This window comes from Peromyscus californicus, unplaced genomic scaffold, assembly GCF_007827085.1.
Source record: "Peromyscus californicus insignis strain IS unplaced genomic scaffold, ASM782708v3 Scaffold_16__1_contigs__length_79575227, whole genome shotgun sequence".
Classification (NCBI taxonomy): Eukaryota; Metazoa; Chordata; class Mammalia; order Rodentia; family Cricetidae; genus Peromyscus; species Peromyscus californicus.
In genome coordinates, this window is record NW_026294458.1 from 42,092,660 (window position 1) to 42,164,748 (window position 72,089).

Here is a 72,089-nt window from a genome sequence, read left to right on the forward strand (position 1 = left end):
TAAAGGTGTGAGCCACTCAAATGCTAAGATTAAAGGCATGTGCCACCATCACCTGGCCTCTATAGTTAACTAATGCCTAGCTCCACCCTCTGATCTACAGGCAAGCTTTATTTGTCAGAAAACAAGCAAAATATCATACAACTTGTCAAAAAATAAACATTAAAAAAGAATAAAATGATTAATAACTAAATGTTATTCTGCTATACATGTAGATCAATGCCTTATCCAGTCATCATAAGAGTGGCTTCCTCTGAGAGCACATGGAAACATGTTCATAGACCCACAGCCAGACATTATGCAGAGAGAGAGTGTAATTGGAAGTCTCCATCAGATCCCTCCTCTCAGAGTTCAGGCAATCCCCTGAAAGAGGATGTGGAAAGATTTTCAGTCAGAAGGGATGAAGACCAGAAGACCAAGTTCCTCTGAATTCTTTAAGCTATGAGCTCACAGAGACTGATGTAGGAAGCACAGGGCCTATATCAGTCTGCACTAGGTCCTTTGCATATATTATAGCTATTAGCTTTGTGTTTTTATAGGACTCCTGACTATGAGAAAAAGTGGGTCTCTGACTCTTGTACTTGATCTTGGGACTCTTTTCCTTCTGTGGGGTTGCTGTGCCCAGCTTCTTATGAAAATTTTTGTATCATCTTTTGTATTATATTTCGACATTTTTTTATTGTTATCTACTAGAAGCTTGTTCTTTTCTAATAAGAGGCAGAAAGGGAGTGTATCTGGTGGGGCAGAGGTGGGGAGATACTGGGAGGAGTAGAGGGTACAGAAACTATAATCAGGATGTATTATATGAGAAAAGTCTATTTTTAATCAAAATAAAGACAGAATAGGACCATCAAATGTAGAAAGAAATATAAAAATGATAGTTGTGAAACATATTTTGATTAAGAATAACAGAAAAAAGGAAGCATTTTGGAATGGAAAATAATTTTAGATTGCAAATTAGTTTGTCTCTAACAGTAAAGGATTTTTCTAAAATGTAAGTGCATAAGGATGAAACTGGAAGGGTTAACTCTGTTGTACATTGCATAAAAGATAAAATGTAAAGATAGTGTGTATATGATTAAGTTCACTAAATTAAAGGCTAGTAAATATTCCTAAGGTCAAAATTAAATAAAAATTAATCCTGATTTTCACTTACAAAATTAAGGTTTTATGTTTATTTTAAAAGAAAAAAACTAGCTTGAAAAACAAAGATTTTTACATTCTATTCATCCATGAAGTGGATTATTTGAAACAGACTGAGTAGAATTTATTCAAGTACCATGAGGACATCATTAAAATGTCTTAATGCTAAATTCATATGTTTCCTATAGGGTTGAAATCTTCCCTAGTCAGAATGTCATTGCCTCAACAGTAGAGAATCTTATGCTTGGAACAATTTTTCCTGCTTGAAGAACTCTTGCTAAATTATATATTTTTGAGTGTGTTGTCTTTGTTGCTGTTTTCCTATTGTTTTGTTTTATGAGGAAAAAAATGAATTTGAGTAGATAAGGAGGTGAGGTATATCTTAGAAGTGATGGGGGAGGAATAGAATATAGCAAAAATATATTGTATGAAAACCTGTAAAATTTTTAAAAATTGAATTAGTTTTGAAATGATTCAGAATTGTTATATTAAAATACTTTAAACTATTTTACTTATTTAAAAGTTAAAATTTGCTAATTTTAATAAATGTGACAGAAATATCTACCTCTTAAAAGTACTGTTAAACCTCACATAAATGGTGATTTGAGGGCTAGGAAGATGGATCAATAGGTAATAGGGTTTACTGTGCAAGAATGTTGTGCAAACCTGAGTTTGAATCCCCAGTATCCATGTAAAAAGTCAGGATCACCAGTAACCAAAGCCTAGTAGGGGCTGGAGACCAGAGTACCACTGGGACTTGCTGGACAGGACCCTGACATTAAGTGGGAGATCCTGTCTCAAAACCACTAAGTTGGAATGAGAAAGCAAGATAACTGATATGTTCTTCTGGCCTCCATATCTCTCTCTCTCTCTCTCTCTCTCTCTCTCTCTCTCTCTCTCTCTCTCTCTCTCTCTCACACACACACACACACACACACACACACACACACACACACACACACACATTCTGTGAGCAATGAGCAAAATTACCACATAGATTAAGGGCTTCACTTAAAATCAAAACTTTCTGAGCAGCAAATATGGAATATATGTTTCCCTGTGATTATGACAAATAAACTTACATTTGCCACTTTTAACCATTAAATAAAAATGCATTAAAAGTAGTAAAACATATTGAGCATATTTGGAAAGCATAAATGTATTTTAAACAAAGGATTTATACAAATATAGGATTTCCTCTGCAAATAGAAATTCAAACTACTATTAAAATTTATACATCTGTAAACACTAAAGTTTGTTATGTTACAAAGTGATTTAATTTTCTGAGTTAATTTTAATCTATCTGTATGGATTTAAAATAATAAATAATTGATATCTGCCTTTAAAATGTGCATTAATGATTAGGAAATCTATATTTCTATGACAATAACACAGACTAATTACATTTCATTATTTAGCAGTATATTAGCCTACTATATGTGGTAATACAAGATTAGAAATTTTGATGTATTTAAATATTAAACACCAAATAATTTTCTGACAAGCATTTATGGCTCTATGAGCTTTCTCAGAGCACCTAAAACTTCCTTGTTTCTTAAGCTGTAAATAAAGGGGTTTAGCAGAGGAATCACAATAGTGTAGAACAGGGAATATATCTTATCCTTATATTTACTTGGACCAGACCCAGGGCTCACATACATAAAGAAAAGAGTGCCATAGAACAAAGAGACAGAGAGCAGATGGGCACTGCAGGTAGAGAAAGCTTTGCTTCTGCCCCTCTCAGTCTTCGTTTTCAGGATCGAAAAGAGGACACAGGCATAGGAGACTATGATACTCATAAAGGTAATAGCTTGTATGACAGCAGCAAAAATGAAAACCACTAATGCATTTATAGATGGGTCAGTGCAAGAAAGTGTATAAAGTGGCAAGATCTCACAGTAGAAATGATCTATTATATTGGACTTGCAAAATGTTAATCTAAATAATAGTCCTACATGGACAAGTGGATGCAGAAAACCAATCATGTATGAAACACTTATCAGGCAAGTGCACACTCTGTTGGACATCACCACAAGATAGAACAGAGGGTTGCATATGGCAACATAGCGGTCATAGGCCATTGCTACCAGGAGGAAGCATTCTGTAGTTGCACTGGATCCAAAAACATAATATTGGGCCATGCATTCCAAGAGGGAAATCATTCTACCACTGTCTAAGATATTGACAAGCATCCTGGGAGTCACTGAGGATGAAGTACAGGCATCAGCAAAGGCTAAACTTCCAAGGAAAAAGTACATAGGAGTGTGAAGATGGAGATCCTTCCAGATGAGAAAGATTAAACCAAGGTTGCCCACCATGGTGATGACATAGATGAAGAAGAACACCAAGAAGAGGGGGACTTGCAGCTCTGGACGATCTGTTATTCCTCTGAGAACAAACTCAGTCAGCAGGGTCCTGTTTCCTTCCATCACACCACTTCAGGCTGCTCACTGAAAAGAGATTTAGATGAATAAATTATGACCAAGATTAAAATAAGATAGAGTTGATGTCAGCATCACATCTTATCTCTCAGATGCTCAATAATCAACCCATGTGAGAATGGAATATTTGTTTTTACAAATACACCTAACATACAAAGATTTTTAGAATGATTTTGAGGTACAGCAAATTTTAATGATATGTTTTTATGAGAAATATTAAGGAATCGCCTAAAGACACCAATAAGGTCTTAGAGTCCTGTCATAGTCACTCTAAGTTATATAGATAGCTGTTATGTTTTATACACAAGAATGGAAAATATTTAATGCATATGCATAACAGTTACTTCAAACAATCCTGATAAAAGTACAAAACCGCACAATTAGTTTCTCAACTACTGCTTACATTCTTTATACTGAATAACAAAAACAGAAAAAAACTTTAGTTTTAATAATATATATCATTGTTTCCTAAGACAAACAAAATGATAATAAATAAAACTCTTATTTCAGATAAATTTTTTTAAATTTCTTCTCTAAAATTATATTGACCAATCATTGGCTCATTTAGGAAACTAATTATTTGATATCTTCTATATTATTATACTGCCATTCTTAGCTTATGACATAGAATCAATAACTGAGGTGATATAACTAAGAAGTTAAAATAACTGTTATAAGAGGAAACACACATGCTCATACATACACTAGTGATTTGTTTGCATATTAAAGATCAATACGAGAACTGTCCTTACACTTGCCAGTTCTAAAAAGTATTCAGCTGACAATGTCTTCTAATAGTTTAATTACACATGTTTCTAAAAAGATTGTGGCAATTCTCCAGTTGCTCCTATAATAGTACAAAAGGGGTTTTCAAAGTTAGAATATAACATTTAAAAAAGAGGCCACAACTCTGCAACAAATGACTTCATGTAAATAAGGAATGCTGAGTGGGAAAAACAGTCTTCTAATTGGAAGAACATACTGATTGGTTATCCAATACTAAATGACCTTGAAAACACATACATGAAAGTACATTGTATACAACATTGATTTTATGTACTAATTATGTATAAATATACTTATAAAACTAGGAATATATATATATATATGTATGTATGTATGTGTGTGTGTGTGTGTGTGAATAACAGCCATTAAAGAAAAAGAAGCCATGAATTGGGAATAGAGCAGAGGTAAGGAATATATGGGAAGGGTTGAAGAAATGAAGGGGAGAAATGATTAAACAAAATATAATTTTATCTCAAAAATAAAATAAATTTATATAGAGAAATAAGACACAGTAGGAAGAATTCCAAGTGTCATAATTACATGTATTACATTTAAGTGTTCAAATTGTAAGTTTTATTTAAATAGAAAATCAGATGAGGAGAACATAATAAAGCAAATGTCTATGACAAAGATAAACAAGGCAAATTAGACTCTTAAAAATATTTGAAAGTTTTACAGACTGGAAAAAGTAAAAAGAAGATCCTAAAAAGAATAATCTTGAGACAGTAAAAAATATATGGTTATGCTAAAGTATTTTCTCTGAAACAAGGTATGTATACGTAGAAATTATTCCTTTTCATTTTTTTGTTGAGAATGTGAAACACAAACTTTATTTGGGGTTTGACTGAGCACAATAGCACATTAAATAACAGAAAAGCTGGTGATAAGTCTAACAATTATTCAGGTATTCTACACTAAATCTCCAAAGGCATCAGGTTATCCATATTAAATACCTTATTAAATATCCTTATTGAATACCAAGAATTCAGCAGTGAAAGTGACTCTTTAGATATCTGATTTCATCCTTTCTACATATATCTAGGAATACTATCTAAACCATGAACCAGATGAGGACAAACTATCCTAAGATGTCACCACACACTTCTATGGTTCTCAACAGTTGGAAAAAATTTTCTGATACAGGAACATTTATTGTGTCAATGTCAGAATACAATTAATAATTAACTAGCATATTGGTTCCATAGCATTATCTTTTAGGAGTCTTTTTTTTTTAAACTTTCAAAATCTTTGAGTCTCAATTACACTTCCAAATTACTCAGTTATCTTTCATAATCCAAGTCATTAATCTTTTTTTTTAATTTTTCTCTGCAAAGTTTTGGCTTCAGCAAGAAGCATACACTCAGCAATCTATAAGTCTATGGTTTTTATTGATGTCAACAAACAGCATAGAGAAAAGGCTAAGCATAGAGTTCTTCAAACATTCAGATAATTGACTTCAAATTTCTGGTCTACAAACACATAAGTGTGTATACATAAAGATTAAGAGGATCAGACAAGATGTTTCAGGGTTTATCCAATCAGTACTGCTTTCTATTCCATTTTGTAGATAAATCCCCTCAACAGAGATATCCCTTGTAAATTAGCAAAAAACTGTAAGTATTAAAAGATTCTGCTTTAAAAAAATAATTGCATCCAAATAAAACACTCTATCCTCACCTAATTCCTATAAGAAGATGTATGGATGTGGATGCAATAAGATTTAAGTCATCATGAAGAACTCTTATGGTGAAGAACAAAGATAGCATAGGCATTTTTTCTCTTCATGTTAATTTTCCTTAAGAAGAGTTTGGATTAAATGATTTTTTTTTGCCTTAAGTGCTACTTGTGAAGTTAACACTGAAATTCCCTTAATACTACTAAAAGAAAGAATCCCAGTAGAATAGACAGTCTCCAGATAATATGTAAAAATTAAGAAGTCACTATGAGAAAACTTATTATAACAATTGTTTCCACATGTTTTCTTTATTTTGAAAACAAAAGCATTACAAACTAATGATAATAAAAACATGTATTCCACTGAGATTCTTCTGGTATTTTAGATGTAAATGGCTTCCAACTAAATTTGGCTTAGGATAAAACAACTGACAAGTACTGGAAAGACTGTGGGGAAAAGGAAATCCTCATTCACTATTGATGGGACTGAAAACTTGCCCAGCCTGTGTATAACTATATAGAGAGAGTTTAAATGAAATTTTCCATCTGGAATTTTAATGCTCCTTCTCAGAGCCAAAAACCTTTTAACAAATATCCCAACACCAGGCATAAGAAGACTTTATTTGAGTTGTTGGTCAGAGTTACCAAAGGATTTTCCAAAACACAGTTTCTAAAACACTGTAAGCTATTGATGTTGCCTTTGGTTGCACCCCAGAGGTAGATGATGAGCTCCTACCACTGAAGACATAATGCCTGAGCTAGAACTGTCCTGAAAGCATCCTCCCTAAGAACAGGCTCTCATTTACCAAAATAATGACATATAAGCTTCAAAAGGAGAAAATCAAGTAACAATCCTACCTAGTTATGATGTTTATGAACCACAACAATGAACAGCATTGCACAATAAAATTAAGCATGCAATAGTAGTGTACATATCTTGGCAATACCCAACATTTCTCCAACTGGACTTAAGACATACTCAACAATAGGGAATCCATGATACCAGAAACCTAGCTAAATACCCATGACTAGTGAAGTCATGGATTTTGAAGAGAACTGTAGCTAGAGTTTTTCTGTGTCCACCCGGCCCCTCAGCCACTCAGACCCAAGTAAACACACAATGACTTACATTACTTATAAACTGTATGGCCATGGCAAGCTTCTTGCTATCTAGTTCTTACAGCTTAAATTAACCCATTTCTATTAATCTATAAGTTGCCACATGGCTCGTGGCTTACCAGTACTTTACATCTTGCTTCCTCTATGTCTTGCTTGTGACTCCTGACTCAGCTTTCTTCTTCCAAGCCTTCTCCTCTCTGCTTATCCCACCTATACTATACTTCCTGCTTGGCTACTGTCCAATCAGCATTTTATTTATCAATCAATCAGAGCAACACATTCACAGCATACAGAAAGACATCCTCAGCACTTCCCCATTTCTTTTTTTCAAACAGGAAGGTTTTAACTTTAACATAGCAAAATTAAATATAGCAAAACAACTATCAAGCAAGTATTATAGTTACAATGTCTAGTCTATTTGTATTTGGCAAAATCAAAGAAAATATTCTATTTATCCTATATTTGTGAATCTAAAGTTTTATATCTATCTTTTCTCTTCTCATAACCAAAGAAAATTATAACTATCTAGTCTTCAACTACATCAAAGATTTTGGAAGGATATAATACTACCTGAGAAATGGGAGAAGGACACAAGCAACTTTCGGGAGTCTTATGAGAGTAGACAGAGTCAGATGGCAGCCTGGACAATCATCCAAAGTTCCTCTGTAAAGTTGAGGCATCGGTTTTCAGCCCACAGGTCTAGAGTCTCCCAGTCACTTCTCTTTGTGTCCTGTAGAATGTCTGGCATTTTCCTCTGCAAAGCAGGAACCTGAAGGACCATTTTGCCTTGCAAACTTCAGTGGTCACCTTCCTATGGGTCCTTCATGTCCATTCAATCAAGCAGTCCAGGCAAGAACAGTTTCTTGCCCAAATGGTTATTTTTCCAAGAAGAAGATAAACTCCATGTAGAGTGTCTCCGATGTCCATCCTCCTCTCTGAAGTAAATCAGTGCTGCCAGGAGCAGACATGTCTCACTGCCCAGAAAGTCTAAATTTTTAAAACATTTTAAATGCCATATTCTGTAGGTCTTTGAAGTGAGTGAAGATTACCTACCTAATTGAATTATATCTATGTACACCTAGAAAACTTAACATGACTATCAGTTTGACTATCATAGAAGACTAATTATTAATCTGTATTTCTTAATTCTCCATTAATCTAAATGAGTTACATAAGCATAATACCTCAAACAAGACTAGAAATATATATACAGTATAACAAAATGAAGTTTAAACTTGTGTCAACAAACTAAAATCCATAGCAATGTAAAACATTTCTGAACAAGTTGTTCTTTAAAAGTAGGTTCATTAATCTACACTTTCATCCTATCATTATCTATACTATACCCTTTTTCTTCTTTAGAAAGAGATTGCATTTATAATCAACCTGTTTTAAATAAAAATAAATATTCATAAACAATATTTTTGGAATTTAGATGTAGCTTCTCATATTACTTCCTGCTAGATGAGGGCACTTGCAATCTCATGGGGATGAACCTACATCTACTACTTTACTAAACCAGCATAATACCTAACTAAACTCTAAACAGTTGTCAGCATACACACAGATAAGTATAGTCTTCATCCCTCATCAAGGAAACCTCTGTTTACAACATAAAGAGACCATTACAGAAAACCACAACAAATCAAAATGCAGTTGTGGTACCCAGGCAATACATCTATAAAAGATACCTACACCTAAGGCTCAAGGAAGACTGTGGAAGAGGGGTCCAAAAAATTGTAATCAAAGAGATTACTTCTAGAGTTTCAGGGAGTATTTTGTGAGAAAGTGTCTCCTAGTATTGTCTAGAAGCTATAGCCATAAAGTCTCACCAATATGGATGCCAAAACATGAACCAAAACAGGACAACAACAGGCATTCTAAAGGGAATAAAGGAAAGCCCATGAGGCCTCAACCCTACACAAAGAATTATAGACAAATAAGGAATGCTGAGAGTGGGTGAAATGGTCTTCCCCATTAATATCAATTAATGAAAAAAGGTCATAAATTTGAATAAGAGCAAGGAAGAGTACATAGGAGGGTTTGGAGGGAGGAAATGGGAGGAGAAATTATATAATTATATTATAATTTTAAAAGAAAAAGAGAGAATGAAGAAGAAATAAAGTCAGGTGGGGCTAAAACACAAAGTTTCAAACAGACAGTATGAGTATTTTCAAAAGCTTAATAAAAATTTTGTACTTTTTTATTATTAATTAAATTTATTCATTTATTTTACATCCTGACCAGTTTTTCCTCCCTCCTCTCTCCCATTCCCTCCCCCTTCTTTTCCTTTCCCCACCCAATCCACTCCTCCTCTGTTTCTGTTCAAAAAGGGGCAGGTCTCCCATGGGTGTAAACAAAGCATGGCATATCAAGTTAAGGTAGGAATAAGATCCTCCCCTTGTATTAAGGCTGGGCAAGGCAACCCAGTATGAGGAATAGGTTCCTGGAAGCCAGCTAATACATTAGTTATTGGTCCAGAGTCTGTGAGCTCTTATAAGTCTAGTAGTTTCTGTGGGTTCCCTTGTGATGACTTAGACTTCCTCTGGCTCATACAATTCTTCTGCCCTCTCTTCAGCAGGGTTCCCTGAGCTTGGCCCAGTGCTTGGCTATGGATCTTTGCATCTGTTTCTATCAGTCACAGGGTGAAGGTTCTCTGATGACAATTGGGGTAGTTAGCAATATGATCACAGGAGATGGCCAGTTCAGGCTACTTATCCACTATTGCTAAGAGTCTTAGTAGAGTCATCCTTGTAGATTCATGGGAGTTTCCTTTCCACTAGGTTTCTACCTGACCCCAAAATGCAACATCATCAAACACACCTTCAAGATAAAATCTTGGAGAGATCAGGGATTCAGGAACATACCTAAACATAATAAAAGCAATATATAGCAAACCAATGGCCAATACCAAATTAAATGGAGAGAAATTCAAAGCAATTCCACTAAAATCAGGAACAAGACAAGGTTGTCCACTCTCTCTATAACTATTCAATATAGTACTTGAAGATCTAGCTAGAGTGATAAGACAACAAAAGGAGATCAAGGGGATACAAAATGGAAAGAAGTCAAAGTATCATTATTTGCAGATAATATAATAGTATGCATAAGCAACCCCAAATTTTCTACCATTGAGCTCCTACAGCTGATAAACACCTTCAGCAATGTGTCTGGATACAAGATTAATTAAAAAATCAGTAGCCCTTCTATTCACAAACAATACATAGGCTAAGAAAGAAATCAGGTAAACAATACCCTTTACAATAGTCACAAATAATATAAAATATCTTAGGGTAACTTTAATCAAACAAGTGAAAGACCTATATGACAAGAACTTCAAATCTTTAAGGAAAGAAAATGTAGAAAATATCAGAAGGTGGAAAGATCTATCATGTTCATGGATTAGTAGGATTAACATCTTACTAAAAGCAATCTACAGATTCAAGTTTAATAAAATTCAATATCATTATGTTCATGGTTTTTTGACTAATATTTAGCTTTCTTGTCAGAAAATCATTTTTTAGAGAAATGATGGATAATTATTATAATGTTATTATAAATGAACATTATTATTTTAGAAATCAGTAGCATTATCTCTTATTATAGATCATCAATAAAGAGTTTGAATATATGAATCATATCTTATGTTCATGATCATGTGTGATGTATCATTCACTAAATGGTGAACTGTAGTGATGCTGACTTAGGTTCACTAACATGACCTTGGTTTGAGGTTAGTCTAGGTCTTAACTTCTGTATCTTTAATGTACTTCTTTGTTGGACTTCAAGAGTGTGTAAGACTTAATTATCTTGTAATACTATCCAATGAAAACTAGAAAGATCAGTTTTAAAGCCTTGGAGGAAAGTAGCCATGTTACTGAAGTTATTCATAGAAACTGATATTTATAATATTTCTAACAGCTGTGAGGCATCAATATCAGATACATGAACACATTTCATAGTTTCAAAAGAGATAGTTAATGTTAAAGGGTTTTTTAAGGAGATTTCAAGGAAATAAATGAATCAGGATGGCTTGTTTCATTTGGATTGATATCTGTTCAATATCTGAAGAGTGAGAGCTCCTGGCCCCAATCCAACAAGACAACAGCAGTTATTAAAAGTTCCTCCTGTGCAATGATGATGCATTAGATGTAGCTCTGCTCCTTGTTGGTAAAATTAAGTTTTTATGTGTTAAATGGACAGTTTCCAATCACATTTTTTGATTTCCTGAAGAACTAATGAACAAGCAGTTTACAGTCCCTGATTTGAGTAGATTGAAAGATTTCCTTTAGAAATTTGGATTAAAGAACATTTTCCGGGCAGTGGTGGCACATGCCTTTAGCCCAGCACTTGGGTGGCAGAGGCAGGCAGATCTTTGTGAGTTTGAGACCAATCTGGTCTACAAAGAGAGTCAGAGATCAGCCAGGGCTGTTACACAGAGAATCCCTGTCTTAAAAAAAAAAAAAAAAAAAAAGAACATTTAGTACAAGAAATTTTATTGGTTATGGAACTAGTATAATTAATGATTAAAAGTATAAAAGAACCTTCTATAATTCTGATGAGCAAGTCCAACTTAAATAGTTTCACCACTTAATTATAAGATAAACGCTAAAAAAAATACAACAGATATTATTATCATTGTAGATGAGAACCAATGCAAAGTATAACAGAGGAGAACATGTTACTTAAGTCTGCCTTGTGGGGTGAACTAATAACTGTCTTCCTAGCAAGACAAAGGAGCTACTGTATCAGTCTCCTCACTAACATAACCACATAGGGAAAATTTCACTTATTCACTTACCTTTTGTACATGTGCATTAAGGGATGCTGCCTTCAATTTCAACAGAGTTTGGTGCAATCAATAATGGCAGCACACAAATAGACTTGCAGGGGTCTTATTCTATCGCATTCAAAAGCTGTAAAATGTCTGAGGTCATTTGCTTCTGGGGAATGTTTCTCAAGTTTGACTTGAGTTTTAAGTGAGTTGTGGGTTTACATGCATGTGATGGAGAAGGTTGGATTTATTTTACAGATATAGGCCAGTCACTGGATACCAAGAAACAAGGCACATTTCCTTATCCAGTGGAAGGTGTCTGGTGGTTTTGTTACTTCTTAGAAAAGAGTTTTAGAATAACAAGTACCTCAGTGCTTTACAATATTGGTCAGGTTTAGGTTTATAAGAACTATACAAACATGGAGTTTTAATAATAAAAATATTGGTTAAACAGTATTAATTGTAGAAGCAATAAAGAAAGCACAAACTGAGGTAATTCTGGGAATGGAAAATCTGAGTAAGTAAAAGGGAACTACAGATACAAGCATCACCAATGGAATAAAAGAAATAGAAGAGAGATTTTTAGGCACTGAAGATAGGATAGAAGAAGTAGATCCATCAATCAAAGAAAACGTTAAATCTAAAAAATTTCTAACATAAAATATCCAATAATTCTGGGACATTGTGAAAAGGATAAAACTAAGAATAATAGGAATAGAAAAGGGAGAAGAATTCCAGGTCAAAAACCCAGAAAATATATTTTGCAAAATTATGGAAGCAAATTTTCTTAACCTAAAGAAGGAAAGGCATATAAAAGTACAAGAACCTTATAGAACACCAAATAGATTGGATCATAAAAGAAAATCCCCTCCCTACACAATAGTCAAAACACTAAACATACAATGATAAGGGTTTATCTATCTTGTTGAGTTTCTCAAAGAACCAACTTCTTGTTTTGTTGATTCTTTGTATTGTTTTCTTCGTTTCTATTTTATTGGTTTCATCCCTCTAATTATTTCTTGTGATCAACTCCTCTTAGGTGTGCTTCTTTTTGTTCTAGAGCTTTCGGATATGAAGTTAAGTTGCCAGTAGGCGATCTCTTCATATTTTTTTTTTATGTAAGCACTTAGTGCTATGAACTGTCCACTTAACACAGGCTTCATTATGTCCCATATATTTTGGTATGCTGTGTATTCATTTTCATTGAATTCTAGGAAATCTTTATTTCTATTTGGCCATTTTTCATTCAAGAGAGAGTTGCTCAATTTCCATGATTTTGTAAGTTTTCTATCTTTTCTGTTGTCATTGATATCCAGCTTCAATCCATGTTGATCTGATAGGATGCAGGGAGTTGTTTCATTCTTTTTGTATCTGTTGAGGCTTGCTTTGTGTCTGAATTTGTGATCAGTTTTGGAGGATATTCCATGGGTAACAGAGTCAAAGTTATATTATTTTGTGTTGGGTGAAATGTCATGTGAAACTCTGTTAGGTCCATTTGATGTATAGTGCCTGTTAGTTCCAGTATGTCTGTGTTTAGTTTTTGTCTGGATGACCTGTCCAGTGATGAGAGTGGGGTATTAAAGTCTTCCACTATCAGTATGTGAAGATCAGTATGTGATTTAAACTATAGTGCCTATCCTTGGTATTGAAGCCTGTTGCTGGGATGCAGCAGAAGTATGAATCCTGTTTTTGCATCCATTCTGTTAGTCTGTCTTTTTATTGGAGAATTGAGATCATTGATATTGAGAGACATCAATGATCAATGATCGTAGATTACTTTTATTTTGTTGTTGATGATGGTGGTGGGATGGTGTGTGAGTGTGTTTGTGTGTGTGTGTGTGTGTGTGTGTGTGTGTGTGTGTGTGTGTGTATTTCTGTTCTTTTGATTTTTCAGGTGTGAGATTATTTTCTGTGTCTTCATGGGTATAGTTATAGAATATTATTTTAAGGTGTGTTGCTTTTGTTTAAGTTACATTTGTTTAACTCTGTGAAGCTGTCTAAAACACAATATGGTCTAATAAGGAGCTGACTGGCCAATTGTGAGGCAGGAGAAAGGATAGACAGAGCTGGCAGGAAGAGAGAAGAAATAGGAGAAATCTGGGAGAAAAGAGCAGAAGAAAGAGCAAGAGAAAAAGGAGAGGAGGAGGATGCTAGGGGCCAGCCACCCAATCACAGAGTAAGAGTGAAAGTAAAATATACAGAAGGAAAGGAAAAAGCTCATAGGCAAAAAGTAGATGGGATAATTTAAAGTTAAGAAAGGCTGCCAAAATACAAGCCAAGCTAAGGCTGGGCATTCATAAGTAGTTATAAGACTCTATGTATGATTTATTTGGGGGCTGGGTGACAGGCCCCCAAAAGAGGCACTGCTGTTCAGGTAGCAGTGCTAAATTAAAAAAAATGGCAATCTTAGTAAAACCTGATTCCTACATCTAGGATGGCTGGATGCAGTTCCTGGTCACATATCTCTAATAAGGATGAGAGCTGTAGGTGGGCAGAGCCAGCCTAGAGAGCCTTGTGGAGGATTCAGGTGTAGGTTAGCGGTTTAAAACTTTGCTCACATGATCAAAAAAAGCTAAGAGATACACAGTAAAAGAGGTCCAGATTTGGGGGGGAAAAAACCCTCTAAGCAGGTTTCAGTGTGTTTAACAATATGCATAGGCTTAAGAAAGAGAGAAAAAGGGTATGGACAGTCATAGAAATAAATAAATAGTTTAAAAATAATGAAGTCTTTAAGGAAACAGTAAAAGTAATATAAAAGAAAAAAGCCACATAAGATAGGAAATACACAGGAAGTCTGGATCCTGTATGTTATTGTGTTGATTTTGAATTTTTTTTTGAATGCTGACAAGCAGACAATAGCTGCTCAGAGATGTGAGATTGTGAACTGGACTGCTAACTGAACCAATCTAGATACTTTAGAAATATCTTAACTTTAAAAAAAAGTCAAAAAATATATTTATCAAATGGAGATCAAAAACGCTTTAGAGTTTTGTTCCCATAGGAGATGAGAGACTGTGGATTCCTTTGGGAATGATATTGATCAGGTGTGATCAAGGGAGACCTTCTGAATCTTCACAGGTGATATCTATCAACAAAGGTTACAGCTGATCTTCCCAAGACTTGGCCACTATCTCAAATTTTCTCATGTACCCTAAAGATGCTTTGTCCACAGACAATAGGAAGCAGTTTGGAGAATACTACACCCACATTTCCAAGAGATGGGGTGGGTCATCTTCGGTTATTTGGTAGGTTATGGATGTTTATCATGTAGGTCAATATAGTATATTGATATAAATTTAAAGTTATTTTTGTTACACTGTATATATGTTTCTATTCTTTTGTAGTTCATTTAAAAATGCATGAGCCGGGTGGCGGTGGTGGAGACAGAGCCAGGTGGATCTCTGTGAGTTCGGTGCCAGTCTGGTCTATAGAGTGAGATCCAGGACAGTCAGGGCTTCACAGAAACCCTGTCTCAGAAAAAAAAAAAAAAGTTAAAAATGTGATGAATAAATAAGAATTGAGGTTAGTAGTAAATCTATAGTAATGAAACCTGTAGTCACATTAGATATGTTTTCTAGGTTAAGTAGGTATATTTTAGATAGATAAGTGGTTTTCAAACACTTCAAAGACCTAAAGAATATGTCATTTAAAATGTTTTGTTAACCTAAAGTTTTCCATGACAATGAGACACATCTGCTCCTGGCAGCACCAATTCACTTCAGAGATGATGGGCATTGAAGAAACTCCATATATGGAATTTACTTTCACTGTGGCAAGTTAGCCACTGGGCAAAGAAACTGCTCTTGCCTTTGACTGCTGACAATACGCTGTGCAGACTGGACGTGCAGGACACACAGAAAAAAGACTATTGAACTTTGCCAAAACAAGGCAGAACAGTCCTTCAAAATTCCTGCTTCACAGAAGAATTTGCCAGATATTCTGCAGGACACAGAGGAAAGTGACTGACAAGCTTTGTCAATATAGGTGCGATAGTCTTTCAAATTTCCTGCTTCATTAAAAAGTCTGCCAGATACTATAGACTGTAGTCTGAAAATGGATGCCCCAATGTTAAAGAACTTTGGGTGACTGTCCAGGCAGTTATATGTCTCTGTCATTTCTAGAGTTTTTAGAAGTTGTTTGTAATGCTCTTTTTGTTTACTTAAATAATATTATATTCTTTTTGGTCCTTTGATGGAGTATAAGACTAGATAATTATAGCTGTAGTTGTCCTTAGATATGATAGAACATAAATTAGGTATAAAATTTTGGATTTACTAAGATAGGATAAATTATGGAGTATTTTCTTTAAATTTACCAGACACAAACAAATTGGAATTTAGTACATTGTGAATACAATCTTTACTTGATAATTGTTCTAATTGTATACAGTCTTAGTATGTTAAAGTTAAAAGCTTTCATTAGAAAAAATGGTAAAATTATTTTAGGAAAAAAAAACTTTCTAAACCTGTTTAGAAGAAAAAAGGCAAAATGTTGGGGAATGTTATTTTTAAGTGAGTTGGCAAGTATCTGACAGGAAGTGGTGAGGTGGAACCACATGTAGCAAGGTTTTTTAAGTGGGAGCTGAGAGAAGGATGCTGGTTTTTTGGAAGATGCCAGCAAATGGAGAAGGTTAGCTATTTTTTTATCCAGCCTCCTACTACAGGTTAATTTTATTTAATCAAACACATCCTTAATTGTTAATAAAAAGCCATAGGAAAAAAAATGCAGCACACTGAAATAATATTCCCCAACATCCTTAGGTTGGAGATTTCCTTCTAGCACCTTCTGTAAGGCTGGATTTGTAGATAAATATTTTTAAATTTGACTTTATCATGGAATATCTTATTTTCCCCATATACTTCGATTAAAACTTTCATTGGGGGTGTTGCAGAGATGGCTCCGCAGTTAAAAGCACTGACTGCTCTTCCAGAGGACCTGGGATCAACTCCCAGCACCCATATGGTAGCTCCAAACTGTCTATAACTCCAGTTTCAGGGGACCCAAAATTTTCATGGCAAAACACTAATGCACATTTAAAACTACTTGGTATAGTAATCTAGGCTGGAATCTGTGGTTTCTTAGATTCTGCAGCACATCTCTCCAGGCCTTTCAGATTTTTAGAGTCTCCATTGAGAAGTTAGGTGTAATTCTAATAGGTCTGCCTTGTATGTTACTTGTTTTGTTTTGTTTTTGCCTTGCAGCTTTTAATATTTTTTTGTTCTGTATGTTTAATGTCTTGATTATTATTTGTCAAGGGTTTTTCCTTTTCTGGTCCAACGTATTTTGGTGTGTGGAATCCTCCTTGTCTCTGTATAAGTCTCTCCTTCTTTAAGTTAGGAAATTTTTCTTCTATGATTTTGCTGAAAATATTTTCTGGGTCTTTGAGCCTGTATTCTTCTCCTCCCTCTATTCTTATTATTCTTAGGTCTTTTCATAATGTCCCAGATTTCCTAGATGTTTTGTATCAGAAGTCTTTTAGACTTATCATTTTTCTTTGACTGGTGTACTGATTCTTCTATTGTATCTTCAATGCCTGAGATTCTTCCATCTCCTGTATTCTGTTGGTGAAATTTGCCTCTGTAAGTTCTTTTTCAGATTCCCAAATTTTTCACTACCAGAATTCCTTAGTTTGAGCTTTCTTTATTGTGTCCATGTCTATTTTCAGATCTTAAACATTTTTATTAGTTTCTTTCAACCATTTGTTTGTTTGTTTTTAATGGCCTTCTTTAATAGACTTATTCATTTCATCTTTAAGGACCTCTATTATATTCATAAAAGCTGTTTTAAGGTTTTTCTTGTGTTTCAGCTATCTTGGAATATTCAGTCTGTTGTGTAGGATAGCTTTTACTCTGTCTGAGACATAATGCCCTGGCTTTTACTGATGTGTTCTGGGTTTGGGGTTACAGGTCTAGTTGCTGATTTCTGAGTTTGTTGTGGTTGGGTTGCTGTTCTGTTATTTGGTTTCTGTTTCCTCTCTGGATTTTCAGAGAGTGTGGTGGCATGTTTTGTTTATTGTACCATCCTGCTCAGCTGATGTAATCACAAAGAATGCTTGCTTCTGTGGGAGGGAGGGGAAAGGGGAAGCCAGTAGCAGATCTCTTTTGTAATGCTAGGACCAATCCTGAGGACTGGGTCTAGGGTGACAGAGAGGCAGCCTACAAGGTCGTCTGGCAGAGGTGGCCTGTGGTTGAGCAGGGGGTGTCCACCTGAGTTGGGGCTGGAACACAGCAATAAGGTGGGGAAGGGATGCCAGGGTGGAGGGTCTGTGGGATCCACAGGAAATATGGACAGGGTGGAGGGAAGGCTGGTGTTCATTACAGCACTAGGGATGAGACTAGGTGATAGGGTCTGGGGGAACAGAGAGAGAGGAGAAGGACTATGGGCAGCCTCTCCACTCACTTCTTCTAAATAGAGCTCTATTCTCTTATTTAATTTTCTGTCTAATGTATAGACCTTTGTAACTTGGTATAGCAAAATGAGATATCAGGTGAAGTGTTTTCCTACTACTAAAATCTACCTGCATAAATAAATAGTACAACCCAAGTCCCAGAGATCTCAGCTATCAGTCAGTCAAGCTTTCACTATAGAGAAATTAACCAATATAAATTGGAACTGGAGTTTGTCATCTCTGTAATTGCATAATAAGTGGCTACATTCTTCCTGATCCCAAAGATGCCCTGTATTCTCCCCTCCTACATACCCATTCCCACCTTCAAGTCTTAGCCTCATTCCTGCTTTAGTTGTTTGGGTTAAGTTGGAACAGGCCCTGGATGTGGTTCATCCTTTCAGATTAACGAAATTTTACTCTGATCTCCCAGGGTCATAAACAGTGTCCAGTCTCTTATATGATAAGCTGTAGGGTTTAGTTTGGGGTTTTTGTTTTCCTGTGTCCTTAGATAGAAAATTGGAAAGTGTCTTCCCAAATCTGGTCTCTGTAATGTGACTAGATAAACATTACAATAACTGAGCTATCTCTTTTGAATGTGGATTTTTCTTACTAAAAAGTGACTCTTGCAAAAATTCAGAGTTCAAAATAAGAAGTCAATGGATTCCTCCTTGTGTTTCTAGCTCCCATCCTTTCTTTCATTGTATTATATGTCCTAGAGATGAATACAGCCTGTATTGCTAGTCAAAGACTGTATTCAGAGGACCAAAAATGTGTGTTGCAAAGTTTACCATACTCTAAACAACAAATACAAAATTAATATCATCTTTATTTTTGTATTTATTTGTGAGATTTATTTAAGGTATGGCTCTTAGATGTAGCACAAATCTTAAAAGGTTCTTTTAATAAAATCAAACCTCAGGCCAGTTATTGGGGTGAGTGCTGGAAGATCAGAGAAGCAGAACAAGCCACAGCCACCTCACCTTGCCAATTCCTCAGCTGATCCTGTTTCCTCAGACTGGAAGCTTCTGAGTCCTCATCCAAATGGATCTCAGCTGAACTGTGCTGCTCAAAGCCTAAAAGCTTAACCAACCAAATGCTTCTAGTTCCTGGTCTTCATGCCTTATATGCCTTTCTGCTATATGCCATCACTCCCTGGGATTAAAGGCTCACTTTTTGGGATTAAAGGTGAGAGTCACCATGCTTGGTTGTATCCTTGAACACACAGAGATCCAGGTAGATCTCTGCCTCTGGAATGCTAGGATTAAAGGCATGTGCTACCACTGCCTACCCTCTATGTTTAATATTGTGGCTGTTCTGTTCTCTGATCCCAGATAAGTTTATTAGGGTACACAATATTTTAGGGAACACAATACCACCACATTTCCCCTTTTTTTGTCTAAAATTAAAAAAAGCTTATAACTAATACAAGAAAAACTATATCTAATAAGTATATACAATATATACAGTCAAGAATTATATTAACTATGTGTAGTCCATTATCATCAGACAGATTCAGACAAAAAAAAAACCCAATATATATATATTAACAATGTCCAGTCCAGTAATATTTGATAAACTCAGACAAAAAATTTTCATTACTTATCCTATTTAAAACAAGTAGTTCCTTTTTAAAAGTAGACTCAATAATTGACCTTTTTACCTTATCATATCCATATTCTCTCTTTTTTCTTTTCATAATAGATTCAGTAATCTGCCTTTTGTCATTTTTATATCTTCCCCCTTTTTTTTAGTGTAGATTCAATGATCTACCCATTTATCCTATTATTGCTTTATGTTTTTTCTCTGAATAAATTCAATGATCTACCTCATATCTATATTCTCTTTTTTCTTTTTCTTCTTTTTTCAAACAAAAACTCTGAATCTAATCTCCTTGTTTAGCCTTTTTCCTGGCCATTAACAATTAACAACTTGTAACCAACCATCATAAACAATGACAATTATCCATAAGCCATTGAACGACCAAAAAACACCCACCCCACCTCTTGGGAATATGGGCGTCATTTTCTTAAAATTACTTTCTGCTTTCTGGGGGTGAAGACATCTTTAGGGAATCCTGAAAAGAAAAAATTGGGGGGTTAATTGTCAAGTCCTGTATCATTTGTCCAATTGCTGCATAATGAGAAAATTCAGGGCTTGTCTCAAGTCCTTGTTCAAGTAGTCTATGAATCTGGATCATCTCAGCTAGCCATCTCTGGAAATTGTCCTGAGCAGTTTGTAGTCCAAAGCCGATCTTTCCTTGGTGTTAATCAGCTTAATGGCTTTACCATAGTCCATGTGGAATATCTTTGTGGGGTCCCATCATCCTTTTGAAGATTTCAAAGTTGCTGTTGGGTGTGGTCGTGGTTAGCTGCAGTTTTTTTTTTTTTTTTTTTGTGCCTCCTCTGTGGTTTGGAGAAATCACAGTCTGATAAATGTCTGTCTCTTGGAACCACGAATGTTCTTCCCTAGAAGAGAATATCTTCACAGCAATTTCTCCCCGCCATTTGTCTTGCCAAATTTTTCCAAACTGACCTTTGCCAATGCTTTCTTGTAACATGATGGTCCGGGCAATTCTTCTCTGAATAAGCAGCAGTAAATCTTTTGTCCCCAGGTAACAGCATCACTGCAGTCACCAACACGATGAAACTCAAAGCAGCAGCAGCAGTCTCCATGGTCCCATCACCACCTTTGGGGCTGGACTCCTGGCAAAGCTTCTCCTTAGCAAGCCTCCCAGGCTGGCCTCAAACTCAGGATCCTCCTGCCTCTACCTCCTTCAGTAAATTCAACCAATGTGCCATCATAACTGGCAACGTGTGGCTCGGGTCTGAGCTGGGGTCCACAAGGCCACAGGCAAGCAGCTTTTTTATGAACTTGTACCACAAAGGATACACCAGATGTAGCATGAATCTTAAAAGGTTCTTACTAATAAAATCAAACCTGAGGCCAGTTATTGGGGTGAATCCTGGAAGATCAGAGAAGCAAAACAAGCCACATCTATCTCACCTCACCAGTTCTTCAGCTGATCCTGTTTCCTCAGACTAGAAGCTTCTGAGTCCTCATCCAGAATGGGTCTCAGCTGAACTGCTTCTCGAAAGCCTAAAGCTTAACCAGCTAAAAGCTTCTAGTTTCTGGTCCTCACACCTTATACACCTTTTTGTTTTCTGCCATCACTCCCTGGGATTAAAGGCTCACTTTCTGGGATTAAAGGTGAGAGTCACCATGCTTGGCTGTATCCTTGAACACACAGAGATCCAGGTAGATCTCTGCCTCTGGAATGTTAGGATTAAAGGCATGTGCTACCACTGCCTACCTTCTATGTTTAATATTGTGGCTGTTCTGTTCTCTGACCCCAGATAAGTATATTAGGGTGCACAATATTTTAGGGAACACAATACCACCACACATAGATACTCCCAAACTGCTAGTTTGTTCAAGCCTTGGAGCCCAAATATTGTGTTTTGGGGAGGTGGTAGAAACTTTAGGAGGTGGTGCAAAAAGAACAAAATATTTTACTGAAGTAAGTCTTTGAAGTGGTTCTAGGCATTATAAACATTTCACCTTTTATTTCTTGGAAAGATGAAACAATCTGGTTTTTTCTACCACTTATTTCTGCCATGATGTTCTTTCTTACCCCAAGCCTTTGAGTAACCATGCCAAGTAGCCATCAAACAAAATATCTCTTGATATTTTTATTAGTTATTTGAGGCTTTCATACATTGTACTTAAACATCTTTTTCCCTTTCTCCTATCTCCCTCCAGATTCACTCTCATAACATACCATTCAAGTTGGCATTCTCACTGTCTCAGAAACCCATTAGTGTTTCCAATATACTGTTAGTTACTCATAGACCTGTAAAATATGTTGTGCTTACTCTATCTACACACTCATAAGAAACTAACACTCCATCTTTTGACAACTGTCAATTATCATTTTCTCCTAGCTAGGAATGGGAAGTCATGCCCACCCACCTCCCTCCACTCTGGGATTTTGTCTGGCCTGAACTTGCACAGACCTTGTGCATGGTGTCCCAACATGTATGAATTAATATGTATAGATGTTGTACTGTGTGCAGAAGACACTGTTTACTTGTAGTCATCTACTGCCTCTGGCTTTTACAGTCTTTCATCCCCATCTTCTACAATGATACTCTTCCTTGGGAGGAAGGGGTATAATATTGCTGTCCCATTTACAACTGATCACTGCAGAGTTTCTAATCCTCTGTACTTTGGCTACTTGTGAAGTTCTGTGTTAATTGCCAACTAGTGATAAAAAGAGCTTTTCTGACATAGATTTGAGAGATATCTCTTAAATGCTGAACAAATAAGCTTTTCCTCTTTTAAGTTCTCAACCTCAGGAAACTTGTAACAGATAACTGAACCTGGATAATAGTACATGAAAATATGAGGCAGAAGTGATGTTTGGTCTTTTGGAAACAGACAGAAGAGCCTTAAATCTTACCAATATCTTCTGACTCTTCAGTACAGGGCAAGCTCACAACATTTTTTTTCTTTCATTTTTCTTTATTAAGAAATTTTCTACTCACTCCACATACTATCCACAGATTCCCCCCTTCTCCCTCCTCCCATCCCCAGCCCTCTTTCCCAAGCCACCCCGCATCTCCGCATCCCCCAAATTGAGGTCTCCCAAGGGTCTCCCACAGAGCCTAGGCAGGACCAAGCCCCTTCCCACTGCACCAAGGCTGTGCAAGGTGTCACACCACAGGCACTGGGTTCCAGAAACCTGCCCATAGACCAGGGACAGATCCCGATCCCCCTGCCTGGGTGCCCCCCCAAACAGTTCGAGCCAAACAACCGTCTTCCATATCCAGAGGTCCTAGTCCAGTCCCATGGGGACTCCACAGCCACCAATCCACAGTTCATGGGTTTCCACTAGTGTGGCCAGTCATCTCTGCATGTCCTCCCATCGTGATCTCGACGTCCCTTGCCTGCAGTATCTCTCCTCTCTCTCATCAATTGGATTCCCAGAGCTCAGCCTGGTGCCTGGCCATCGATCTCTGTATCTGCCTCCATCAGTCACTGGACAAAGGCTCTATGATGACAGCTAGGTTATTTGCTAAGCTGGTCACTAGAGTAGACTGGTCCAGGCATCCTCTGAAGCTCACAACTTTTACAGAGTCTGCACCTATAGAAATGTGTGGTCCATTGTGCCCTGTTTGACACAGGACCCGACAGCATTACAATCCTGTTCTGCCTCCCTCAACTGTCTGTGCTGCATTCACCACTCAGTGCAGTGCAGTTCTCTACTTCATAGATCACGCTGCAAATTAGAGAGGGTCTTCTTGAAAAAACATGTAGTGTGTGTGTGTGTGTGTGTGTGTGTGTGTGTGTGTGTGTGTGTAGCAGAGACACCATCTATTTACTGTATCAACTAAACAGACACAAAGTCTAAATGGCACACTTAAGGAATAGAAAGCAGTAAATTTACCACGTGACCCAGATACACCACCCCTTGGTATAGGCCCAAAGTACTCACCATCCTACACCACAGAAACATGTCCGACTGTGCTCATTACCACTCTCTTCACAATAGCGATGAAATGTAAACCACATGAATTCCCTAAGCAGATGATTTGATAATGAAAATGTGGTATACAATAAGAAAAATGAAATCACGAAGTTGTAGGTAAGTGGATGGAATTGGAAAATACTATATTGAGTCAAGTAAACTGGACCCAGAAAGACAAATGTCATATGTTCTGTACCAGAGGGAAAGCTCACAACTCCTACCTCCTACAAAGATATCACAAAAATAAAAATACACTCAGAATGTATACTATTCAAGACTATCTTGTACAAAAAAGCAGGTATTGGCTTTGACTCTCTTGGGTGATCATGGAAAGAAAGAAATTAAAAGAGAATAATAGATTTTCATTGTGACGTATTTTCAAAATGTTTTTCTACCTGAAGCATGAACTGTCTGCAGCTGTTTATCCTTTCTCCTGCTCTAAATAAATATGGCTGAGAAAATATAATAATACATATTTCCCTACTAACTGAGTCATGCTGTAAATTAGTACAGGCTTTTGTGAAACAGCAGATATATATATGCTACCAAGTCACACATATATTAACATTTGGCAAATGCAAAAGGTAAATCCATATGAGTAACAAATTTATTAAAAGCAATAGCTTTTACATTATTTGTTTAATAGGTAAAATTGAAACATGATCTTTTCAGAGTCTTCACTCACAAAAAACTACCTGCTTGGGTTGGAGCCCATTCATCAGAATAGACAAGATAGATGTGGAGGAAACAGAACCAACATGCATCAAGCCAGTCTGTCCTCTGTGGGCTGCGGGTTATAGGACTCATAGACTCTTCAAATTTAATTAAAAGGTGAGACATAACATGTCATGTATATGTGGACATATTTTCTTTATGTTACATATTCAGAAGTCTATATCCAACATTTTCAGAAGGACAAAAAGGTCACACACTTACATAATTGTCTTATACTCATCCTTACTTTAGACAAGGAAAAATTAATTTAATAGTCTGTTTGAAGGTTTCAATTACAGAAAAAAGTTATAATCAGTTGTCATCTATTAGTCAGGAATGAAAGGGGTGTAACAATATTCGTGTGAAAATAAATGGTAGAAGTTTTATAAAATTTATAACTTTTCTAATTATTCTCCATTAACTTTTTTTAGTATTAATTCATTTATTTTTTATTGATGGTAGGGGGTACATACCATGGTGTTCAAGTCAGAGGAAAACCTTCTGGAGTCAAGTCTTTCCTTCCACCAAGTGAGTGCTGGCCTTCTAATTGGTTGCCAGGCTTGGCAGCAAGTATTGTACTGCTGAGCCATCCAGCAAGCTTCCCACTAAATTTGTTTTTTTGTTTTGTTTCTCAGTTAATAAATTTGTGTATTTTCACTGGGTGTGACAGAATCTGTAGCTGGATAAAGCCCAGGGACAAATAGCCAAGCAAATGGAAACACATGAACTATGAACCAGTGGCTGAGGGGTCATAAACTGGATCAGGTCCTCTGAATGGGTGAGACAGTTGATTGGCTTGATCTGTTTGGGAGGCATCCAGGCAGTGGGACCAGGTCCTGTGCTCATTGCATGAGTTGGCTGTTTGAAGCCTGGGGCCTATGCAGGATCGCTTGGCTCGGCCTGGGAGGAGGGGACTGGACCTGCCTGGACTGAGTCTACCAGGTTGATCTCAGTCCGTGGGGGAGGCTTTGCCCTGGAGGAGGTGGGAATGGGGGGTGGGCTGGGGGAAAAGTGGGGAGGGGGGGGAGAACAAGGGAATCCGTGGCTGATATGTAGAACTGAATTGTATTGCAAAATAAAAATAAAAATTAAAAAAAATTAAAGACTACTCATAAATCTCAAGAAATACTCATTTTTAAATACTTCATTTTTCAAAATTTGGCATAATTACATATATACTTTTAAAGATAATATTTGGGATGAAACTTCCTCAAGAATGAAGATGGAAAAAGTAGGTTTGTAATAAGAGGATTTATGTATACATTCAACAAAAAAAAAAAATCAACATGCTTTAAAAATATCTGAAAACTAAAGGAAGCAAATTAATGAGTATGGATTAAAATTGGGGTATGGGGAGGGTGATGACTCAGCTGTTGAAGTATGTGCTACTTTTCCATAAGATCGGAGTTCTACTCCAAGACCCTCATTCAGCCATTCTCAGCAGCCCGGAACTCCAGTTTGATTCGGGAGCTCTCTCTGGCTCTTTGAGAAACCAAGACACCCATCTCTCCTCTCTCTCTCTCTCTCTCTCTCTCTCTCTCTCTCTCTCTCTCTCTCTCTCTCTCTCTCTCTCTCTCTCTCTGTATCTTTCATATAAATAAGGGATTCATGAATATTTTCAATACTATAAAATCAAGAATTTTAGAATGTATGTACCTGGAAAGCAAGAGTTTCTTTCTTTCTTTTTCTTGTAGTTGTTTCTTTTTTATTACTATTGTTGAAAACAGATTCTTCTCTCATACAGTACATCCTGAGCACAGTTATTCCTCCCTCCACCCCTCCCAGCTTCCCCTCACCTCCCCTCTCCCCAGGATCCACTCTACCTCTGTTTCCTTTCAGAAAAGAGCAGGCCTCCGAGAGATGACAGCCAAACATGACAAAACAAGGTACGGTAAGACAAGGTAAAAGCCCTCATCATTTCTAGTCTGGAATGGCAACCCAATAGGAGGGAAGGAGTCCCAAGAGCAGGCAAAAATCAGAGACAAGGTATCTATGGATTAAAGCAATGTGGAGTACAGATAGAAAATAACAAATAACCATGAATGACTTTTAAAATACACATTTAATATTTTAGTAATAATTGCACAATTAGGCAAGTGTGTGTAGTCTAATAATAGGTAAGATTTCTATCATATTCAAAACACACAATCAAATATTATGATGCACTGCAGGAAAGAAGAAAAACTACTAAAAACCCTGAAAATTTCAGAAGACAGTGATCATTTTATGACTTTTTTCAGAGCACTTAAAACTTCCTTGTTTCTTAAGCTGTAAATAAAGGGATTTAGCAAAGGAATCACAACTGTGTAGAACAGTGAATACATTTTGTCCTGGTGTTTGCCTGATCCCGACCCAGGACTCACATACATGAAGAGGAGGGTGCCGTAGAACAAAGAGACAGACAGCAGGTGGGCACTACAGGTGAAGAAGGCTTTCTTTCTGCCCTTCTTAGACTTCATGTTAATAACAGCAAATAGGACGCGGGCATAAGAGACTACAATGGTCACAGAGGTACTGATTTGTATGGAGGAAGCAAAAATAAAAGCCACCAATGCATTAAGAGATGGATCTGTGCAAGAGATTGTATAGAGTGGCATGATTTCACAGTAGAAATGGTCAATAACATTAGACCTACAGAACGTTAATCTGAATAATAATCCCACATGAACTATAGGATTTAGGACACCAATTATATATGACATACTTATTAACACAGTGCAGAGTCTTTTGGACATCACAACAGCATAGTGCAGAGGGTTGCATATGGCCACATAGCGGTCATAGGCCATCGCTACCAATAGGAAAATTTCTGTGGTTGCACTAAAACAAAAAAAATAAAATTGGGCAAAACATTCACCCATGGATATCATGTCATTCTTATTTAAAAATTTCATAAGCATCTTTGGAGTCACAGAGGATGAAGTACAGGCATCAGCAAAGGCTAAATTTCCAAGGAAAAGGTACATGGGAGTGTGAAGGTGGGTATCCTTCCAGATGAGAAAGATTAAGCCAAGGTTGCCCACCATGGTGGTGACATAGATGAAGAAGAACACCAGGAAGAGGGGGACTTGCAGCTCTGGACGATCTGTTATTCCTCTGAGGACAAACTCAGTCAGCAGGGTCCTGTTTTCTTCCATCACACCTCCTCAGGCTGCTTACTGCAAGGAGGGAGGAGACAAAGAAAACATGGCCAACACCCAGTGAGAATAGGATCGCATTATAGTTCACATTGTACATGCCAGAGTCTCCTTACTAAACAAGAAAAGTGTACTGTTTCTGCTTGTGAAGCCTTCATGAAACAGGAAAATTTTTTCTGAGAAATTTTGATGTATACATTTTTTAATCTATGTTCATTGGTGTATTGCCTGGATATATGTCTGTATGAGGGTGTCAGGTAATCTGGAACTTGAGTTACAGACATTTGTGAGCTGTCATGTAGGTGCTAGGAATAGAACCCAGGCCCTCTGGAAGAGCAGCAAGTGCTCTTAACTACTGAGCCATCTCTCCAGCCCCAGATGTATACATTTTATTTATATCATACAAATGTATGAAAAGTAACTGAAGAGGACATTCACATTGATTCACCTGGCTTTGTGTACATTGGCCTAATAACTATAATTTATGTATAATTTAATATGCATTTAGATTATGTTTCATTTAAATACATTCATAATATGTAACTTTTATACAAATTTAGAATGATTAAAATGAAGAATATACTTTATACTAAAATACTTTAAAAACATGCTGTAGCTGAAATGTCTCTTTGTGTGACGTATTGTATACGTAATGACATTTCCATTCTAATTTTCAATGGTTTTGAACATTCTAACTCTCTCCACATTTCTCTCCCTCCTATGATGTTTCCCTTCACCTTCTCAAATGGGATTGTCCTACTTCCTTTTCATATGTATCTTTCAAATGTTCTTATATGGGAGAAGAGTGGACTGTGCTTTTGGTATTAGTTTAATTTGTGTGTTTACCCTTCTAAGACATAAACAGATCAGATAAGATGGTAAATTAAAATGTTTCTGCTCCTGCTATCCCTTTCATATATGCTACCTGATTGCACATATATAAAACAACCATGAATTTTGAATACAACTTTTCATGTTTTGTTTTCAACAAAATACAAGTAGAGAAGCATTAATTCATTTCCTCATGGGATTAAAGACACTTGAATTAAAATATTATAATTTTTAGTTTGTAACAAAGAACCTGTTAAGAATGTTAATCCATGGTGTTACACTCACTTTCATTTTGAGATAAAACACAAATGCACACATTTCCACAATTTTTTGCATAATAATGATAGAGCTAAGAAATGAAATTTAAACATGCCTGTTTGGAAAATTGTCCAGTGAATTAAGAATGTCTTTCAATATTTCAGTTGTTCATGGTTTTAAAGAGATTTTTAACAATGTCATGGTGTTTCCTGAGCCTTTAATTTCCTTGAGGAAGATTATGAAATTAAAGGTGTTGTTTAACATTCCAGAACACATAAACATAGTATGAATGTCCAGTGTCTCCAATATTTGCATTCAGTGTAAGAGATTAAAAACTGTGTTTATATAAAAAGGGTCAAGTAGGTAAAACATGAAGCTACCTAACTTATAATGACCATGCATAACATGCAAGGCAGAAAATTTCACCAAGCCACATGTACCCATGAGTGCAATCGGCCAGGACAATGGTGCCAGATCCTAGAATATAGCAGGGAGAGCATTCAAGTTGGGACTACTTTACTATGTTTCTGTAATGGTAATATGCACAATTCTGGGCATAAGTTGATTTGCATATTTGCATCACTGTACTGTTAATCTACAGTTGGAGCTGATCACTAGATATGTCAGGTTTTGGTGTCTAAATATCCAATGAATAAGAAAAGTCATAGAGCACTAAGATGAGACCGGTCAAATGGGTTTCCTACCAGCATACACTTTTGCATTTATTTTTAATCTTAGCAGCCTATTTTTTTTATAAAACTAGCTAACAGCTCAGTGACCTTATCTGTGATTTTGAGAAATGATTTTTTCTCAAATCATTTGCTTTATCTTTTTTTAAAGAGTGTAAAATAGAGATCTTTTTAAAAGAATGTGGACAAAGAATAGTCTTAAGGCAATAATACATGCAGAAGAACTGAAATATTGTACAGAAAGTTGCACAGTGTACTTTTAATGTCTTTATTTCAACTAAAGAGAAAAACTGTTCTGTGGAATTACTTCACCTCCACATTTATTGGGAATAGGAAAGAGAAAATTTGCTTAGAGTTTTGTAGGATGCTGAAACACAATAGCAGATAAGCAGGTTAATATTTGTCAAAATTATTAAATGTTCCCCTGTCACATCTCAAAAAAAAAAAAAACATAAGATGAGCTTTGCTTTATATTTTCCAAACATTTAACATGAAACAGATGCTGTAGCTGTGGGGCTCTTCCTTTCTTCATATTCCAGGATTCCCAAGGAATCCAATAATCAGATGAGGAAGGAGGCATAGATGCCATGAGAAGCCACACAGTCCTGTGACTCCAGGAACCAGAAATTCATCTTGACTATGGAAATTTCCAAAGTAAACGTCAGAACGGGTAATTTTACTTAATAAGAATCAAAACATAGCAGTTGACCACATGGACTCTTACAAAGTCACATGACTGAGCACAAATCTTTGGTGTATAAACATAGCTGTGAGTCAGCAGGGATTTAGTGAAGGTGGACAAAATAACAAAATATTTCATTTAGCTTTTCAGGACTGTTGTGTGTCACATTTGTTAGAAAATTTCCTTTAAAGATGTTTCCACATTATTATTTCTATGGAGATATTCACACATTATGATAAACTTTTTCTAATGAAGTGGGTGAACTATTAAAAAATGACAGAAGTATTGTGCTCACCAGACTCCTATGAAAACAGCTGCAGACATGGATGCCACGAAGCTTAAATTTCCATGAGATACTCAAGTTTCAGGAACAAGAGTGTCAGTGACCACTGTCTTTCTCATGTCAATTTTCTTTAGCAAAAGCAGATTGTAGGGGGTATTTATTTCTTATCATCATCAATCCTATTTTTAAATTCAGTACTAAAATTCCCTCAATGCTACCAAAATTCCCTGTAGGATTAAGTCAATCTGCTTACCATTCTTTATTATTCAGCCAATTATTATTAATCAACCTCTTGTAACTGCTCTTACATAGACTTAGTAGCTTTCTAAAACCCAAATATTAAAGGTCAGTTATAAATAAATGTATTCACTCCACTGACATTCTTTAGATATTTTAGATGTAATTGACTTACCAACTTTATTAAACTTTTATCAATAATTGTATTATAATATATAGAAAAATATTTTATAAATACAGAGTTTAGTATGGATATTAATTGTCTTTATGAAAATTATCATATGTTCCCATAGCATTTTTTATTTGAAGCCAGCATTTACTAATTCACATGCAATCAATGATGAAATAGAGTCTCATCATTCTCCCACTGAGAATAAATTTTCCTGAATCATATGATATTTCCAATATGAATGCATTTTTCACATATAAAATTGACAAATTTAACATGAATTACTGTAATCAAATATAAGAAAAATGTTTAAAGCAATGAAAATACATAAAACAAAAAGAAAACAAATTTCTTCAGTCACACTCATTGCTGGTCCATACTGATAGCATTTTCTTGCATACATCTCCCTCTTTCTACCCATCTATGTCTTTCCATTTGTGTATAAAGTATTAATATATACTCTTAAAAACAAAATGATATGAACATACACATATGTTCTTAACAAATAAGTGACATATTTTCTAATCTCCTAACTTGAAACATCTTGAGATTATTTTTCCTCATTATTAAAGTTTTGTAAAAAGATTCCCACACATAAGGCTCAGGGAATATTGCAGAAGAGGGGACAGACAGTTTGTACGTGCCAGCAGATCAAGGAGTTTGCTGTGAGATTGTGTCTCCTAGCAATATAGAAGGGTTTAAACTTTTCCACTTTTACAACTGAATTTAGGTTTCTGTTCTCTGAGAAGGGCAAACAGGCAAAGGGATGTTTATCAACAAACACCCTTACCTTCAGTGATAAGAGAGAGAGCATGAACAAGTCCTGAGTCAGACCCATAATGTCTCAGGGACAGTTCCCGCAGCCCCCTTACCCAAAGATAAAACCTCAGCCAATTAAAAATATACTAGTGCAACTGCTGCTTGCTTAACCAATTATGTTTGAGATGACCTAACTGTTCCTAAAAGTCCTCTATCTATGCTTATAAGGGGTTTGCATACTTCTCTTGATGTTATCACCATTGTATGGATGCTCAGCCCTTGCATATGGTGGTAAATAAATGCTTTTGTTCTTGCATACTATTTGAATCTGGGGTCCTCCTTCAGCATTTTCTCAGACCCCTACAATATCAGAATTAACATCCATAAAGTTTCATCAACATTGCTGTCCAACTGTGAACTGAGAAAAAATGATAGCAGTGAATATGCCTAACTGGGTGGAGAAAAGCCCATGAGACCTCATTCCTATACAAAGAAGTGTAGGTAACTGAGGCAAGCTGGGAGCAGGAAAAGTAGTCTTCCCCCAGGAAGAGGACAAGTGGTTGTCCGTTGTCAAATAGTCAGCCCTGAAAACATACATACCAGGCACATTATAGTGACTAAACTTCCATGTATATGTGTGTGTGTAATAATAATTTTAATATAGGTGTGTATATATACATAAATGCATGCAACAGTAATTTTTGAAAAAGATGCCATGAATTTGAAGGAGAGTAGAAAGGATTATTTGAGAGGGTTTGGAAGGAGGAAAGGAAAGAGAAAAATGTAATTAAATTATAGTCTCAAAAAATGTTCTATAACTATCTCTAATCTTAAAGTTCATAAAATTGAAAAACACACATCCAAATATGTTTATGTTGTTAAGGCTTCTGTCTTACAATTTTGTCACAGCTATGGTTATATTATGATCATTTACATTACATATCCAAAAGCAACACATCTTGCTTTTCTATGCAAACCAAAAATAACAAACGTATTATAGTTATATGTATGCACATGACAATGTACCTATATCTACATAAATATAATACAATATTTTCCTGACCCACACGTATTTGGAAAAATTGTAGCATTTTATAAAGAGTTATAAGTTACCTTAAATTTTACTGAAAATTGGAAAACTATGGTTGCATTTTTTATGAGTACAAAATGATTACTTCATACATGCATGCTGTATGTATGTATGTATGTATGTATCATGGTTATCCATTCTCACCATTTTATGAAGATGTCCCAATATGTCTTCTTTTCCCACTGAAACCTTCCCTTAACAACCATTCCTCAGTTTATCAACTCTCCAGGCTCTGTCTATTGGTCTCACTGTTTTAGATTCTGCATTTTAATGAGATTAAGAAGTACTGGGCCTTCTAGGCTGGATAATTTCATTTGGCATATCTTTCAGATACATTCATGATTTTTTTAAATATTTTTATTTTATAATTAACTTAATTTTACATATCAGCCACGGATACATACAGGTCTAAAATATCTGACAGATTTTCCTTTGAAGCAGAAATTTTGAAGGACTAGTCTATCTTGTCTTGGCAAAGTTCAGCAGTTGACTTCTTTTGTGTCCTGCCTGGTCAATTTGGACAACATACTGTCAGCAGTTGAGGCAAGGGCAGTTTCTTTCCAAGTAGCTAGCTTTGCCACATTGAAAGTAAACTCCATATGGAGATTCTTCAATGCCCATCATCTTCTCTGAAGTAGATTGGTGCTATTAGTAGCAGATGTATCTCACTGTTATGAAAAGCCTTATGTTATTAAAACATCTTAAATACCATATTCTGTAGATCTATGAAGTGTTATCTATCCAAAGTATATCTATTTCACCTTAAAAACATATCTAACTTGACTACAACTTTGATTGTTATAGATGACAAACTACTAACCTGCATTTCTTAATTATCCTAAACAGTTTGTAACAATAGCTTTCAAAGACTAGAACTTTACATTTTTTAAATTAACTGCATAGGTACACTACCTTAAACAAGAATAGAAACTTATATACAGTATGTTATAACAAAAATAACCTTAAATTTGCATCAGTATACAAAATTTCACCCCAATGTAAAATATTTGAGACTAGTAGTTTCTTTTTAGTTTAAAAGTAGATTTAATAATCTCTTCTTTTATCCTATCATTCCTATAGGATATTCCTATAGCCCCCTTTTTTTACTAAGTAGGAGAAAAAGAAAAAAAAATCCCTTGATCTAACCTCCATTGTTTAGTTTCCTCATTAACTATCACCAATAACAATTTGTACATAACCCCCCTAAACAATTACAAACATCCATAACCCACAAATGACCAAAAAGTACCCATCCCACCTTTTGGGAATGTGGGCATCATGTTTTTAAAATTACTCCCTGCTGTCTTGGGGCAATGGAATCTTTAGAGGACTCTGAGAAAACTGGGATAATAGCAAGTTCCTGGGAGAGCTAGCTATATCATTTGTTGTCCAGTCTATGCGTGATGGGAAGTGCAGGACTTAACTGAAGTCCTGGCTGAAGTGGTCTGTGAGGCTGGACCATCTCAGCTAGTCACTTAGAAGTTGTTCTAGATGCAAATTTTTGAGAAAACTGCAACAGAGGCATTCTGAAAGGCTGGATCACCTGGGCTACTTGTCTTCAATGGTGTTTGGTCCTTTTTTATGGAAATACAGAAACTTTTAAAGGTAACATGCATGTCTGCATTAACACAAATATGAAATGTTGTAGTATTCACAAATCAGCTAAAAATGATCCTCTGTTCTATGTTTGAACAGGTAAAAGAGGTCTGTCAATTTATAAGTCAGTTTGGACTGTATAACCAAACCTCTATCCATGCCATATAAAAGGATGACATGTAATAATAAATCATGAGAATTCTGTAGCCAACAAGATTTATCATGACTCATCCAGTCTCGGGGCTGTTCCTGTGTACAGGTATCAGCCTTTATGTCATATGTCTTATATTTTTTCTTGGTTTCTTCCTTCATGTCTGCAGCCAATATTTTCAGGAGGTCTCCCTCAGTCAAATCTGATTCTTATTAATTTTGAAGAAATCCATAACTTTTCATTTTTGGTGGAAACAAAACATAGCCTCCCCCCAATGCAACACATTCCTTGACTTCCATTCTGAAGTTAAGACACTCTTAAAATATACAGGCTGATTTAAGTTAGTAATTTTTTCCACAATCCAACGTCTCTTAGCAGCTGTCAATTTTTGTTTATAAGCATTTAAAAAAAATTAAATTAATAAAGCATTATGTAGGGTCCAAGCTCCCTGTGATATAATATTTACCATCCTTCTGTGTCATGTTCTTGTTATATTACTTTACTCTCTCTTTAAAGACTTTATTATATTTAAACTATTTTCTCCTATTGCTGTTTATGCCCATTTTCTTTTTCTTTCTTCCACACCTAAGCACATTTAAAAGCATACTGTACCTATTCAGAGGTTATCTCTGTCTGGACATGGCTTTTGGTCCAGCTCTATGACCACATGAGCCAAGCCTTAAAGAGCCAGGCTATCTTCTGAATCCAACAAGAAGACTTGTCACAAGCAGCAAGCATGCAACAAGCATTTACAAACTTGCCAGAGAAAGTGCTGTGTCTGCACAACTTGGCTCCAGGAAAATGTTCCTTTTGCCCTTCTGTGAGAGCTGAGCCTCTCTCCAGCAGTACCTGCCTGCCCCAGCTCTGGGGCCAAGCTGTTTCTACCTAATCTCCCTTGGAGGAGGGTGCCAGCTATTCACAGGCCCTATCCTTGGATATACATGCCTCCATGTTGGATGTCAAATATAACAGTCTCTGTTTGGAATGCCAGCTCCCAAATAATGACATGGAGACTTCTTACTACGTATGAAAGTTTGACTTTAGATTAGGCTTGTTCCTAGCTAGCTCTTATAACTTAAACCAACCTGTTTGTATTGATCTATATTCTGCCACAGGGCTCATTATCTCTCCTCTATACGGTATGTCCGACTTCCTCCTATCTTGCTGGTGAATCCCCCACCTCAGATTCTTCCCTCAAATTTCTATATCTCCCCAGAAGTCCTTTCCTGTCCTCTCCCACCTAGCTATTGGCCATTCATCTCGCTATTAAGCCAATAAGAAGGTACCTTAGGCAGGTGAAGTAAAACAGAGACACATCTTCACAGTATACAAAAAGATTATCCCACAACAAGAAATGGTTGTTTGGGGTTCATAGTTCCATGGTGATACAGTCCTTCACGGCAGGGAAGTTAAAGAAGCAGTAGTCTGAAGCAGCTGACACATTGCACCCACTGTCAGGAAATAGAGCAACAACAGAGACTAGGAACAGGCTAGAAAGCTTCAAAGCCTACTGACAGTGACTAATATTTTTTCCAGAAAAGTCTGCATATGCTAAAGGTTTCATGACCTTTCTGAAATACACCAGCTGAGACCAAGGATTAAAACCCAGGGCCCCACACTAAACATTTACCATTCACACCAAGATACTCTACCCCTGGTCCCCACACACTCATGGTCCACTCATTCAGTATAAGTTTAATGCCTCCATTATCTTTTATTTTCTTCATGATATTTTTGTTAATTTGGGGGGAATGTCACATCATTAACCCAGAGTATCCTCATTTCCCATTACTATCAGGTCTGCCCTCTCCACCCTTTGGACCCTCACTGCCCCCAAAAAAGAAGAAAAAGAAAAGTACAAAATTTTTTTAAAGTCCAATTTGTGTTGCCTGTATACTCACTGGAGCATGGTCAAGTCCTGGTGGCCAGCCCTTAAAGAAAACTGAATCCTCCCTCACCCACACCCCCAACAGAAGCCATCAGTTGTAGAGAAATACACTTCACAAGCATCCTTACCACAACTTTGAAGAGTTCTTTTTGATGGCTTTCTGTCTAGGCTGTTATTGAGGGGGTGGGGGTAGTGGTTGTCACAAAAGCATTCTCTGTCTGTTATTCTCAACTGTGAGTCTGCAGTCATCAATATCACTGCAAAAGCAGCTTGCTTGTCATTTACACTCAGCAGAAGCATGGATCATGAACTTTACACATGGTTTCTGGTGACAACATGGACCATAGACATCCACATGTTCTTTGGTGTCAGCAAGTGCCACTGAACCCAGCAAGGTCTCCAATGGCTTTACAGACCACAAACATGAACACAAGCCTTTGCCACTGCACAGGCCAAGGATATCATCATAGCCTTTGATGGTAGCTCAGCCCATGGACATCAACATGGGTTCAGGCTGCATCATAGACCATGGATTTTCACATGGCCATGGACATCAACACAGACCCTGGGTACAGTAGTACCACAGACCCAGGCATGGCCCTCAGTGGCAGCATGGACCATAGACATCAACAAGGCCTCAGGTTGGGGCCCAGACCAAGGACATCTAATATGGCCTTCAGTGGTAACTCAGGCCAGAGACATCCACATGGCTCCTGGCTGCTGTATGACCACAGATATCCACATGCACCTCCAGCTTCAACACAGCTTGGAGTAGCGTACCACAGATACCAAAGTGGCCTCAAGGGACAACATGGACCATGGAGGTCTTTCAAGGGTGTCCAATCCAGAAAATAAACCATTCTTCATCTTGGACATCCTTTTACTGCTCAGAACCAGGGTGATCTTGCAGCTGGGAAATGTGTTGGGGGTTGAGTCAGAGTGTTAGCTCCAGGCAACTGCACACAATCCTATTGGCCCCACTCAGTAATGACACATCCCCTAGTCCACTACAGCCCTCTTTCACACCAATCACTGCCATCAAGTCTCCAGTTCCTCAGTTCCTCCTTTCTTTACTGCTCACTCACAGCTCCATTCCTCTGAAATTCCCACCTCTTGGTCTCACACTCAATTGTCATAGTGGCATTGGGAGCTGCAGTGTGTCATACGGTAATTTTTTTCTCGTTGCAAGCAGCTTCGTTCGTATGCAAACATCCCTTGCAATGAGTCATTGGTCTGGTTCAAGGTTTATGGTTTATGACACTCTATGAACACTGGACCATCGCTGAGACTCATCTCAGATAACCTGCTGTTACCCAGAATCAGGGTGATCTTGTGGCTAGGCAGAGAGTCTCGGGGCAGGTTCCATGCGATCTCCAGGCTGCTGTACCCTCCCCATCCTCTATGTTGGCCACCCTATAGCTTGCCAGGCTAAACTTTTATGCTTTTAGGCAGCAGGTGACAGAGCTCTCTGTCTCCCAGCAGGGCAGGCAGCTTGGTCTACAGCCACAGTGGCTCCATATTTGGGGACAGGCCAGTGGGCCTAGGACTGGCACTATAGATGTTTTGTAATATTGACTCAGAGCACAGAATGTGGGCCTAGATGGCAGCTGAGTTGGTCAGCACAAGCACAGGCCTGTCTTCTAGAACACCAGGAGGGGGGCTTGTATTCCAGGGCACCACCTACACAGACCAGTCTCACCACCAGTATTTAAATCAGTTCCAGCACTAGTCAGAGTATTTCTTTCCACTCTAAAAGAGAATAGGAGCATAGAGGAAACATTGACCAAAGCAAAAACAATACCCAGAAGGGACAACACCAAATCCTGCAGCTCCATATCCAGCCCATAACTTGGAAGAAATTACCTCAGCTGCAAAGGGCTATGGGGACTCATCTCTGCAACTCTGCTGCCTGTGGCACACAACCACTGTGCTGTGCCAATTCGATTCCATGTGTCCAGCTGTCCTCAGCAGATGCCCCATGGTTCTGACACCTCCTACACACTAGGGTCACCATTACTCTGCCTTCATGGCTTCAGAATGATCCCAGAACCTCCTTGCATGGATTCTGAACCTGCCACACATTGTCTGGACAGAGATGCTTGCCATGACTCCCCCTCAATCTTGGAATTTTCATTCCATCAAAGGTAGTATCACAGGGATGATGCTGGCAAGTCATGCTGCCAGCATTAGATGTATTCTATGCCCTCGAACCACAGTTGTACTAGCTTCTCAGTTTCCAAGGAACACTCTGCTAGGCAGTTACTTTCCAGGATCAAGAAACTATTTCTTCCTTGTGAGCTTGGGCTCTCTGGTTTCACACATATTTGTATTTTTACAAGTTGGAGTCTTTGATGGGTGGGCTTTTTCTCCCCTCCTCTTTCTTAGTGTTCTAGTGCAGAGGACCAAGTTTCACTTCAATGGAACTAATTCCTTCATCAAATACAGATGCTACAACAACAAGATGCCCTTCTTGTTGAAAAGTTTAATCTTATTAGCACACTTTCCTTACCATAGTCACATCTTTATATCTCTTTTGATTCTGCCACTCCTCCAGCTATATGACTGTACATGAGCAGTTCAGTAGCTAAGAAAGGGGTCTTACATCATCAATGCGCTGCATGACTACACAATCTGTGTATGCATGGTGTAGCTCCCTAAGCCCACATGCACATGTGCAGGGAAATCCTTAAAAAGCAGATCACAGACTCCTCCCCTCTCTTCTGCTCTCTCCTCCTCCCCACTGTCTCTCCCTCTGCACATGTCTTTCACAGGCCTGGTCACTCTCCTCTGCACCCCCCCCCCCCGTTACTAAAGCTCTGATACTGGATTTTGTCGTGCCTCGTGACCTTTCTCGCACGGTAACAAGCACCGCATTTAAAACCAACTATTACTAATATCTCTCTCTCTCTCTCTCTCTCTCTCTCTCTCTCTCTCTCTCTCTCTCTCTCTCTCTCTCTCTCTCTCTCTGATATATATATATATATGAATGAGAATAGTGAAAAATAACCATAGCATAACCTGAATTTTTCCCTAACTTAAATTTTCTACTACAGAATGTATTAGGCCAGTACTTTTTAATTCAGTCTCCATCTAGTTTTTAGGGGTGTCATAAGATTCTTTGCCACAGTATACCCTGTCCTCTATGCCATCCTTACTCCCCTCTGTAACATCATGAGGCAGGCTTAAAGGTCCAATATCTTTTCACTACCTCCTGACATTTCAAACTCCCATTAGAATGGCCTATTAAGCTCTGCTTGTAGGAGTGGAGGACTTCTCTTGCCCAAAGTTTCAAACTATTCCATGCTCCTGCTGCAAAGGACTTCCCAAGGCCTAAGAACCACAAGGTCAGGACAATCAGAGCAACAACACTGCCTGGTGCCAATCTTCTGTCCGAACTGCTTTGTGTAAAAAGGCAAAGCATGGATTAAGGTTTGCATTTCCTGGAGAATACAGTCCCTGTGGCCGATATTAAAACAACAAGCACATTGTATGCACACTCAGGAAGCAGAGCAAAATAAGAAGTGGAGTGGGTGAAGCTATTGGGACTCAAAGCCTGCTTGTGCTGACCCAACTCCACAAGCAGGGCTCCACCTCTTAAAAATTTCTTAATATTCCAATAGGGGCACCAGATGGGAATTAAGTTTCCCGTGTGAGAGCCTATGAGGCCATTTCACCTCCATAACACAGTTTTGATCCATTTCCTTTAACAATTTTGAGAAAATAGTAGAGTCATGTTTTCAAATATTCTGCATTGTGGTTTCTGCAGTTGATACTGTTCAACTTGTTTCCCTCTTTCTCATATTGTTTCAATACCCAGAGAAATTATAAACAGCCATGACAAGAATACTCCTGAATGATGCTGTTGACTTCATGTGGCTTAAGACATGAAGCACAGTGTGTCTGTTCACGCTCCTCCTAATGAGATACATTTGGAGATCTTAGCTGGAAGACATATCCAAATCTCTGGGTCAGAGCCAAAGAAATATGTGAAAACAAAGATAGGCACAGGCAGCAAAAAGACCATTTGTAAAAATTTAAAATTGTCTTCTTATGTTCCATGGGAAAAAAAAAGGTTATTGTGAGTTTTAATATTTTAACTTCGTGAACTTTCAGTGCATGTAAAATAAATATTGATCTCTTTCAGATTACTCTTAAATCTCAAGAAATAGTCCATTTAAGTTGTTGGATGGGATCCTTCTTTGTCACATGATACATAAGTATTATTAATCTATGTACTGGAAATAGAACTACAGATTATTTAAATGAACTTTACTATAGAAATGGTTAGGAGTGGAAAAATGGGTTTTAAACGAATCTTTGTACACCTGAATTGCTTTTGGATAAAAATAAACTCAGAGTTGTGATATAGATCATAAACCAAAAGTTTATTAGTTTAATAAAGAAATTAATTTAATGAAGAACTTTAACAGAGAGTATGGATTTCAAAACAACAAATGACAGGAATTAGTTATTAAAGTCCATATTAACATTTTATAATAATGTGACTAAGACAGAATATCACAAACTAACATTTTATTCCTTTAATGAAAAATGTGTAAAATTTCAATTATATGCAAAACACAGGCTCAAATTTTATGATGCATTACAAAAGAGAGGAAAAGGTGATACAAAAAATTTTGAAATATTAAAAAAAATAATGATCACTTTATAAATCTTTTCAGAGCACCTAAAACTTCCTTGTTTCTTAAGCTGTAAATAAAGGGGTTTAGAAGAGGAATCACAACTGTGTAGAACAATGAATATATTTTATCCTGCTGTTTGCCTGGTGCAGACCCAGGACTCATATACATGAAGAGGAGAGTGCCATAGAACAAAGAAACAGAAAACAGATGGGCACTACAGGTGAAGAAGGCTTTCTTTCTGCCCTTCTTAGACTTCATGTTCAGGACAGCAAATAGGACGCGGGCATAAGAGACTACAATGGTCACAGAGGTGCTGATTTGTATGGAAGAAGCAAAAATAAAAATCACCAATGCATTAAGAGATGGATCAGTGCAAGAGATTGTATAAACTGGCAAGAAATCACAGTAGAAATGTTCAATTACATTGGACTTACAGAAAGTTAATCTGAATAATAGTCCTACATGAACTGCAGGATTTATAAAAGCAATTATATATGACATACTTATTAACACAGTGCAGAGTCTTTTGGACATCACAACAGCATAGTGCAGAGGGTTGCATATGGCCACATAGCGGTCATAGGCCATCGCTACCAATAGGAAAATTTCAGCAGTTGCACTAAAACAAAAAAAGTAATATTGGGCAGAACACTCACCCAGAGATATCATGTCATTCTTATTTAAAAATTTCATAAGCATCTTTGGAGTCACAGAGGATGAAGTACAAGCATCAGCAAAGGCTAAATTTCCAAGGAAAAGGTACATGGGAGTGTGAAGATGGGTATCCTTCCAGACAAGAAAGATTAAGCCGAGGTTGCCCACCATAGTGATAACATAGATGAAGAAGAACACCAGGAAAAGGGGGACTTGCAGCTCTGGACGATCTGTTATTCCTCTGAGGACAAACTCAGTCAGCAGGGTCCTGTTTCCTTCCATCACAACTCCTCAGGCTGCTCACTGCAAAGAGAAATGAGACAAAGAAAACATGGCCAACACTCAGTGAGAATAGGATCATATTATAGTTCACATTGTACATGCCAAAATCAGCCTGGGCTACAGCGTGAGATCCAGGAAAGGCGCAAAGCTACACAGAGAAACCCTGTCTCGAAAAACCAAAAAAAAAAAAAAAAAAATCTTCTAATAAACAAAAACAAAGTGTACTGTTTCTGCTTTTGTAGCTTTCCTGAAAGAGGAAGCATTTTCTAAACAATCTTTGTGTATATATTCTATAGCATGCCATTATCTGAAAAGTAACTGAGGAGGCCATAGACATTAATTTACCCGGCATTATGCACATTGCTATAAATAACTATAAATCACTTTCAATTTAATATATATTAAGACTATGTTTAATTTAAATACATTTATAATATATAACTTTAATACAAAATTTAGAATGATGAAAATGGAACATATACTAAAATATTCTAAAACCAAGCTCAAGTAGAAAAATCTCACTCTACAAAGTATTGCCTTACATAATGATATTTTCATTCTCATTTATAATGGGTTTTGAACGTGCTGACATTCTCTAAGCTTCTTTCCCTCTGATGTTTCTCTTTGCCTTCTCAGATGGCATCATCCTACTTTTTTCATATCTATCTTTCAAAACTTCTTATATTGGAGGAATTATTTTTATATTTGGTAGTAGTTATATAAGTATGTTTATCATTCTAAGACATGAACAAATTGTATTAATTATTTTTGTATTTGGTAGTAGTTATATTAGTATGTTTATTGTTCTAAGACATGAACATGTCAGCCAATAAGAGGGTAATTTAAAATATTCTACTTCTATCCTTTTCATATATGCTACCTGATTATACATTTATTAAAAACAACCACAAATTTTCAGTATTCTTTTTCATTTGTTTTTAGCAAAATACATGTAAAGAACCATTTCATTGATTTCTTTATGGGATTAAAGACATCTGATTTAAAATATTATGATTTTTGTTTATAACAATAAACCTGTATTCTGTTAATCCATATTGTTACAAGTACTTTATTTTAGATAAAACACATATGCACACATGTATACACAACTTGTTTTTATATTAATGATAGATCTAGGAATTGTATTTTTTTTAAAAAAAATGCCTCTATGGAAAATTGTCCAATGAATTGTGAATGTTTTTAATATTTCAGTTGTCCATGGTTTTAAAGTGATTTTAACAATATCACAGTATTTCCTGAACTTTTAATTTCCTTGAGGGAGATTGTGAAACTAAAGGTGCTGTTTAACATTACAAAACACATCACCATAGAATGAATGGCCAGTGTCTCCAATATCAGCATTGGCAGGAGTGATAAATAGTACATTTATATAAAGAATCAAGTAGGTAAAACATGAAACTATCTAATTTATAATGACCACAGAAATAACATTCAAGGCAGAATATTTCACCAAGCCATGTGTACTCATGAGTGTAATCAGTCAGGCCAATGGAGCCAGATCCTGGAATACAGCAGGGAGGGCATTCAAGTTGGTACCACTTTATTATGTTTCTGTAATGATAAATATGCACAATTTTGGTCATAAGGTGGTTTGTGTATTTGCATTGCTGTATTGCTAATCTAAAATTGGAGCTGATCCCTTAGAAATATCAGATTTCAGAGTCTAATCACCCACTGAATAGATAGCTATGGAGTATTAAGGTAAGTCCAGCCTAGTGAGTTTCCTACCAACATGTACTTTTACTTTTTTGAATCTTAGTAGTCATATAGAATTAGCTAACAACTCCATTCCAGAATATGCAATTTGAATAAACCAATTTTCTCAACTCATCTGCTTTATTTTTAAATGAGTGGAAAAGGAATAGACAAGAAATAATCTTGAGAAAATGAAAATATGTAGAACTGAAATATTGTACAGAAAGTTGAACAGGGAACATTTTGCAAGTTGTTCCAACCACCAGAAAAACTATTCTGTGGAATTTATTCACCTCCATATTTACCGGAAATATGAAGGAGAAAATTGGCATGGAGTTTTATTGACTGCAGAAACACACAATAGCAGAGAAGCACGTATGCTTATGAAATTTATTCAATGTTCCACTGTCAAATCTCAAAAAGCATAAGATGAACTTTGCTTTATATTTTCCAAACATTTAACATGAAACAGATGCTGTTGTTGTGGTGGACTCTTTCTTTCTTCATATTTCAGGATTCCCAAGGAATCCAATAACCAGGTGAGGAAGGAGGCATAGATGCCCTAAGAAGCCACACAGTCCTGTGACTCCAGGAACAAGAAATTCATCTTGACTATGGAAATTTCCAAAGTAAACGTCAGAACGGGTAATTTTACTTAATAAGAATCAAAGCATAGCAGTTCCACGTGGACTCTTACAAAGTCACATCACTGGGCACAACTCTTTGTTGTACAAACACATAGCTGTGAGTCAGCTGGGATTTAGAGAAAGTGCACAAAATAACAAAATATTTCATTTAGCTTTTCAGGACTGCTATATGTCACATTTGTTAGAAAATTTCCTTTAAAGATGTTTCCACATTATTATTTCTATGGAGATATTCACACATAATGATAAACTTCTAATAAAATGGCTGAACTGTTAAAGATGAAAATAAAATAATTTTTCTCACCAAATTCCTATGAAAATAGTTGCAGGCATGGATGCCATGAAGCTTAAATCTCCATGAAGATACTCAAGCTTCAGGAACAAGAGTGTCAGTGACAACTGTCCTTCTCATGTCTCTTTAACAAAGCAGATTTAGGGAATATTTATTTCTTATCATCATCGATCCTAAATTCTATATCCTTCAATACTAAAACTCCCTCAATGCTGCCAAAAACTCCCTAAAGAATAAAGCCAATCTGCTGGGCATTGCTTATTATTCAGCTAATTATTACTAACAAACCTACTTTAACTGGTCTTACATTGGCTCCTAGCTTTCTAAAACCCAAATATTAAAGGCCAGTTATAAATAAATGTGTTTGCTACACTGACAATCTGTAAATATTTTAGATGCCATGGACTTACCATCTTTATCAGTCTTCAATCAATAATCATATTAAAATGTTTAGGAAAGATTTTTATCAATACACATATTATGTATTAGTATAAATATTACTTACCATTTCGAAAATTCCTCAAGTATTCTCATAGCATTTTCATATTAAAACATTTACTAATTCAAATTCAATCGATGGTGGAAGAGATTGTTTCACACCCTTCTTCCACTGAGAATACATTTTGTTGAAACATGATATTTCCAATATGAATACATTACTCACATATAAAATCAACGAATTTAATGTGACTTCTGAAATTTAATATCAGAAAGATGTTTAAAGCAATGAAAATACATAAACATAAAGAGAACAAATTTCTTCAGTCACAATGATTACTGGTGAATACTGGTAGCATTTTCATGCATACATCTCCCTCTTTCTACCTATCCATGTCTTTCCATTTGTGTATATACTATTCATAAATACTGTTAAAATCAAAATGATGTAAATGTACATATACTTTCTTAAAAAATAAGTGATATGTTTTCTAATCTCTTAACTTGAAAATTCATGGGCTTATTTTTCCTCATTATAAAAGTTTTGTGAAAATATTCCCATACCTAAGGCTCAGGGAACATTTTAGGGGAAGGGACAGATATTGTGTAAGAGCAGAGGATTGGTGGCTTTGCTGTGAGGTTGAATCATCAGAAGAAATGCCCATAAATTTTCACCTACATTGCTGGCAAATGTGAGTTGAGTTAGAATGACACCAATGAACGTGCCTAACAACATGCAGAAAAGCCCATGAGACCTCAGCCCTATATAAAGAAATATAGTCTACTGTGCAGAACTGAGAGCAGGAACTGTGATCTTCACCAAGAAGGGCACACCAATTGATTGTATAGTGCCAAATGGTCAGCCCTGAAAACATACATAAAATAAAAATTATATGTACCATGTCTTTCTTTGGACTGCCAGTTCCTGAATCATGACATGGAGACTTCTTATTAATTATGAAGCTTAGCCTTACCTTAGGTTTGCTCCCAACTAGCTCTTAAAACTTAAATGAATTCATTTATATAGCCTCTCCTCTGTACCATACTCTCCATCTAGCTAGTGAATCTCCTGTGCCTTGGATTCTTTCCAAGAGTTCCTGTCTGTTCCCAGAATTCCCACACATCCTCTTTCTGCCTAGCTATTGACCCTTCAGCTCTTTATTAAACTAATCAGAAAGTGCCTAGGCAGGTGAGGAAGGACAGAGACACATTTTCACAAAACGTACAAAAAGATTATCCCAACAATTATACAACTGAACAGTTCTGTATGCTATAACAATTATAATATGTATATATATATATATATATATATATATATGTATTATGCAATAGTAATTTTGAAAAAAGAGATCATGAATTTGAAGAAGAGTAGAAAGGGGTATATGGGAGTGTTTGGAGGGAGCAAAGGAAAGAGAAAATACTGTAATTAAGATATAGTCTCAAAAAAGTTCTATGACTATATCTAATCTTAAAGTTCTAAAATTGAAAAACATTGCATCCAAATATATTGATATTGTTAAGGATGTTGTCTTACAGTTTTGCAATTATTCTATGGGTATGCTGTTATCATTTATATTTCATATCCTGAAACAACACATGTTGCTTTTTTGTGAAAGCCAAAAATAACCATAATTATATGTATGCACACAATAACATATCTATATCTATATAAACATAGCACAATATTTTCCTGACGCACATGTATTTGGAAAAGCTATAACATTTTACAAAGAGTTGTAAGTCACCTTTAACTTTATTGAAAACTGGGACATTATGGTTGCATCTATTTCTGAGTACAAATGATGTTTTGGTATATGCATGAAGTTCTTCATGATGAGCCATTGTCACCATGCTGTGAAGATGCCCCAAAATGTCTTCTTCTCTCACTGAATCCTTCTCCCTTAACATCCACTTTCACTGTCTGTCAGCTCTCCAGGCTCTGATAACTACATGTTTATTCTTCTGTGTGTCTCATTTATTTCAAATCTGCATTTAAGTGAGATTAAGAAGTACTGGGCCTTCTGGGATGTGTGATTTAATTTGGCATACCTTCCAGATTCATGCATGGTTTTTCAAATGACAGAATTTCCATCTTTTGAACAATATTCTTTTTGTATGCTCACCTCATTTATATTGTCAATCCTCCCATAGTGCCCCACATAGGGCACTTTAATACACTGGGCAATGTGAAAGTGTACACGGCAGTGCAGACATCTCAGAGCACTATTATATGTCTACTTGTTATTTTTGGAGCTGGTTCTATCCTGTTTGGAACATACAGACATGGAGATTTTGCCTCTAAGATGTTGACCAAATAAATATTCTTAATCTTAATTTCCTCACTTGCAATATAAAGCTACTAATAAAGCTCAACGTCCTACATCGTAGGTTTCCTATTTAGGGTCAAATAGGAAAATGAAAAGGAAGCTCGTCACTGGTGACAAATGATAAAGACACATGTAATGGTGACTTGAACTGTCATGGTGGTTGTTTTACTTATTCATAGATAATGCTGCCCATTTCTTTTGCAAGGCTCCTCTTTTGGGGAGTCAAAAAAATGAGATGTGTGCTGTTCATTGGAAATTTAATTTAATTCTATACAAAACAATTTTACGCTACCTTTAAGTTGACATAGAGATGGAGAACAGACAATCATTTAGATGGAGTAAATGAAGGGAAAATAGCATTGGGGTACTTGATTTTAAAGACATTATTTTCTTTTTTGCATTTTTTATTAAGGAATTTTTTTATTCATTATACAAACCAATCACAGATTCCCCTCTCCTCCCTCCTCCCTCCCCTCCCACCTTCCCCCCATCCCATCCCCCCATTCCCTCCTCCAACAAGGCAAGGTCTCCCATGGGGAGCCATCAGAGCCTGGTACAACCATTAAAGGCAGGTCCAAGCCTCTCCCCCTGCATCAAGGCTGTGCAAGGTGTCCCACCACAGGTAGTGGGCTCCAAAAAGCCTGTTCATGCACCAGGGATGGATCTTGATCCTATTGCCAGGGGCCCCTTAAGCACATCAAGCTACACAACTGTCTCACTTTTGCAGAGGGCCTAGTCTAGTCCCATAAAGGTTCCACAGTTGTTGGTCTAAAGTTCATGAGTTCCCACTAGCTTCATTTGGTTGTATCTGTAGATTTCCCCATCATGATCTTGATGCCCCTTGCTCATAGAATCTCTCTTCTCTCTCTTCGACTGAACTCCTGGAGCTTAGCTGTGAATCTATGTATCTGCTTCCATCAGTTAATGGATGAAGGCTCTATGGTGATGGTTAAGGTACTCACTGATCTGATTACTGGGGTAAGTCAGAAGAGATAATTTTCATTTTTAATGATAGTTGTAACATTTCACAGCTAAATGCCTCCGACTGCAACAGATACTTTCTTCCTTATTCAATACAACTTTGAGAGCTGACCAAGTTAACACTATGCCATCTCCAGTGTTTACAAATTACCATCTATAAGGTTGCATTTGAGTCTTTCTTTTTCAAGAATCTCCTTTTTTCATGGATAGTACCTTCATTATGTTCCTGATGTGTAACAGAATACCCTAGACCATCAGTTTCAGAGAGAAAGGATAGTTTTGGGTTCACAGTTCCATAGTGATATAGTCCTTCTTGGCAGGAAGGTCAAAGCAAACGAGTTTGAAGCAGCTGGCACTTTGGACCCACAGTCAGGAAACAGAGCAGTAACAGAGAGTAGGGCAGGCCTTGAAAGGCCCAAAAGTCTATTGCCAGTGATCAATTTCTTCCAGCAAAGTCTGCACATCCTAAAAGTTCCATGAGCTTTCCAAAAACAACAGCTGGGAACAAAGATTCAAACACACGACCCCATAGTGAACATTTCCCATTCAAACCAAAGCATTCCAGCCCTGGTCCCCATTTGCTGCTGATGGTCCCCACTTGACAAAAAGAGTATTTTGCATAACTTTAAAAGTCTCATCTTAATCAGTCCCAGTACTGGCCAAAAGTCCAAAATCTCAATGTAGATTCTTAACTAATGAAGGACAAAAAGTCACTTCTTAATCATGACCCTGCCCCAATAAATAAAATTTTTAAAAATTATCTACTTCTATCATGCAGTGACACAGAGTAATCATTCTCATTCCAAAGAGAAGAAAAGGAGCAAGATGACACATTGGACCAAAGCAAGAGCAATAGCCAACAGGGCTAACACCAAATCCTGCAGATCCATGTGAAGCCCATGAGACCTGGAAAGGAGTCATGTCAGCTGCAAAGGGCTTGAAAGCCTTCTCTCTGCAACTCTGCTGCCGGTGGCACACACACTCACTGTGCTTTGCCAACTTGATTCCATGTGTGCAGCTGTCCTCAGCAGATGTCCCATGGTACTGACACCTCCTACTCACTGGAGTATCAATCGCTTTGCCTTCATAGTTTCATACCAAGAGCTCTCAGAACCTCTTTGTATGGATTCTGAACCTGCCACACATTGTCTGGACAGAGATGCTTGCCATGATCCACCCCCTCAGTTTTGCAACTTTCATTCCATCAATGGTAGTACCACAAGGATGATGCCGGCAAGTCCTGCTACCAGCATTAGATGTATTCTGCACCCTTTGCATGACAATTGTATTAGCTTCTTAGATGCTGAGGAAGCACTCTGCTAGGCAGTTGCTTACCAGGATCAAGAAACTATTTCTTCGTTGTGAGGATAGGCTCTCTGAATTCATACATATTTGTATTTTCATAAAAGTAGTCTTTGATGGGTGGGGTTTTTTCTCCCCCTTAAGGCACCTTTCTTATTGTCCCAGTACAGAGGACCAGGTTTCACTTTAATAGAACTAACTCCTTTATCAAATACAAATGCTACATACACACCCCTTCTGCTTAAAAGTTCGATCTTATTAGCACACTTTCCTTACCATAGTCATATTTTTATATCTCTTTTTACTGATTGTTACTCTCTCTCCACCTCCCCTGTGCCCCCTCTAACTGTAGATCTTAGTGAGAACAGTGATAAATAACCACAACACAACTTGAACATTGTCCTCACTTAAAATTTCTACTATGGAACATATTAGGCAGTACCTTTCAATTCAGTTTCAATCCAGTTTGTCAAGGTACCACAAGATTCTTTGCCACAGTATACCTGTCCTCTAGGTCATCCTTACTCCCATCTGTAACATCATGAGGCAGGCTTAAAAGTCCAGTATCTTTTCACTACCTCCTGATATTTCAAATTCCCATTAGAATCGCCTATTAAGCTCTGCTTGTAGCGGTGGAGGGCTTTTCTTCTCCAAAGTTTCAAACTATTCCATGCTCCTGCTGCAAAGGACTTCCCAAAGCCTAAGAACCACAAGGTCAGGACAATCACAGTAATAATACTGCCTAGTGCCAATCTTCTGTCTGAGCTGCTTTGTGTAAAAGGCAAAGCATAGATTAAGGTTTGCATTTCATGGAGAATGCAATCCCTGTGGCTGAGCTTAAAACAGTGGGTACATTGTATACACACTCAGGAAGCAGAGCAAAGTAAGAAGTGGAAGGGGCTGTAGAACAAACTCAAGGCCTGCTTGTCCTGACCCACCTCCTTCAGCAGGGATGCACCTCCTAAGAATTCCATAACCTTCCCAATCAGTGACACCAAATGGATTCTAAGTATCCAACATGAGAACCAATGGGGCCTTTTCACATTCACTGTAACAATTTTGTTCCTTTTCAGTTCAAAGTTTTTGTAAACAAGTATAGTCATGTTTTCAAATATTCTACATTGTGGTGTTTAAAACTGATACTGTTCAACTTTTATCTCGCTTTTTCATGTTGTTTCAACACCCAGAGGGATTATAAACAGTCGTGGCAAGAATATTCCTTAATGATGCTGTTGACTTCTATGTGGCTTAAGACATGAAGCATAGTGCATCTGTTTACCTTACTCCTAATGAGATGCTTTGAGGATTTTGGCTAGAAGGTGCACCCAGATGTCTGATTCAGAGCCAAAGAAATATGTGAAAACAAAAGATAGGCACAGGCAGCAAAAAGAGACAATTTGTAGGAATTTAAAATTGTTTTATGTCCCATGAAAAAATGCTTATTGTGATTTTCAATACTTTAACCATGAGAACTTTCAGTGTATGTAAAGTAAATATTTATCTCTTTCAGATTTTCTTAAATCTCAAGAAATACCCCCACTTAATTGCTTGGGTGTTATTCCTTGTCACACGTTGCATAAATATTATTTACCTATGTACTGGTAACATAATTACAGATATTTAAATGATTTGAATATACATTCCTCAAGAATTGTTTTAAAGGGGAAAATAGCTTTTAAACAAATCACTTGGAAAGCCTCCGGTTGCATTCAAATTTAAAAATAAACTCAACGATATTTAGTATGAATCTTAAAAGCCAAAGTTTGTCAACCTAAAGATAAAATTAATGAAATAACTTTCACAGTGAGTATGACTTTCAATGCAACAAATAACAGGGATTAACTTTTAAAGACCTTTTTTACCTATTTTATAATCATTCCTAGGACAGCCATTAACAATCTAAATTTTTATTTTTTATGTAACAGTTGGTAAAATTTCAATTATGTGCAAAACCAGGATCAAATTTTATCATGCATTGCAAAAGAGAGAAATAGGTAGTAAAACAAGCTTTGAAATTTATAATGATTATCATTTTATGACTTTTTTCAGAGCACCCAAAACTTCCTTGTTTCTTAAGCTGTAAATAAAGGGGTTTAGCAAAGGAATCACAACTGTGTAAAACAGTGAATATATTTTATCCTGGTTTTTACCTGGTGCAGACCCAGGACTCATATACATGAAGAGGAGAGTGCCATAGAACAAAGAGACAGACAGCAGGTGGGCACTACAGGTGAAGAAGGCTTTCTTTCTGCCCTTCTTAGACTTCATGTTAATGACAGCAAATAGGACACGAGCATAAGAGACTACAATGGTCACAGAGGTACTGATTTGTATGGAAGAAGCACAAATAAAAACGATCAATGCATTAAGAGATGGATCAGTGCAAGAGATTGTATAAAGTGGCAAGATTTCACAGTAGAAATGGTCAATTACATTGGACTTACAGAAAGTTAATCTGAATAATAACCCAACGTTAAGTCCACAGTTTATGAAACCAATTATATATGACATACTTATTAACACAGTGCAGAGTCTTTTGGACATCACAACTGCATAGTGCAGAGGGTTGCATATGGCCACATAGCGGTCATAGGCCATCGCTACCAGGAGGAAAATTTCAGCAGTTGCACTGATACAAAAAAAGTAATATTGGGCAAAACATTCACCCAGGGATATCATGTCATTTTTATTTAAAAATGTCATAAGCATTTTTGGGGTCACTGTGGTTGAAATACAGCCATCAGCAAAGGCTAAATTTCCAAGGAAAAGGTACATGGGAGTGTGAAGATGGGGATCCTTCCAGATGAGAAAGATTAAGCCAAGGTTGCCCACCATGGTGGTGACATAGATGAAGAAGAACACCAGGAAGAGGGGGACTTGCAGCTCTGGACGATCTGTTATTCCTCTGAGAACAAACTCAGTCAGCAGGGTCCTGTTTCCTTCCATCACATTTCCTCAGGCTGCTCACTGCAAGGAGGGAGGAGACAAAGAAAACATGGCCAACACTCAATAAGAATAGGACCATATTATAGTTCACACTAGTACATGCCAAAATCTCCTTAATAAACAGGAACACAGTGTACTGTTTCTGCTTCTGAAGCCTCCCTGAAATAGAAAACATTTGCCGAAGAATTTTGATGTATACATTTTAAACATGCAATTATCTGAAAAGTAACTGAGAAAGTACAATCACAGACATTGATTTACCTGGCATTATACACATTGCCCTAAATAATTATAAATTACTTTCAATTTAATACATGCTAAGATCATGTTTAATTTAAATATATTTGTAATCTATAACTTTTATACAAAAATTAGAATGATGAAAATTCAAAATGCACTTTATAAATATTTTCAATACAAGCTCAAATTGAGAAGTCTCGCTATATGAAGTACTGCTTTACATAATGGCACTTTCACTCTGGTTTACAATGGATTTTGAACATGCTGACCCTCTCCAGTTTTCTCTCCCTTCTCTGATGGTTCCCATCACCTTCTCAAATGGCATCATCCTACTGTCATTTCATATACATCTTTCAGTTATTCTTATGTGGGAGGAGAGTGTACTGTGCTTCTGGTATTGGCTGTATCTGTGTGTCTATCATTCTAAGACATAAACAGGTCAAGTAATAAGATGGTAATTTATAATATTTTTGCCCTTCTATCCTCTTCATATATCCTACCTGATTATATATTTATAAGAACAACCACAAATTTTGAATACAAAATTTAATGTTTTTTGAGCAAAATATATGTAAAGAAGCTTTTGTTCATTTCCTCATGGGATTAAAGACAGCAGAATTAAAATATTACAATTTGTAGATTATAACAAAGAACCTGTTACTCATATGTTAATCTACGATGTTAAAATCCCTTTCATTTCAAGTTAAAGCCCATATACAAATGAGTGTACACAACTTTTTACAACTTTTTACATATTGATGATAGATTTGATGAATAAAATTTAACATGTCTCTGTTGAAATTTGTCCCATAAATTGAGAATGTCTTTTGATATTTGAATTGTCCATAGTTTCAGAGATTTTAACAATGTCACAATATTTCCTGAGCCTTTAATTTCCATGATGGAGATTGTGAAATTAAAGGTGCTGTTTAACATTATAGAACATATTACCATAGAATGAGTTGTCAATGTCTCCAAAATCTGCATTCAGCATAAGCAATAAACACTATGGAATTAAGTAGGTAAGACATGAAACTGCCTGATTTACAGTGACCACAGAAATAACACATAAGGCATAATATTTCATCAAGCCACGTGTTCCCACAAGTGTAATCAGTCAGGACAGTGGTGCCAGATCCTAGAATACAGCAGGGAGAGCATTCAAGTTGGTACCACTTTACTATGTTTCTGTAAAGATAAATATGCACAATTTGGGGCAATAGATGGATTATGTATTCACATTGATGTATTGTTGACCTAAAATTGGAACTGATCACTAGAATGTCAGGTTTCAGTGTCTAATTTTCCAATGGATAGAATAACCATGAACTATCAAGACAAGTTCAGCCCAATGAGTTTCCTATCAACATGAACTTTTACTTTTTGAATCTTAGTACTCAAACACAATTAGCTAACATTTACATTCCCAAATCTTTGATTTGAAGAAACTGTTTTTCTCAAATCATCTATTTTTTAAATGAGTGGGAAAAGAGATCTTTTTAAAGGAATAGACAAGAAATAATCTTGAGGAAATAAAAATATGTAGAACTGAATTTGTACAGAAAGTTGCACAGGAGACATTTTGCCAGTTGTTCCAGCTAAATAGTAAAATTATTCTGTGGAATTTGTTCACCTCCATATTTACTGAAAATATGAAGGAAAAAATGTGCATAGAGTTTAATTGGCTGCTGAAACACAATAGTAAGCAAGTATGCTTGTGAAATTTATTGAATGTTCTACTGTCAAATCTCAAAAAGCATAAGATGAGCTTTGTTTTATATTTTCCAAGCATTTAACATGAAACAGATGCTGTAGCTGTGGGGCTCTTCCTTTCTTCATATTCCCAGAATTCCCAAAGAATCCAATAACCCCGTGAGGAAGGAGGCATAGATTCCATGAGAAGCCACACAGTCCTGTGACTCCAGGAACCAGAAATTCATCTTGACTATGGAAATTTCCAAAGTAAAAGTCAGAACGAGTAATTTTATTTAATAAGAATCAAAGCATAGCAGTTGACCACATGGACTCTTACAAAGTCACATGCTTAAGTAAAATTCTTTGGTATATAAAACCATAGTTGTGAGTCAGCAGGGATTTAGAGAAAGTGAACAAAATCACAAAATATTTCATTTAGCTTTTTAGGACTGCTGTATGTCACATTTGTTAGAAAATTTCCTTTAAGATGTTTACAAATTATTTCTATGGAGATATTCACACATTATGATAAACTTCTTCTAATAAAATGGTGAACTATTAAAGACAAAAATAAAATAATTTTTCTCACCAAATTTCTATGAAAATAGTTGCAGGCATGGATGCCACGAAGGTTTTTTCTCCATGAAGATACTCAAGCTTCAGGAACAAGAGTGTCAGTGACAACTGTCCTTCTCATGTCCCTTTTCTTTAACAAAAGTGGATTGTAAGGGACATTTATTTCTTGTCATCTTCAATCCTGTTTTTAAATTCAATACTAAAACTCCCTGAATGCTACCAAAAGCTCCCTATAGAATAAAACCAATCTGCTGGGCATTGCTTATTATTCAACTAATTATTACTAACAAACCTCTTGTAACTGGTCTTACACAGGCTTGCTCACTTTCTAAAACCCAAATATTAAAGGTCAGTTATAAATAAAAGTATTTGCTCCACTGATACTCTTTAAATATTTTAGATGCAATGGACTTACCATCTTTATCAATCTTTAATCAATAATCTTATTAAAATGTTTAGGAAAACATTTTATTAACACATATATATCAGTATGGGTATTATTCACCTTTATGATAATTCTCAAGTGTTCTGAGAGCATTTTCATATTAAACTAGCATTTCCTAATTCAGATTCAATCAATGGTGAAATAAATTCTTTCATACCTTCTTCCACTGAGAATAAATTTTATTGAATCATATGATATTTCCAGTATGAATGCATTTCTCACATATAAAATCAACAAATTTATTGTGGCTTGCTTTAATCCAATATCAGAAAAATGTTACAGGAAATGAAAATAATGTGAAAACATACAGATAACAAATTGTTTCAGTCACACTGATTACAGGTGAGTAGTGATAGCATTTTCATGAATACATCTCACTCCTTCTACCCATTCACACCTTTCCATTTGTGTGCATAGTATTATTATATACTGGTAAAAAACAAAATTATGTGAATGTACTTTCATAACAAAATAAATGAAATGTTTTCTAATCTCTTAATTTGAAAATTCATTGGCTTATTGTTCCTCATCATAAAAGGTTTTTGAAAACATTCCTGCACCTAAGGCACAGGGAACATTACAGGAGAAATGGCAGATATTTCTAAGAACAGAGAAGATCAGGGCGTTTGCTGTGAGGCTGTGTCTCCTAGCAATATCAGAAGCAATATCCATGTATTCTCCCCAACATTGTCAGCTAAACGTGAGCTGAGTAAGAATGACACTAATGAATATGCCAAGCAGGATGCAGAAAAGCCCATGAGACCTCAGCCCTACACAAAAAAGTGTAGGCTACTGAGGAGAGTGGAGAGCAGAAGATATGGTCTTCCCCAGTGAAGAGCACACCAATTGGTTGCTTAGTGCCAAATGGTTGGCCCTTAAAACACACATACAAGACAGGCACAACCCACAACAGTTGGGAGAACACGTAAATGACTGGCCTCCCAGCTGAACTGCCCCAACCTCCAGACCCTAAGCCCCAAGGCACGTTCTACTCTGCTCCTGTAGTCAGAGTTTTCCTGTCCTGACTGTTGAGTCCCAAATAACCATTCAGAGACTTAACATTAAGTGCAAACACTCGGCCAATAGCTCATGCTTGTTACTAACTAGCTCTTACAACTTAACTCATTTTATTAATCTATATGCTGCCCCAAGGCTTGTGGATTTTACCTCTAGCCCATTTTGTGTGTCTGACTCATTCTGCATCTGGCTGCAGACTTCTCTGACTCAGCCCTTCTCCATCCCAGCGTCCTTAGTTTGGTTGCCCTGCCTGTGCTTCCAGCCTGGACACCAGCCAATCAGCTTTTTATTAACAATGAGAGAAATACATATTTACAGTGCACAATAATTGTCCCACAGCATTCCCCTTTTTGTCTAATTAAAAAGGAAGGTTTTAATTTTAACATAGTAAAATTATACACAACAAAAACAGTTAGCAAGTAAGAATCACAGTTTCAATATCCAATCCATTTGCACTTTGCAAACTCAGAGAAAATATTTATCTACCCTGTCTTTGTGAGTCCAAAGTTTTATACCTAGTTTGCTTTCTATCATAAGTAAGGAAAACTATAAATTTAGCTGTTTAGTCTTTAACTGCATCAAAGACCCCAGAAAGATGAAATGTTACTTAATGACAGGGACATCAGGCTGTCTGGACAGTCACCCAAAATTGCTCTGCAGTGTTGAGGCATCCAACTCTGGCCTATAGGCCTAGCATTTCTGACAGACTTTCCTGATAGCAAGAAATTCTGAAGGACTATCCTACCTTGTCTTAGCAAAGTTTGGCAGTCACCTTTCTTCCATCCTGCTGGTCCAGTTTGAACAGTATATTGTCAACAATTGAGGCAAGAGCAGTTCTGTGTCCAAATGGCTAGCTTTTGCCATAAAGGAAGCAAACTCCATACAGAGGTTCTTCGATGCCCATCATCGTCCTTTGAAGTAAATTGGTGTTTCCAGGAGCAGACATGTCTCACTGTCATGAAAAGACTTATGTTATTAAACATACTAAATGCCATATTCTGAAGGTCTTTAAAGTGTTTGAAGATCATATACACATCTAAATGTATTTGTGTTGACCTTGAAAACATACCTAACATGAATATAAATTTGACTATTAAAGATGACTATTAATCTGTATTTTAATTATACATTACATTTTTAAATGAGCTACATAAAATAAACACGATACTCCAAACAAGAGTAGAAACATACATACAGTATAACAGAAATAACTCTTTCTGTGTCTAACTGGTGAATCCTCTGACTCCACCCTTTTCCATCCCAGCATCCTTAATTTGGTTGTCCTGCCTATACTTCCTGCCTGACTGTGGCCAATCAGCTTTTTTTTTAACTATGAGAGCAATACATATTTACAGTGTACAAAGATTGTTTCAGAACACCCTCTCCCTCCCATCTCAACACCAGCAAGGCAAATGGGCCCGACCTCAAGTTTGGTGGAACTCCATTGCTCTAGTGCAGCTCCCAGCAGCTGGCCAGCAGTGGAGAGACCAGCCTACAGGCTGCAATACCACTGCCACCACCCACTGGATTCTGTTTGCCCAAGACTCACTCTGCCATCCAACCCCACCCACCTCATCATCCTCCTTATGGCCAGCCCTCCCCTGCAACTCCAGCATACTTCATAGACACTTGCACAACCCACAACACTTGAAACAAGCTGCATTGACACAAGTACAGCCCACACTAGTCAGAACAACAGGAGGAAAAGCTGGATCCAGGCATCCAAACCCCCATGAATCTCAGATGAGACAACCATCCTTCTGCTGCATATAAGAAACACACTTCAACTTCAAAGACAGACATTACCTCAGAGTAAAGTGTAGGCAGATGTTTCTCTGGTCCCACATAGCCCTGCAGTCCCACAGCCACTTATAAAATAATCATTCAGAGGCTTAATATTAATTACAAACTGTATGGCCTATGGCTCATGCTTCCTCTTAGCTAGTTCCTATAACTTAACTCAACCCATTTCTATTAATCTATGTATTGCCACATGTTCTGTGGCTTTACATATGTTCCATTACATGTTGTTCCTTGGATGGGGCTCTGGCATCTCCCTGATTGCACCCTTCTCTCTATCTCTGCTTGGATTTCCTGCCTGCCTCTAAGCTGCCTTGCCACAGGCCAAAGCTACTTTATTTATTAGACAATGGGAACAACACATATATTCATAGTGTACAGAAAGACATCCCACAGCACTTCCCCTTTTCTGTCTAATCAAAAAGAAAGGTTTTAATTTTATCATAGTAAAATAACATAACAAAACAGGTATCATTGGAGACCTTTCGGGAGTCTTGGTTGATTAATCCATATTATCCTGGAAGCAATCCATAGGTTCTCATCTTCTGTGGAAACAAAAGTAGAACCTCTTTTCCAAAGCAAAATATCCTTAGACCCAAATTTTAAAGTCAAGATACCTTTAATATATATATATTGGTTTAATTCAGCAGACTTTAAAATCAAATATCTCTTTTTAGATAAAAATCCCAAAGAAAACATAATCCAGACTCTATGTGTAATTTCCATCCTTACATGGCTTATTATATTTTTATATATTATTTTGTTTTTTAAGAATTTATTTTATGTTTATGGCTACCTATATCTTTTCTTTTCTCTCTCTCAAGCATACATACCTTTTTATATACTATTTGGTAGAAAGTCCACCTCAACTCCCCTCCCCCATCTCTTTCCCCAAACCTCCCCCTTCAAAGTCCACCAAACACGGATCCTCCCCCAGAGATGCTCAAGACCACCCCCACAGGGTATTTAAGTTGCATCTCAGAAAACAGACATGTGGTTTTCCAGTCTCTTTTCCCCATCAACTCTCTAGGGAGGTGGAGAATCACCCAGGAATGCTTTACCCATTAAACTGAGGCTTTTTCTAATTCAGTCTGATTTGGTCTGTTTTGGATTGCTGCATCAGTGGAGAGGCTTATCGGGGTACAAAAAAACCTTTCATATACAATGTAAACCATTTAGGCTTTTATTCTATATGAGTCTGTCTTATTGTATATCTATAATCCTTTTTTGGCCAGGAGAGATTTTAAACTGTTGAGCTACATGGTTAGAATAAAAGCAGCAACACTGGCTGCTGACTCAGCTACCCCTCAGTTTCCCAACATGGCATACCACCAACCCTGGGAGCAATGCTCACTGCCAAATCTGGGAAGCAGTGGGTCTATGCCTCCATTAAGTAGCATGTAGCCCAGAAACCTTTTTTTTGGTCTGTGCTAGCAAAAGCTAAATCTACCATGCAGTGCACTGAGTGGCTTGGAGACACCTCTCTGTACCATTGCAGGAATCCACCATGCTGTGCTCAAGCTCGAATGGTACAACATCTCTGTATCGCAACCAGCATGAGAGACAAAAACTAGGAAGCTGCTTTTATCTACATTTATAATCTCTTTTTAAGCTCTCTCAGGTTTTAGGTGGAAATTCTTGCCCCATAGCCAGAAGTTTCTCCAGTGACACCTGGCCCTGAAGTCCAAAAGCCACTTATAAAATAATCATTCAGAGGCTTAATATTAATTACAAACTGTATGGCCTATGGCTCAAGCTTCCTGCTAGCTAGCTCCTATAACTTAACTCAACCCATTTCTACTAATGTACCACCATGCTTTACCTAAGTCCCATTACATGTTGCTTCTTGGACAATACTCTGGCACCTCCCCAACTCTGCCCTTCTTCTCTCTGTATCTCCTCTTAGATTTCAGGACTGCCTCTAAACTACCTTGCCATAGGCCAAAGCTGCTTTATTTATTAGCCAATAGTAGCAACACATGTATTCACAGCATACAGAAAGACATCCCACAGCAGTAAAGAGTTGGAAAATTTTTTCCAATAAAATGGACCTAAGGCCGGGCGGTGGTGGCGCACTCCTTTAATCCCAGCACTCGGGAGGCAGAGCCAGGCGGATCTCTGTGAGTTCGAGGCCAGCCTGGGCTACCAAGTGAGTTCTAGGAGAGGCGCAAAGCTACACAGAGAAACCCTGTCTCGAAAAACCAAAAAAAAAAAAAAAATGACTTTATGAAGATGATACAGACATTTAAAGAGGAAATGAAAAATTCCCTTAAGGAAATCAAGGAAAAGACAATCAAAAATTGAAAAAAATCAGTAAATCCCTTAAAGAAAGTTAAGGAAACCAAGAAAAAGCAATCAAACAGAGGAAGGAAACAGTTCAAGACTTGAAAATTGAAATAGAGGCAATAAAGAAGACACAAACTGAGGGAATGCTGGAAGTGGAAAATCTGAGTAAATGAACAGGAAATAAAGATACAAGCATAAACAACAGAATGCAAGAGAGAATATCTGGTGCTGAAGATATGATAGAGGAAATAGATTCGTCGCTCAAAGAAAACTTTAAAACCAAAAGAGTCATAACATAAAACATCCAGAAAATCTAGGACACCAAGAAAAGACCAAACCTAAGAATAATAGGGATAGAAGAAGGACAGGAATACCAGCTCAAAGGCACAGAAAATGTATTCAACAAAATCATGGAAGAAAACTTTCTCAATCAAAGGAAGGAAATGCCTATGAAGATACAAGAAGAAATAGACTGGACCTCCCCCCACCAAAAAAAAGACCCCTCGCCACATAATAATCAAACCACTAAACATACAGAATAAAGAAAGAATATTAAGAGCTGCAAAGGAAAAAGGCCAAGTAACATATAAAGGCAGACCCAACAGAATAACACCTGACTTCTCAGTGGAGACTCCAAAAGCCAGAAGGTCCTGGACAGACATTATGCAGACACTAAGAGACCTTGGTTGCCACCCTAGAGTACTATTCCCAGCAAAACTCTCAATCATCATAGACAGAGTAAATATTATATTCCATGACAAAACCAGATTTAAACAATACATATCCACAAATCCAGCCCTACAGAAAGAACTAGAAGGAAAACTCCAACCTAAGGAAGTTAAATGAACCCACAAAAACACAGGCAATACATAATCCCTCACCAACAAATCCCAAAGAAGGGAAACACAAAAAATAACAGGAATTAACAATCACTGGTCATTAATACCCCTTAATATCAATGGACTCAATTTGCCTACAAACAGACAAAGGTTAACAGAATGGATATGAAAACAGGATCCATCCTTCTAATGCATACAAGAAACACACCTCAACTTCAAAGATAGACATTACCTCAGAGTAAAGAGTTGGAAAAAAACTTTCCAATCAAATGGACTTAAGATGCAAGCTGGTATAGCTATGCCAATATCTAACAAAATAGACTTCAAACTAAAATTAATCAAAAGAGATCGAGAAGGACACTACATATTCATCATAGGAAAAATCCATCAAGACGAAGTCTCAATTCTGAATATTTATGACCCAAATACAAGGACACCCACATATGTAAAAGAAATATTGCTAAAGCTTAAATCTCACATCAAGCCCCAGACACTATCAGTGGGAGACTTCAACACCCCACTTTCACCAATGAACAGGTCTGCCAGACAGAAACTTAACAGAGAAATAAGGGGACTAACAGATGTGATGACTCAAAGAGAATTAATAGACATCTACAGAACATTTCCACCATAGCACAAAAAAATATACCTTCTTCTCAGCACCCCATGAAACATTCTCTAAAATTGACCACATATTTGGTCACAAAGAAAATCTCAACAGATACAAAAAAAGTCAGAATAACCTTGTATATTTTATCATACAACTATGACTTAAAAGTACAATTAAACAAGAACATAAAATACAGAGCCTACAAACTCATGGAAACTGGATAATTAATGCTCAACTAAATCACCAATGGGTCAAGGAAGAAATAAAGAAAGAAATTAAAGATTCCCTAGAATTCAATGAAAATGAATGCACAACATATCCAAACTTATGGGACACTATGAAAGCAGTATTAAGAGGAAAGTTCATAACACTAAATGCCTACATAAAGAAGTTGGAGAAATCTCACATTAGCAACTTAACAGCACACCTGAAAGCTCTAGAACAAAAAGAAGCAAACTCACCCGGGAAAAATAGATGGCAGGAAATAATCAAACACAGGGCTGAAATCACTAAAATAAAAACAATGAGAACAGTACAAAGAATCAATAATACAAAGCATTGGTTCTTTGAGAAAATCAACAAGATAAACAAACCCTTATCCAAACTAACAAAAAGGCAGAGAGAGAATATCCAAATTAACAAAATCAGAAATGAAAAGGAAGACATAACAACACACAACGAAGAAATCCAGAGAATCATTAGGTCATACTTCCACAACCTGTACTCCACAAAAAAAATAAGTAACCCTCCAATATACAAATGATAAATGGGCTAAGAAAGAAACCAGAGAAACAATACCTTTTACAGTAGCCACAAATAATACCTTGGGTTAACTCTAACCCAAAAGTGAAAGACCTGTATGACAAGAACTTTAAGTCTTTAAAGAAAGAAATTAGAGAAGAGATCAGAAAATGGAAAAAGCTCCCATTCTCATGGATCAATAGGATTAACATGGTAAAAATAGCAATTTTACCAAAAGCAATCTACAGATTCAATGCAATCTCCATCAAAATCCAACACAATTCTTCACAGACTTTGAAAGAACAATATTCAACTTCACACTTTCTGATGGTAACTTTCTCTTACACTTCATCTTGAAAACTCTTCTTTGAAAATCTCTCTGCCTCCAAACACCTAGATATCTCTCCACATCACTACATCTCTCTTCTACCCATTTCCACATCTCTCTTCTATATAGCTTTCTACTTCCCTCATCAACAGAAAACTCTAGACAATATATGAGTTAGATTTTCAGGATCACATAGCATTTCTTGAGTAAACAATAAGAAACAAAGCCATGAGAAATCAGACAGTTTCTCTCAGGCTAGAGATGTGTTCCTGACTGGTCACGGTGAGTAACTATGGCAACTCTCACCTATTAGCCAAGTCCCCTGATGTGCAGTCTCTGAAGCATGCAAGTAGCTCTGAGGGGTCAGCATTCCCCGACAAAAAGTAATATTGAATTTCAGGACCTAAATAATAAACAGTTAGTTGGCTGAACCTTGAACCCTATATCATAAAAATAAGGTTAAGAATCCATGCAGAGAGTCAATTGCTGCAAGGAGTTCTGTCTTTAATGTTATCAGTCATGGTTTTACAAGTAAAAAACTGGCACTAAAATTGTTTCATGCCTGACCTTAGTTCCACAATTAGATACCTGAGAACTTGTCCTTTTGCATTCATTTGCAGAGGCAACTAGTTTACTTTGAACTTACTCTGAGGTCTTAAATCAGCTAATGATATAAAAAGCTGTCTTTGTAACTGTAAATATTATCATTTTCCTATGTCAATCTGAGCTATAAAATATCCTAATATTGATTCTATTAATCAAAATTATGCAGCTTAAAAATAAATCATCTTCCTGACCATCCACAGATGTAAAGATAAAATATAGATACAAGATAAACACACAGGCAATGGGGGAAAACCTATACCTGTTTTTAGGGAAGAAATGTAATGGCACATGAGAAAAATTAGAGACAGAATCAACCAATTTTCAGAGTCTATGATCCCATAAACTTTGCTTGACAAGGTTCCTCCATCAGAAAGTCATTCATCTGAAGGATCGACACCTGAATTATTAATTGCCATCTGTTGTGATTATGTCATAGCCCATGACACCTCCAGCATCCCAGGTATGCAAAATTCCATAAACAGTGAGGACTGACATTTTCTGCTTTAGGGGTAAGGAAGGAAAGAAATACATGCTTTCTGCTGGTGATGTTCTCTTTTACTTCATCTTAAAAAAAATCTCTGAAAATCTGACAAATGGATGGATCTAGAAAAAATCATCCTGAGTGAGGTAACCCAGACTCAGAAAGACAAACATGGTATGTACTCACTCATAGGAGGATACTAGATGTGGAACAAGGATGACTGGACTGCTACTCACATCACCAGGGAGGCTACCTGGAAAACAGGACCCCAAGAAAGACACAGGGATCCCCCAATGACGGAGAAATGGATGAGATCTACATGAACAGCCTGGACATGAGTGGGGGTAATGAAGGGCGAGGGTCGAGGGAAAGAGAGCTTGGGGGAGCGGGAGATCCCAGCTGGATCAACAACAGAGAGGGAGAACAAGGAATAGGAGACCATGGTAAATGAAGACCACATGAGAATAGGAAGAAGCAAAGTGCTAGAGAGGCCCACAGAAATCCACAAAGATACCCCCACAACAGACTGCTGGCAATGGTCGAGATACAGCCCGAACTGACCTACTCTGGTGATGGGATGGCCAAACACCCTAATTGTCGTGCTAGGAACCCCATCCAACTACTGAGGGATCTGGATGCAGAGATCCATGGCTAGGCCACGGGTGGATCTCTGGGAGTCCAATTAGCGAGAATGAGGAGGGTTTATATGAGCGAGAATTGTTGAGACCAAGGTTGGATAAAGCACAGGGACAAATAGCCAAAGGAATGGAAACACATGAACTATGAACCAATAGCTGAGGGGTCCCTAACTGGATCAGGCCCTCTGAATGGGTGAGACAGTTGATTGGCTTGATCTGTATGGGAGGCATCCAGGCAGTGGGACCGGGTCCTGTGCTCATTGCATGAGTTGGCTGTTTGAAGCCTGGGGCCTATGCAGGATCGCTTGGCTCAGCCTGGGAGGAGGGGACTGGACCTACCTGGACTGAGTCTACCAGGTTGATCTCAGTCCTCGGGGGAGGCTTTGCCCCGGAGGAGGTAGGAATGGGGGGTGGGCTGGGGGGAAGATGAGGGGGACCGGAGGGGGGAGAACAAGGGAATCCATGGCTGATATGTAGAACTGAATTGTACTGCAAAATAAAAATTAAAATTAATAAAAAATCTCTGAAAATCTGTCTCCAAACATCTGCATATCTCTCCACATTGCTATATCTCTCTTCTACCCATTTCCACATCTCTCTTCTACACAGCTTTTTACTTCCCTCCTCAACAGAAAACTCTAGACAATATATGAGTTAAATTTTCAGGATCACATAGCATTTCTTGAGTAAACAATAAGAAACAGAGCCATGAGAAATCACACAGTTTCTTTCAGGCTAGAGATGTTTGCCTAACCAGGCATGGTGAGTAACCATGACAACTCTCTGTTATCAGCCAAGTTCCCTGATATGCAGTCTGAAAAGCAAGCACATAGCTCTGAGTAGTAAGCATTCCCCAACAGAAAATGACATTGAATTTCAGTTGTTTATTGTTTAGCTGAAGCTTGAGTCTTGGATAATAAAAATGAGGTTAGGAGTATGTACAGAGAGTCAGTTGCTGTAAGGAGTTGTGTCTTTAATGTCATCAGCCAGGCTTTTACAAGTGAAAAACTGGCACTAAAATTGTTTCATGCCTGACCTTGGTTCCACAATTAGACACCTGGGAACTTGTTCTTTTGCATTCATTTGCAGAGGCAACTAGTTTACTTCGAATTTGCTCTGAGTTCTTAAATTAGATAATGGTATAAAAAGCTGTCTTTGTAACTGAGAATATTGTTCTTTTCCTATGTCAGTTTGTATTCTGAAAAATATCTTAGCATTATTTATATTCATCAAAATTGTACAGCTTAAGAAGAAATCATCTTCCTGACCATCAACAGTTATATGTGTGCCCAGAGATGGAATATATACACAAAATAAAAACACAGGCGGTGGGGAAATACCCATACCTTTTTTTAGGGAAGAGATGTAGTGGCACATGAGAAAACTTACAGATAGAAGCAGCAAGTTGTCAGAGTGTGTGGTTCTATAAGCCTTGCTTGACAAGGTTTGTCCATCAGAGAGTCTTTCACCTGGTGGGTTGACACCTAAATTATTAATTGCCATCTGTTATTTTTATGTCATGGCCTGTGACACTCAAGGACTCTAGATCGATAGCTAAAGAGCCTTCATGGGACTGATTTAGGCTCCTGCATGTGGATGACAGTTGTGTAGCTTGGTCTGTTCGTAGGACCCCTAGAAGAGGGATCAGGACCTGTCCCGTGCACATGAGCTGGCTTTTTGGAACCTAATCCCCGTACTTGGATGCCTTTCTAGCCTTGATGCATAGAGAGGAGCTTGGTCTTGCCTCAATTTGATACACCATGCTTTACTGACTCCCATGTGAAGCTTTTACCTTGCTGGACAGAGGAGGAGTGGCTTGTGGGGTAGATGTGAAGTGGGGGGGGGTGGAAATTGGAAGAGAGGAAGAAGGGGAAACTGTGGTTGGTATGTAAAATAAATGAAAAATTTAATAAAAAGGAAGAAAATATTTTTCCAATGCAGGACAGGATTGTTGTTGCTTAGAAGTAAATTTAGATAGCATATCTGTTATATCATTTAAAGAATATGGATGGATTAAACATTTCATTTGACTTATAATTGATATCTTCAGTTTTTTAAAGAAATGGAGCATATGTAAGGACAGTTATAACAGCAATACTACATTTGATCTGCTGATTAGTGAACAATGCCCAACAGATTGAATGTATCCTACTGGGAGGTTTTGCCAGCATTTAGGGAGTTTCAGTGTTCATCTCACAAACAGAATTGAAGATAGGAAGAAATAAATATCATTCTCTCCAAACTCTGTATCTTAAGGAAAATTGACATGGAAAGAACAATTCTTGACATCCTTGTTCCTTCACTTAAAGTATTCTTCAGAAGGATACTTTTCTTACATCCCGAGGTGAGAGATAATATTTTATTTTCTTTTCATTAAAAAAAAGTTGTGATGCCTGCATCAAATATGAAGGCTTTCACAAACATATTTGCCAATATATGGGGAAATATCTTTTCAGAGCATTTATCTAATAAATAGAACACAAAGCACTTCCAATGGACTCACAGTTACCTGTTTGTGGAGCAAAGATTTGATCTCCATTATGAGGTTTTGTGAAGTCCATACAGGTAGCCTCTATGACATGCTTATTAACAACATTAGGGAGTTTAGCTTTATTGACTACTGAGGGGTACTGCATCATAGAAAACCTAGTACATTCTAGTGAAACTTTAAACCAAACTTCATAAACTTGTATATGAGTAAGAGTAAGTCAAACGTGGACTCACATGTTCTGAAAATTTAGGTTGTGTATCCTTAATTAAGATAATGTTATAAAAACCAATCTGTCAAAAATTCAGTTAATGTTTAAATTAATTTTATTTTAAAAATATTCTAGAATCCTAGTTAAATTTCTCAGAGGTGTGTGACATCCCAGGCAGTATCTGCCTGCTTCCTCACCTGGTTCTTGGTTCACATAAGCATTCCTGGAATCATGAAGAAAGGAAGAGCCTACCACACTGGGAACATCAATTACATTAGTAAATTTTGGGCAGATAACAAGTATAATCTTATAATTTTGGGAGATCAGATGTTTGAATTTACTTCAAATGTATCAACTTTCATTAATATCTTTACAAGCCTAATAAAACTATAAACAGAATTTCTTTTCTCTATTCCCAGTAAGGATGGAAAAGGAAATATTTCCCAGGATAGTGTCTCTATTTAAAAGAAATAGTCCCTAAATAACTTTCTATGTAACATTCAAGTTCTCCATATTTTTACTTCTTAAGATTATTCTTAGTCAACATTCTTTTTATTTAACTCTATATTCCAATTGTTTTTTCCATTGTTCTCCATTGTTTTTTTTGGTTTGTTATAATGATTCTTGGAAAATTACTTTCAGGAGACCTCAGATATGAGCATGAGGATTTTAGTTAAATCCATAATAAAATGGTAAGGAAAAAATGAAAAATATGTATTGGTACAAGCCAATTTGTTGGGTCTTATAACAACCCATGACTGTCTATTTTTTAGACATTCATGCCTTCTGTGGACAGTTGACCTGTTCCTCTTTTAGTTTACCAATGCAGTGCTGTGTATACACAGCATGTTATGTCCAGGATTCTGCATATGTTGGCATTACAGAAATACAAAGTGGTGGTGGTGTCTCCAATTCCCTCCTCCTTGGTTTCTCCTGGATCTATCTTCACTTGCTGACTTATTGCATTCATGGACACATGTTGATCTTTGTTTTTTTTTCTTCTTTGTCTATTATGTATATAGTCATTATCAATCTGTTTCTGAATTTCAGTCACATGACTTTTTTCTTTCTCTTTTTCTTTCTTTCTTTCTTTCTTTCTTTCTTTCTTTCTTTCTTTCTTTTTTTAAGCAACTTGGTAATGAACTGTGAAAGTGGACATCCTAACTCCCAAGAATAGACATCAGAGGTTTGGGTTTTCACAAGGATCATCTGTGCAGAGTCACACACTGAATCCCCTGGGAGCACCTTCCCAAAGTAGTCTGTGCATGGGCTCTCCATCGTGTGTGCAGCTTGGCCCACAACCTTAGTGACTTTTCTAGTTTCTGTGTTCAAATGCCTGATGAGAAGCAACTTAAAGAGGGAAGGATTTTCATTTTAAAAAATAAATTTATTTTTTATGTATTGGGGTGTTTTGCCTACTGGAGGTCTGTGCACCCCACGTGTGCTCCCTGCCTCAGGGACCTGGGGAGAGTGTTGGATACTCTGGAACTGGACTTACCTATGGTTGTGAGTCACCATGAAGGTGCTGGGAACTGAACCAGGATCCTTTGGAATAGCAGCTAGTGCTCTTGACCACTAAGCCATTTTCCCATCTCCTGTATTTCTTTCCAACTCACTGTTTCTCTTTGCATACATTGCAAACTTCAGCACTTAAACCGAATCCAGTTATTGAAAGCATTAGCCTTTCTTTCTACTGTGGGTTTTTTTTTGTGATGTTACATTCTGCCTTCACTTTGAAATTTTCACACATGAAATGGAAAGGAAATTATTTGTTTTTCCCCATAATTTTGTTGAGAAAAAATACAAAGGTCTACTAGAAAGCTATGATGGTATAAAGACCAGAAAAAAAAGCAGAAATAAGATTTATTACTTGGCTATGAATATGTTAAGATGAAACAATTATGTGCATAAGTAATACCAAAGACATTAAATATCCTTACCATATAAAACTTTTGAAAGATTGATATGTATATATAAAATGAAAATAGAAGGGATATCATCTAGAAGAAGAAAGAAGATTAGAAAAGAGGGAGGAAAATGGGAGAAGCTCTTGGGTGTATTTTCAAAGTACAGAATACAATAGAATGACAATGACATTATATAACTGTCACTTTGCATAATAATTATTGATTGATAATAAAATATTAAATCTTATGGAAAATGGAAATTTTTTTCAAATTGAGCTAGTATCTTTTTAAGACATTTTAGTATAAGCCTGGCATGGTGGCCTGTGCCTTTAATACCAGCAATATGGAGACACAAGCAGATGGATCTGAGTTTGAGGCCAGCCTAGTCTGTATGTTATCATCAGGATAGCCTGGGATAGAGAAAGACAAACCGTGTTTCATAAAATCAAAAACAAGCAAACAATCAAAAAGACTTTTTGGTATAAAGTGTATTATATATTTTATCGTTCTAAATTCTGTATACAATCTCTCTATTTCTTTCTTCCCCCCTCCCCTCTCTCTCTCTCTCTCTCTCTCTCTCTCTCTCTCTCTCTCTCTCTCTCTCTCTCATACACACACACACACACACACACACACACACACACACACACACACACACAAAGACACACACACACAAAGACACACAGACACAAACAGAGACAAACACACACAGAAAAACATACAATTCCTAAAGGATTCACATATGCATGAGACCAGGTAAATTAGTGTCTATGGTCTCATTCATATTTCAGATAATTGAATACTGAAAGTTTATACATTAAAACTGTTCACAAAATATTTTCTGTTTCTGGCATGTTTAAAAAGCAGAAATATGACACCTTCCTATCTGTTGATTGTGGAGTATCTGAAGCACAGGAAAGTGGTCTCAATCTAGTCCTGTTCTTACTGAGTCTTAGTCACATTTTAAAAAATGTCTTCCGTCCTTGTAGTGAGTAGCTTGAACGGGTATGATGGAAGGAAACAGGACGCTGCTGACTGAGTTTGTTCTCAGAGGAATCACAGATCGTCCAGAGCTGCAAGTCCCCCTCTTCCTGGTGTTCTTCTTCATCTATGTCACCACCATGGTGGGCAACCTTGGCTTAATCTTTCTCATCTGGAAGGATCCCCATCTTCACACTCCCATGTACCTTTTCCTTGGAAATTTGGCCTTTGCTGATGCCTGTACTTCATCCTCTGTGACTCCAAAGATGCTTATGAAATTTTTAAATAAGAATGACATGATATCCCTGGGTGAGTGTTTCTCCCAATTTTATTTTTTTTGTGTAGGTGCAACTGCAGAATGTTTCCTCCTGGTAGCGATGGCCTATGACCGCTATGCAGCCATATGCAACCCTCTGCTCTATCTAGTGGTGATGTCCAACAGACTCTGTGTTCAGTTCATAAGTGTGTCATATCTAATTGGACTTCTACATGCCTTGCTTCATGTAGGATTGTTATTTAGGTTAACGTTTTGTAGTTCCAATATAATAGATCATTTCTACTGTGAGATTTTGCCACTCTATACAATTTCTTGCACTGACCCATCCATTAATGCATTGGTTGCTTTCATTTTTGCTATTTTTATACAAGTGAGTACTTTTATGAGCATTATAGTTTCTTATATCCGTGTGCTCTTTGCCATCCTGAAAAAAAGGTCCGAGAAAGGCAGGAGAAAAGCCTTCTCCACCTGCAGTGCCCACCTGGCATCTGTCTCTTTGTTCTATGGCACCCTCTTTGTCATATACGTGCTCTCTGGATCTGACACAGACAATTATCAGGGTAAAATGTACTCATTGTTCTACACTGTTATCATTCCTCTGCTAAACCCCTTTATATACAGCCTAAGAAATAAAGAAGTTTTAGATGCCTTGAGAAAACTCACAAAATGACGACTGTTTTCTGAAAACTTAAAGGTGTTTCCTATGATCATATTCTCTCTGTTTAAGGTCATCATAATTTTTGGGCCTGTACCTTTCCACATAACAGGATGTTTTTTTACATATTGTTAAGTAAAGCAGTAAAATATAGAGTAAAATGCCTGATTATTATTATTATTATTATTATAAAAATAGAAAAAACTTTAAGGAAAGATAGAACAAAAGTTGTTTTTGAATTCACAATCAAAGGAGCACATGAATTATCCACAAATTATTTTCTTCATAAAATTAATAAATTATTCTTTTCCTAATACATGTGTTTGTATATTATTGAAATAAAACTCCAAAAATATATGGATTCAGTTTCTATTTTTCATTTATTTATTTTTGTTTTATTAATGTATGCATTGCACATGATCATAAGTATCACCCACTGTCCCCTCCCATCCTCCCACACATCTGCTGATTCTCTTCTTCCTGTCCAACAGTGCCCCTCCCTACTTTCATGTCTGTTTATTCAGGCATCCTCCACTGCTGTGTATTCATAATTCCAATGACCATGTTGAATACAGAAGGTAGTGTTTCACAAAACTCCTCCTCTTCCTCTGCTTTTACATTTCTTCTCCCACTCTTCCATCATGTTCCTTAGGCCTTGGAGCAGGTGTTAGAGTTGTCCAGTTCAGGACTGTGGACTCTAGAATTGA

At 36.9% G+C, this 72,089-nt stretch overlaps 5 protein-coding genes across 5 annotated transcripts; 1 reads left to right on the top strand and 4 right to left on the bottom strand.

Moving 5' to 3' along the window:
• Positions 1–2,648: 2,648 nt before the first annotated feature.
• Positions 2,649–3,569, bottom strand: LOC128111550 (olfactory receptor 5AC1-like). Its single transcript, XM_052739803.1, has one exon. The coding sequence runs from the start codon at positions 3,567–3,569 to the stop codon at positions 2,649–2,651; it is 921 nt and encodes a 306-aa protein (XP_052595763.1).
• A 23,213-nt stretch (positions 3,570–26,782) lies between these two features.
• Positions 26,783–27,700, bottom strand: LOC128111551 (olfactory receptor 5AC1-like). Its single transcript, XM_052739804.1, has one exon. The coding sequence runs from the start codon at positions 27,698–27,700 to the stop codon at positions 26,783–26,785; it is 918 nt and encodes a 305-aa protein (XP_052595764.1).
• A 13,294-nt stretch (positions 27,701–40,994) lies between these two features.
• Positions 40,995–41,912, bottom strand: LOC128111552 (olfactory receptor 5AC2-like). The gene has a single exon (XM_052739805.1). It carries the CDS (start codon positions 41,910–41,912, stop codon positions 40,995–40,997), a length of 918 nt encoding a protein of 305 aa, XP_052595765.1.
• Positions 41,913–51,643: 9,731 nt separating this feature from the next.
• On the bottom strand, positions 51,644–52,561 carry LOC128111553 (olfactory receptor 5AC1-like). The gene has a single exon (XM_052739806.1). The coding sequence runs from the start codon at positions 52,559–52,561 to the stop codon at positions 51,644–51,646; it is 918 nt and encodes a 305-aa protein (XP_052595766.1).
• Positions 52,562–70,476: 17,915 nt separating this feature from the next.
• LOC128111554 (olfactory receptor 5AC1-like) lies at positions 70,477–71,397 on the top strand. Its single transcript, XM_052739807.1, has one exon. The coding sequence runs from the start codon at positions 70,477–70,479 to the stop codon at positions 71,395–71,397; it is 921 nt and encodes a 306-aa protein (XP_052595767.1).
• The last annotated feature ends 692 nt before the right edge of the window (positions 71,398–72,089 follow it).

Coding starts and splice junctions, on each gene's coding strand:
- LOC128111550 (XM_052739803.1), bottom strand. CDS start 3,569: ATGGAAGGAAACAGGACCCTGCTGACTGAGTTTGTTCTCAGAGGAATA.
- LOC128111551 (XM_052739804.1), bottom strand. CDS start 27,700: ATGGAAGAAAACAGGACCCTGCTGACTGAGTTTGTCCTCAGAGGAATA.
- LOC128111552 (XM_052739805.1), bottom strand. CDS start 41,912: ATGGAAGGAAACAGGACCCTGCTGACTGAGTTTGTCCTCAGAGGAATA.
- LOC128111553 (XM_052739806.1), bottom strand. CDS start 52,561: ATGGAAGGAAACAGGACCCTGCTGACTGAGTTTGTTCTCAGAGGAATA.
- LOC128111554 (XM_052739807.1), top strand. CDS start 70,477: ATGATGGAAGGAAACAGGACGCTGCTGACTGAGTTTGTTCTCAGAGGA.